General features: G+C 37.7%; 4 protein-coding genes across 13 annotated transcripts in view; 1 reads left to right on the plus strand and 3 right to left on the minus strand.

Annotated features, from left to right (window-relative positions):
* LOC106876392 (SMAD family member 4) overlaps window positions 1-1,653 on the minus strand; it is a 175,643-nt gene extending 173,990 nt beyond the window's left edge. For 3 of the 10 annotated variants that reach the window (XM_014924915.3, XM_052972836.2, XM_014924912.3), the window contains exon 1: window positions 1,363-1,647. The gene's annotated coding sequence lies outside the window, so the exon portion shown is untranslated. Of the gene's footprint in view, window positions 1-1,362 lie in introns of all 10 variants that reach the window. The other 7 variants (XM_014924910.3, XM_014924909.3, XM_014924917.3 and 4 more) reach the window with 5 other exon arrangements.
* A 13,624-nt stretch (window positions 1,654-15,277) lies between these two features.
* LOC106876379 (coiled-coil-helix-coiled-coil-helix domain-containing protein 7) lies at window positions 15,278-25,330 on the minus strand. The gene is made up of 3 exons (XM_014924892.3): window positions 24,051-25,330; window positions 21,023-21,121; window positions 15,278-19,052 (listed from the first exon to the last, which is right to left on the minus strand). The coding sequence occupies exons 1-3, from the start codon at window positions 24,183-24,185 to the stop codon at window positions 18,948-18,950; spliced, it is 339 nt and encodes a 112-aa protein (XP_014780378.1). The 5' UTR covers window positions 24,186-25,330; the 3' UTR covers window positions 15,278-18,947.
* Window positions 25,331-28,849: 3,519 nt separating this feature from the next.
* On the plus strand, window positions 28,850-49,432 carry LOC106876377 (uncharacterized). Its single transcript, XM_014924890.3, has 8 exons — window positions 28,850-29,661; window positions 37,833-37,895; window positions 40,856-41,008; window positions 42,118-42,245; window positions 42,745-42,909; window positions 43,820-43,934; window positions 44,775-44,978; window positions 47,154-49,432. Exons 2-8 carry the CDS (start codon window positions 37,883-37,885, stop codon window positions 49,199-49,201), a joined length of 2,826 nt encoding a protein of 941 aa, XP_014780376.1. The 5' UTR covers window positions 28,850-29,661; window positions 37,833-37,882; the 3' UTR covers window positions 49,202-49,432.
* A 5,975-nt stretch (window positions 49,433-55,407) lies between these two features.
* Window positions 55,408-58,687, minus strand: LOC106876383 (large ribosomal subunit protein mL64). Its single transcript, XM_014924896.3, has 2 exons — window positions 58,174-58,687; window positions 55,408-55,808 (listed from the first exon to the last, which is right to left on the minus strand). The coding sequence occupies exons 1-2, from the start codon at window positions 58,626-58,628 to the stop codon at window positions 55,517-55,519; spliced, it is 747 nt and encodes a 248-aa protein (XP_014780382.1). The 5' UTR covers window positions 58,629-58,687; the 3' UTR covers window positions 55,408-55,516.
* Window positions 58,688-60,000: the final 1,313 nt, after the last annotated feature.

Raw genomic sequence — 60,000 nt, forward strand, 5'->3', positions numbered from 1 at the left:
TCATACATCTTAATCACCATTCCCACATCGTTTAATGCAAAACACTGATAGCACTACACCCTTAACGTCACACCATGGCCACCACATCATAAATAGCACTACCACAAATACCATCCCCATACCAGTAATACCACCAACGCACCACCCAAATCACTAGTAAACGCTAAACCAAGCAGTACTCAACACCCCATTCATTGGCACACACCAACAAATGCCATCCGCATGAAGAAGCCAACCAGGGTCCTTCTTACAAGAAATTGTAGCTAAAGCTCCCTCAAATCAGTCTACAGTATTTATGAAAGGACACGTTATATAATGTGGTCTTAGAATGCACTAAATCTTGATAAACGACATAGTGATCACGGCTGGAATGTCTTTTTATCATTGCTCTACTCAATATCAAAGTTGACTTAAAGCTAAACAATAACATCATCATCCGCATCACGACAAACATCAACACCGCCGCCATCACGACCAATGTTATGGTTGTGTATATGCGAATGCAAGAAAATGTATCTGTATATATATATATATATATATATATATATATATATACTCACACACACACACGTATCATTTTGGTGTGATGTCAAACTGTCATATCGACAACATGGGACTGGGGAAACGACCACAAAACACATTTTACTTAAAAAAGCTGGTATCACAAACACATGCAAACACACACACACGAAGACAAATAAACATACATGAAGATCAAACAAACATGCATCCTCACGAACGAAGCATTTCGCACACAGCAACAACAACAAAAAATTTAATAAACAATAACATAAGGCTGACATATACAACAACAACAATAATGATCAAAGAATGATTTCTAACATAGATATTCAAGGGTCAAACGATTTGTTGGGAAGAAGGGGGTAGTCGATTAAATCGACCCTACTAATATTACTGGTACTTTCTTTATTGATCTCAGGAACGGTGATAGTGAACTTGGGCAAGATTTTGAATTCAGAATAATATAAGGTTAATTTCTTTCACAACAGGCACAAGGACACAATTTTAAGGGAGGTGCATGGATGGTCAAATTAAATCCGGTACATGACAAGTAGTTTAATTTATCGACCCCTAAAAAGGATGTTAGCGAAAAATGGAGTCATAATGTAAATAAATAATAATCGGTTCTTATAATAATAATAATAATGATAATGATTTCTAACATAGGCACAAGGCCACATATTTGGTGGGGAGAAAGGAGGGGGTCAAGTCAGTTATATCGACCTCAGTATTTGACTGGTATATTATTTCATTAATCCTTTGGAAGGCTGAAAGGCAAAAGTTGGCACCGACAGGGTTTGAACTCGGATCAATAATAATAACATTGATAAAACGTCTTACCTTTTTTCGGCCAAAAACCACGAGAGTAAATACATCTGGGTTATTAACTATTGCTGCATTTAATTTTATATCTTTTTCCTTGAATTACTTTTTGTTTTTTTTGACAACTTTATATTTCGAGGTTTGTTCGATTTTCCTCTTCAAAAAAAAATGGTATCCTTTATGACGGAGCGGGAGGCCCCCGAAACAAAAAAATAAAATAATCCCACTTGGAGCGAGGATCGACCGTCTACATCTGGCGCGACGAGGAGAAACAAAATAGGCGACTGCGCATGCGCGCAGTCCATCTGCTAATAATCCGAGTCTAACTTCCGCTCGATTATCTCCCTTGACAGTTCAAACCTAAACACGCACGCACACACACACACACTCAGATAATATAGAAGCATACACATACACCCACATACATAGAAACACATATTTACACATCGCTTGTCAGTCTATCTTATCTATATTTATCTATGCAATCATACATATATATATATATACATATATATATATATATATTTCTAGAGTCATCTCTTTCTATCTCTATCTATCTATCTAGATATATATATTCGCATTTAGGATCTATTCCATTTATTATACTATAAGTAATGAGTAATGGGATTGTTTTCACTGATAAAAAAAACACCAGCATCACAAATGCACAAACTACTATTCCCCTAATAAATATGGAGTTACGTAAAAGCAAATATATATAAATATATATATATATATATAGAGAGAGAGAGAGAGGATGGATAAAGAGAGGGGGAGAGAGAAGGCAAATAGATATGTGTATATGTATTAATGCATTGGACTACGCTTTGCAACAAATCTGAAACGTAAATTATACTTACTCATACATAGACACTCACACACACACATACACACACATATCTACATACATATAGATAGTTCCACACATACATACACACTAGATGCGTCGTACATACAATGTGTTGTGACCCTCTTTTTCTTCTTACTCTACACCCCTTTCTTTCCCCCCCTCCTCCTGTATCCTGCCACTTGTGTACAGCATTCACAGAGAATCATATACATGTTAATTCTTCAACTACTACATGTAGTCTTTCAGAGAAGCATTTTGCGCTACACTAAATTACCACTTATTATTTTGTTCTTTTTTATTTTTTTGTTTAATATTTTCTTATGATGCTTTTCTTTTCTTTTTTTTAACTCCAGATAGAGAGCCTTTCTTGCCGTGGCCCTTCCGTCTGTTTTTGGCACATAAATATATATCTAGAAGATTACATTATTTAATGTGTTCTTCCCATTTTAAGACGGTAAAAGTGTGATTTGGGGGAGATTTAACTGCTGTTGTTTTTTTTGGGGGGGGGGGGGACTGTGCCACTGCGTAGAGATGCACGCTCTTCGTCTTGTAAAATGATGGGGTTCACAAATTTGGACGAACCTTTTACTTTCTATTCATTATTAACCCTATGTTTGCATCGTTTTCAACTATTGTATCTAATTACATAATAAAAATACTTGTTTCTATCTAATATAAGCACAAAGCCTTAAATTTGGGGGAGGGGGTCTGGTCGATTACATCGATCCCGGTACTTGATTGGTACTTTATTTTATCGACCCCGAAAGGAAAAAAAAAAGGCAAAGTTAACATCGGCGAAATAATAATGAAATGTCAAAAAAATAAATAAATAAATAACGGAGTCGTTGTTCATAACTCCCCTGGTCAGCTTTGATAAAGTGGATCTTTTGTCAATTGCGTTCCAGCAGTGACCATCCAGTTTCTTGTCTATCTGGGATCGCAGTAGCCAATGTGCCCTTTTGAGACTCGTTGGGTATGATTTGAGGGAAATTTAGCTGCTCTTTCAAGCAAAATGAGCGGCTTTTGGATGCTCTCTTTCGAAGGTTCACTCGTAAAATAATGGCTGTTTTATAAGGGTAGTTGACCCTTAATCAGTTACTATTCCTTATTATCCCTATGTTCTATATTCTCTAACACATGCTTTACTTAGCTCCAGATCAACCTTGATGTAGTTGACCAATAATCAAAGGTATTCCATGGGTGACCATCCTGTCTATCTGACTATCTAGGACTTATGCAATCTATGGTGTGCAGCCCTCTTAATGATTATTGTTGCTGGTGATGCTGATCTTATTTAACCCCAGGTCAGCCTTGGTCGAGCATGATCTTTGATCAAAATTGTTCCAACCGTGAACAGTTCAGTCCGTCTTCTGTTCTGATATAGTGTATCTAGAATCACATTATTCGATGTGCTCCTTTCTTTTCAACCCTCTCCCTCTTTTTTTTCTTTTCTTTTTGATAAAAAGGCAGGGACGTGATTTGAGGGGAGATCTGACTGCTCTCTCTAGCAGATTGAGTGATCACACACGGAAAGGTGCCCTGTTGTCGATTCGTTCGTGACAAAAAAAAAAAAAAAAAAAGGGATGTGTTATTAGTGTGGGTGACCCTTGATTGGGTCCTACTCGTTACCTTTTTCTTCCCATAAGTTAGCTTGCACTCTTAGTACGCAATACATATAAATACACATATATTATGTAACACATTTTTATGTATAATATATCTATATAATGCCTATTATAATTTTTGTTAGGTGTGTTTGATGTTAGTAAGAATGGGGAAAGTGTTATACTCATTATCCATAGCTAGTGAAATTAGAAACGGTTTCGAACATGTATGTCATCAGTTATGTAGAAGTCTGATATATATTTATTCGTGAAGCATTCTTTATGGTTTTTTTTTTTTTTCGTTTGTTATTCTTCGTTTCATTCTCCTTTCTTTTCTTTCTTCCTTTCTGGTTTTTTTTTTCTTTTTCTTTTTGTGTCGGTAATGTTTTAGTAATTTCAATACACCAGACTCGCCCTCCCCACCTCCCAACTTTTATTCGTTGATCTGCATCGGATTTTTGACAAATTGTGTGTTCGCGACGGTGTGCGTGAGGGTGTGTTCGTGTGTGCGTATGTGCGTGCGTGTGTGTGTGCGCTTTTGAGTGTGAGTAGGTACGTACATATACATGCATACATACACACACATAGATACATATACACATACATGCATATATATATGTGTATGGATATGTGTGTATATATATATATATATATATATATATATATATATATATATATATATACACATACACATACACATACATGCATATACATACACACATACATGCATATACATGCATGCACACATACACATTCACAAACATACATATACGTACACATATTCACAAGCATATATATATACACACATATTCACGCACGTATATATACACATACATACATACATACATCTATGCATACATATACATACACAGAAATACACACAAATAAACACACACACACACACACATGTAGTAACAGTAAGAGATGATCTTTTGTTTGTGTTCTTGCTATTACGAATGGAAAACATTGTTGAATTTGACTGAGCATGTCAACAAACTTAATAAGTGAGATAACGATCTTTGTCGTCGTCGTCGTCGTCGTCGTCATAAATATAAGGGATGCAGACGTGGCTGTGTGGTAAGAAATTTGCTTCTCAATCACATAGTTCTGGTTTCAGTCCCACTAAAGTGGCATCTTGCGAAAGTGTCTTGTACCATAGCCCCAGGCTGACCAAAGCCTTGTGAGTGGATTTGATAGACGGAAACTGAAAGAAGCCTGTCGTATATTCTTTTATTCTTTTATATGTTTCAGCCCTGAGGCTGCGCACCCACACCCACACACACATAGATATCGATATAGATATATAGACAGACAAACAGATAGATAGATGGATAGATAGATAGATAGATAGATAGATAGATAGGTAGGTAGGTAGGTAGATAGATAGGTGTGTGTTTGGGTTTGTATTTTTCCCTCTGTTACCTGACATACCCATAACTTAACAGTTAAGCATAAAGAGAGTGACAGAATAAGAATCAATCCTAAAATATGTGTACAGGGATCAATTTGTTTTGCCAAAACCCCTCAAGGTGGTGCCCCAGCATGGCCGCAGTCAAATGACTGAAACAAGTAAAAAAGAAAAAAATGTACAAGGTATTTTAATTTGGATTGAAGGGTTCTGCTGCACAGCATATTATCAATGCTCTATGTTCACTGATACTCCATGATCCAGAAATCCAGTCTCACCACCACCAACAGTCTTATTCAGTCTTCCTCAGCCTTGGAGATAAAGGGATATCATCCATAACTGACAGACTGGTCCAAAACAATATTTTCACCCAGCAGGTATTGTTCATTCACATGATATCATTCTCAGCACAGCTGTCTCTCCTGCACACACACACATAGTCTCATGTTTTTGATGTTTAACTACTCTTTTACTTGTTTCAGTCATTTGACTGTGGCCATGCTGGAGCACCGCCTTTAGTCGAGCAAATCGACCCCAGGACTTATTCTTTGTAAGCCTAGTACTTATTCTATCGGTCTTTTTTGCCGAACCGCTAAGTTACGGGGACGTAAACACACCAGCATCGGTTGTCAAGCGATATTGGGGGGACAAACACACACACACATATATATATATATATATATACATATATACGACAGGCTTCTTTCAGTTTCCATCTACCAAATCCACTCACAAGGCTTTGGGTGGCCCGAGGCTATAGCAGAAGACACTTGCCCAAGGTGCCACACAGTGGGACTGAACCCGGAACCATGTGGTTGGTAAGCAAGCTACTCACCACACAGCCACTTCTGCACCTGTCAGCTCACTTGTAATATTTCCTTTTAAAATCTGTCTATTCCCTTTTAAATCCATACTTCTTACAGATTTTCTACATTCAGTACCTATTTCTCACTAATATGCAACATCTTACTTCTTATAATATTCTTCATACAATCTTATCATTTTCATTAAAAAAAAAAAACTAAAATAAGTAAATAAAAACCCTTTGATTTCAAAAGTGGTAACAAGTTTCCTGAAATTCTTAACCCCTTCTTTTTGTTCATTATATATTATATATATCACACACGCATACAGCCTTCTTCTGTCACTAATTAGATCGCCTAGGTAACAGAAACTACCTCCTAATTCTTGTAAACCATCTGATCAGTACATGGCCTTCATTTCATTGGGTGCTTCTACTGACATCTCGCATGTCTTTGAATTTTTCTTCTGTGCAGTCTTCAGGCAGATTCTGCTATGAGAATCAGGTGACTGTCATTTAAGAATTCCTATGGTGTTGCTTCAGTTATTACAAATGAATACAAGGAGGCTTGAGAACAGAGCCCTGCTGGACATCTTATTTGCATTCAATAACGTTCTCTGAATTTACTGCTTTCTGCTCTTGAACTTCACTTGAACTCCTTCCCCAAGCCACTCATTTACACACAGTTTTGTCAGCACCAACAGACTGACTACAAAGCATAGGATTTTCTCAAAAACCATCACTAAGTTAATCAATGCAAAGAAAAATGGTTTGTGTTTCACTGTCTCCTGTTTTTATCTCACTCAAAATGTGGTGGCTATCTTTCCAGCATCTTTGTACAAACCTAAATTGCATTATATGATACATACATCATTATCATCATCTTCATCATTGTTTACCGTCCACTTTACCGTGCTTGGATGGGTCAGATGGAATTCATTCACGCAGATTTTCCTTGGTTGGGAAGCAAGCTTCTTAGCCACAAAATAGTTTCTTGCTGTTAAGACATGTGGTTAGACAGAATTGATACTGGTGCTGGTGCCATGTAAAGAGCACTGGTGATGGTGCCACATAAAAAGCATGGGAGATAGTGCCATGTAAAAAGCACCCAGTACACTCTGTGAAGTGGTTGGCATTAGGAAGAGCATCCAGGCATAGAAGCCATGCCAGAGCACAAAATGGTGCCTGGTGTGGCCCCTGGCCTTGCCAGCTTCTGTCAAACCATCCAACTCATGCCTGCATGGAAAACGGATGTTAAATGATGATGGTGATAATGAAGATATCCTATTAGAAATTTGAATGATGTTTCTCTGTGCATTATGTCTTTATGTTCATTAACTTCTAGACCATTGGGGCAAGGACAACAAAACTCAAACCAGCAACTCCCCTATTCCCAGGGAATGTCCTAAGGTGAGCTATTTTTTTTAAGGGCTGCCTAATTTGAGCCCCACTGATACCCCTATTTTTACTGCATTTTAAACTAAATACATGACATTGGCAACCAAATTGGAGCAATGACAATGAATTTCATACCATGAACTCCCAGGGAGTATCTTTAGGAGGTTCAATTACTGAAGTGTCACTTAAATGGGGCCCCACTGACACCCTAATTTTTACTGCATTTACCTCGCTCCTATGCTTACTGATCCTCACAGAGGTAAGGTGGCTGAGTTCCATTTAAGCATTGGGCCCCATGGGGGGCAAAGTGACCAATTTCCTTTTGAGTGTTGGGCCTTACAGAGGCAATGACAAGACCTTTGGCATTATGTCATGCTTGAGAAGAAAACTCATCAATCTGAGCAAAATCGCAGTCATGGTAGATACCGGTGTCACGCAAATGGCACGCAAAAACACCCATTACACTCTCAGAGTGGTTGGCGTTAGGAAGGGCATCCAGCCGTAGAAAACCATGCCAAATCAGAATGGAGCCTGGCACATCCTTCTAGCATGCCAGCCCAGTCAAACCCTTCCAACCCATGCCAGCATGGACAACGGACGTTAAATGAAGATGATGATGATGATGATGATGATATATATATATATATATATATATATTATAAATATATATTATATATATCATGATATATATTGTATATATTATAAATTTCATCACTCACACACACACATACGGTGTGTGTGTGTCTATGTGCGCGCGCGCATGCGATATGTGTGATACAATTTTGTTTTGATGAAAGTCAATAACAATCTTGCACTATACATTTACTATGCCTCTTTTCAGTCACTTTCAAAACTTAAAAAAAACCAACAGTGTTTGAAGCCTCTGTAATTATTCCTCTCCAATGCATTTAATATGCCCTTATAGCAGTATACAATGATAATGTTATTCCAGTCTTTGTGGAAAATGCTTTCCTGTACTACTTGATTAACTACCTGCAAGTAACTAGCATATGACCTACTTAGACTGGTACCTTCAACTTAACAGCAACTATTCCTGACTACATACCCTTAATGGCCTTACTAGCTGTATTGAGATAACCTTGATTGTTGAGACCTCTGTCAATTCCACTTGGATTAGGCTTTTACTATTGCACTCATATTATCCCTTAGTCCTCATTTAACAACCCCTCCTAGTGACACTTTCATGCCCTTTTCTTTTTTACTTAATGTCACTGAGAACAAGTGAGCCAGTGTTGTTTGATACACAACATTTTCTCCCCAATGACAGTCTGGTTTAGTACAATTTCCTTTTAATTTGCATAACTCTCCGTTTCAATGACACAGAGCATTGCATCATAAAACCTTCTACTCTTGGTTTCTCTTCTGGCTTAATAGCCACAACATCTCATGTCTCACCTAGCTTCCTCGTGCTATATTTTCACTGATTTCAAGGTTCTTTTCTTCTTTTCTTCATTTCAGTCATTAAACTGTGACCATGCTGGGGCACTGCCTTGAACAATTTGCTTTAAGTCAAATGAATTGACTCCAGTATTTATTTTTTTCTGTTAAGCCTGGTACTTATTCTATCAGTGTCTTTTGGTGAACCGCTAAGTTATGGCGATGTAAGCATACCAACACCTGTTGTCAAGTGGTGGTGAGGGACAAACACAAACACGAAGATACATGCACACACACATTGATATATATCATCATCATCCTCCTCCTCATCATCATCAGAATTCCCAGAACATCAATCAAGAAAACCTTGTAATTGTTCCAGTTTTTCACATTCTGAGATCTTGAAGATGTAGATTTATTCTGTTATCTGGTTCAACATCGCTGTCTGGTCTAGAGTAGAAAAGAATATATTTCCCCGCTTCGAAAACTTCTAATTCAGTTTGTGCAGTGGGTTCGGGGGGGGGGGGGGGGTAAATATGGAAAATGACAAACTGGTAGGGAAATATACGTTTAAAGGGTTAGATTCGAGGTTGAAGTAGTGGAACTAACAAAGATATAATAATGTAGACGTTGAGAATGTGCAGATTGTTGAGAGAAGTCAAGAAAACAGGGATTAGGTTGGTTGTAAGGGAGATAACTCTTGTGTACAGGGATTAAAAAAAAAAACTTGCTTCAGTAGATTTCGTTGAACCTTGTGGTGGGCGACCGATCAAGGCACTTAGTGTTGAATTAATGTTTTGTTCTTTCTTCCTCCTTTTCTTTTTCTTTCGCTCATTTTGTATTTTCTTCGGTTTTGGATTTGTACTTTAATGTGCATTATTTATGAATGGGAATATAAAAAAGAAACATAGTTAAATAAATTTTTAAAAAAACTTGAAATTTATTTTCAAGTAAACGTGTTTTGTTGAGAACGTATAGTGAAAAATGTTCTTAGTTGGTATTGTCAGAGATTTTCTCTGATTGTATTAACTTCTTATCTCCACGTTGAGATGTAGTTAATAATCGTAATTGTTAGGTCTTCCTGATTTTCACATTGCTATTTGAATTACGCAAAAAAACAAAACAACCAGCTCTGTATTGAGTGGCTCACAAAAGCTTGAGACACCTTTGACCTGAGTCTCAAACAAAAGTGTAATTGTTTCAGGGGGTGATGAAACAGACATAACAGAGCTCTTAAGAATCTGCTAAATGATCCAGAAAAACTGGTGATACCTAATATCAGAGAAAAAAAGAATACAAGTTGATATCAATCCCGTGGACGGCAGCAAGCTGGTTGAATCGTTAGCACTCTGTACAAGATGCTTAGTAGCATTTCGTCCAGCTTTAATATTCTGAAGTTCAAATTCCCTTCAGGTTGAATTCGCTTTTCATTACTTTCAAGGTTGGTAAAATAAGTACCAGTGGAGCACTTGAGTCGACGTAGTTGACTAGCCTCAAGCCCGAAAATTTCAGGCCTTGTACTTATAGTAGAAATTAAGTGAAGAGAGTAAAAACAATAGGCTTGGGTCAACTAAAGGATGGATTGCAGCAGGGGTGTATATTCTTGGGGTGCTAGGTATGTGCAGCACACCCATTGAATATGATTAATTCATTATAAATATTAACCTTAATCGTTAATTCATTCACAAATCTTAATGGAAAACTTTTGTTATACCCCTGTTTGAAATTTGGTGGCATTGGTTGTGCCACCACACCCAATGCAACAACCACCATGCACCACTGAATTGTAGTGTATTTTTCAACATACAAATTGATGTAGCATAAACATTCAAATATTATCACTATCTTTTGACATCCTGCTGCATTTCACATGGAATTTTTGGTCCTCCAAAGTTGTCTTGGTGTGTAACTCAACCTACGTTTTTTTTGGCTGTAAACTTTGGTCTGAAAAATTAGAATTGTATGCTGGAAAATATGGTACCTGTAAATGGGTGATAGATTTGATCCATCATCTGGATTGGATGGGTAAAGCTAACTTCTCAAGTCATACTGACTCATAAAGGCCAGTTTCCAGGTTTCCATGGTGTGTTATTTCTTACCTGGATGGGATGCCGATCTGTCACAGGATTACTCATTTTATGCCAGCTGAGTGGACTGGAGTAATGTGAAATGAAGTGTTTTGCTCAAGAACATAATGCATCACTCGGTCCAGGAATTGAAACCACAATCTTACGATTGTGAGTCCAACATTCTAACCACTAAGCCACGTGCCACCACATCTGGATTTGTTGCTTTTAGGAGAGTCCACTTGGTTGGAAGCATTCAGGCTAGGTCTGGTCTACAATCTAGAATAACTTCTTACCATCTCAGTGGCTTTCAAGATGGTTGTGGATACTGTCCATCCTTTCACCAGAATGGTGATGGTGATGGTGGTGGTGGTGGTGTGGTGATGGTGGTGGTTGCGGTAGTATTGAAGGTTGTTGTAGTGACAATTGTGTTGGTCATGGTGGCGGTAGTAGTAAGTGGTGATAATACTAAGGAAGTGGCTCTTTAGCATTAGCATAGTGTAGTGGATGTGTAAGGATGCGTGTAGGTGGTAGTGTCTGTGTTAATGATGGTGCTGTGTAGTGGTGATGGTGCTAGTGTTGATGACAGTAATATAGATCACAGTAGCTGCTGTGGTAGTAATAGTTGTATGGGTAATTAATGTTATAACTGTAGTGGTATTAGCTGTAGTGGTCGTGGTTGCAGTAGTTGTTGTGGTAATTAGTGTCGTGGTTATGGATGAGGACAGCTGCATAAAGAAGGCTCTAATTGTGGAGGGTCATGTGGAAGGGGTAGACCTGGCAAGATGTAGGACCAAGTGTTGAGAAAGGATCTGCGGATGCTGAGGCTCAGTGGGGAAATGACAAGAGACTGGGAGATGGGACGATTTGCTGTACTTGATAAGACATGTCAATCTAAGTAAAATCGCCATCTTCCACACATACAGGCTTCTCCTTTCAGGTACTGGTGCCACTTAAAAAGCACCTGTGCCGGTGCCATGTTGATGCACCTGTACTGGTACTGCATAAACACACCTGTGTTGATGGCTCATAAAAAGCACCCAGCAGGCTCTGTTAAGTGGTTGGTGTTGGGAAGGGCATCCAGCCATAGATACCATGCCCCAACAGACAGCTGGAATCTGGACGGCTCCCTGCTAGCCTGCTCCATGTCAAATTGTCCAATCCATGCCAGCATGGAAAACAGATGTTAAACGATGATGATGATGATGTTATAATTATGGTAGTTACTGAAGCAGTTGTAGTGGTAGTTGGTGTTGTTGTTGTGGTCATAGTAGTTGTAGTGATAGTCTACCTCTTCAAAGTTATACTACCACCACAACTATAAAGCCAAATAATTGACTTTGGCTTTTGCAGCATTCAAATAGCAATGACCATGGCTAAAATGGCTCCATCTTCTTCATCATCAGAATCATCAGCATAATCACCATCATCATTACCATCACTACCATCGTCATCATTGCCATTGTCATCGTCTGTCTCATCATCAACCCCTGACCAAGATGGTTAAATTAACTCCCTCTTCATCACCGCCATCATCATAACCATTGCCATTGTCACCATCAATCCTCCTCCTCCTCCTCCTCATCATCATTGTTTAGCATCCTTCCACCTTCCATGCTAGCATGGGTCGGATGGTTCAAGAGGACTCCAATGAGTTCAAGCTCCCGGCTGGATGCCCTTCCTGATGCCAACCCCTTTACAGAAACCAGGAACGAAAAACGAGGATGCAACAGCATCAAAGACTCGACGACTGATTCTCCATTTTTCTTCAGTCGGCTCAGTTCAAAGAATTATTTCTACTACTAAGTGATCTTCCTTTCATCCTATGAGAAAGAACCATTGACTGATGTAAGATGAATGAATACCCTCCCCGCTCCACCCTATACCATCCTGCCAGCCAAAGAAAATTGCTCTGAATGTGCCACCAAAGTCTATAAAAGATTCAAAAGAGCTCTCTTCTATTCTCTCTGGCAAGTTGAGCAACCATTTAGAAGTGAGGATTATGATTTGTCCTGGTGTAGACTATGATGGTGGTGGTTGTGGTGGTGGTGGTAGTAGTAGTAGTAGTAGTAGTAACTGTTGTAGTAGTGGTAGTGGTGGTGGTAAGGATAGTGGTGATGGTGTTGTATGACAGTGTGTGGCGGTAGGATTGGTCTTGGTAGCAGTGGTGGTGGTGGTAGTAGTAGTAGTAACTGTTGTAGTAGTGGTGGTGGTAAGGATAGTGGTGATGGTGTTGTCTGACATTGTGTGGCGGTAGGAGTGGTCTTAGTAGCAGTGGTGATGGTAGTAGTAGTAGTAAGGTTGAGTTATAGTGGTTGAATCTTTGTGGTTGTTGTTATTGTGGTAGTGGTGGTGGTGATTTATGTTGCTGGTAATAACGACTGAAAGTAACCTTATAGTAACTCTTCTGCATTATCACCACCACCACCATCATCATCATCATCCTCCTCCTTTACATTATCATCATCATCGTCATCAACATTAATGTCATCTTCATCATCATCACCACCACCACCATCATCATCCTCCTCCTCCTCCTTTACATTATCATCATCATCATTGTCATCAACATTAATGTCATCTTTACCATCATCATCATCATCATGAACAGAATCATCACCACTACCACCAACATGACCGTTGCTGCCGCTATTACTGCCACCATCGGCACCGCCTCTGCTGCCGCCACCATCACCACTGCCGCTATCACTTAAAGCAATACAACCAGTAATGCTTCATTTAAATCCATTCCACATCAGACCAACTTACCATTACTGTACAAACCATACAATGATATTGCATTTTATTTCTTTACATTTTGAAAAAAAACATTAAAATAAAAATGAAATTACAAAAGCTACAAAAACAAAAACACAAAATGGGCAAAAAAAAAAACCAATTTGGTTTTTAAAAAAATGCATAAAATTTGAAAGAAAATCTAAAAAAAAAAAAAAGCATTATTCTTTGTGTCGCTGCCGGAAATGTAAAAAAAAAAATTAAAATAAATGAATAAATAAAGCAAAAAGGAAAAAAAAAATCCTGGAACTATGAAAATGGTAAAATAAAGTAAAATATAGTTTTCAAGCAGATCAGACTGTCTTTTTATTGATGGCCATTGATGAAAGGGGGGTGGGGGGAGGGGAGGAAGGAGAAGATAGAGAGAGGGAGAAAGAGTGTCTGTGATAATGAGAGAGAAAGATAGAGGTAGTGAGTGTTACAGGTAATGAGAGAGAGAGAGAGAAAGAAAGACAGAGAAGGAAAAGTGAGAGTACAATAGCAGTGAGAGAAAGTGAGGGAGAGAAAGTGAGAAGAGAGAAAAAGGGAGAGAAAGAAACAGTAAGAGAAAGAAAAAGAAAACAAGAGAGAGAGAAAGAAAGAGTGAGAGAGAGAGAAAGAGAGAGAGAGAGAAAGGATAAAAAAATTCATTTTTTTTTTATATATTCCCTCAGTGGTTCTTTCTTCCTCTCTCTCTTACTGTATACACACTGTATTTTTGTGTGTGTAGAATATAAAAAATAAACTTTTTTTTTACGCACACACACACACACACGCATACGCACAGAAATGGCAATAAAAAAAAAAGCATTATAAAAAAAGACATGCTGCCAAAAGTGTGTGTGTGTGTGTGTGTGTGGGCGAACATAATGAAATAAACAAACAAAAATAAAAACAACTTGAACAAACAAATAAGCCATTTACCATTTTTGTGATTGATTGGGAAAAATGAAAATATCTGTGGAATAATTCTCGTTAAAAATCTGCAAAAAAAAAAAATAACCAAACAAAAAAAACAAAAAAACAAACAAACAAAAAGGAATTTTTGTTTTTTTTACACATTACTGTTTTACCAGATATCAAAAGTGATTCTGATATTTAATGTGCATTGAGTTTTAAAAATTTTTTTGTGGCATATACATACTTGCATACATACATACATATATATATATATATATATATATATATACATACATACATACAAACATGCACATACACATATATACATCATGTATAATTTATAAGTATATATAATTATATACATAAACATATAAATATGTATATATGTCATAATATACACAATTTATAATAATTATACATACGTACATATATATATAAATGTATACACACACACACAGATATATGTGTGTGTGTGTGTGTGTATATATATATATATATATATGTATGTATGTAGTCTATGATAGATGGTTGGTTTCATTGCTTCTATTGGTTCCGTTGTTGCTCTTGTTATCTTCAGTTACAGAAACCAAAATTTAAAAAAAAAATTTTTTTTCAAATGTACAAAAAAAGCAACTCAGAAATAGTTTTTTTTTTTTTTTTGTCCTCCCACATATTTAAAAAAAAAAAAATTTCTTCTTTATTTATATATGTTTGAAAATTTTTATTTGATAATTTTTGAAAATTCTTTATTTTTAGATAATTTTAAACAATAATTCCTGAGATCAAGAATTTCTTCATTGCTCATGGCATTAAACATTTTTTCAACTCTTCTTTATGGTTCTTCGTTGTTTAGCCCTCTTGGAATGGAACAAAAAGCTATGATCAAAGACACTCCATTTATGCCCATTCCATCTTTTCTTTTCAGATATATGTTAACTAATATAGTAACATCCAATGTGACGTTTGATTTTTTTTTTTTTAAGATTGTAGAGCAGACACAGACACGGCGATGCGATAAAGAAATTTGTTACACAACCATGTTCTTTCACTGCACAGAACCTTGGGCAAGTGTCTTCTATTATCACTTCTGAGTGACCAATATCTTATGAATGAATCTGGTTGATAGTAACTGTGTAAAAGCCTGTCCATTGTGTATGTGTATACCATCATCATCATCATCATTTAGCATCCATTTTCCATGCTGACATGGGTCAGACGGTTTGAGAAATTGTTAAGCTGTACCAGGTTCCTGTCTGATTTGACTTGATTTCTACAGCTGGATGCTCTTCCTAGCACCCACCACTCCAACCACTGCGTTTTTTAGTGTTATGCAACATTTATAACTCCTTTCTGTAATCTATAGTGGAGGCGCAATGGCCTAGTGGTTAGGACAACGGACTCACGGTCATAGGATTGTGGTTTTGATTCCCAGACCGGGCGTTGTGAGTGTTTATTGAGCGAAAACACCTAAAAGCTCCACGAGGCTCTGGCAGGGGATGGTGGCGAACCCTACTGTACTCTTCCACCACAACTTTCTCTCACTCTTACTTACTGTTTCTGTTGTGCCTGTAATTCAAAGGGTCAGCCTTGTCACACTGTGTCACGCTGAATATCCCCGAGAATTATGTTAAGGGTACACATGTCTGTGGAGTGCTCAGTCACTTGCACGTTGATTTCACGAGCTGGCTGTTCCTTTGATTGGATCAACTGGAACCCTCGACATCGTAAGTGACGGAATGCCAACACACACACGTAATCTATATTATCATTGACATAGATAAGATCTTACAAAACATTATCTTGTTTGTAACTTACATTTTCATTAATTTCAAAATTGCAAGATTGTCAAAGAAGTCAACCATTGTCAAATTGGTGATGACTGTTATGAGCAGGCCAGATTTTTTGAAGACCTTTTTCAGATCCTTCCTGAAGTTGTTCATGGTGTGGCTGTTCATATGGTTTGTGATTGTCAGGTCATTATCCTTATACAGGGCCATGCTATGGGAGTGTGTGCACTTCCTTAAGGTATCTAGGATAAATAACCTGATGAGATCAGCAATCTCAGGCTCCTTCATAGCTTTCCATGGATATGTCAAACAGAGGATCACCTCCCTTCTTCATGCGACAAGAATCATCATGAATCAAGATTGACTTTCTAACATTGATAAAGATTCTGATATTGAGGACACTGAAATTAGTGAATTGCTTACCAAGATCTAAAATCCTCAGGAGGAGAGACTTCGATATTGAAGGATAGAAATTCACAATATCAAACAGGGTGAACATGCAGGCTGCTTTATTCTTGATGCCATGGAACCAGTCAATTATTGCAGTGCTCTTTGGATCAAATCTGTAACCCTTCTAATACTGAAGCTGACAGTATCGAGAATACCCTAACTTACTATGCCTATTTTGCTCTTAGAGTGTTTAATCAATCTGTGTGTAGGATGAGGAAGTTGTGTTTATGATCCTTAAGTATGATGGGGGGCAGGGACACATAGTAAGGTGATCCACACAATCCTTTATATTTAGAAGGGTAGCCAGCTCTTTCACTTCAGTGTTTATGTCAATGTATGTAGAAGTGTTTGTTTTTCATACATTTTGGTGATTGTGTTTATAAGAAGTCGTATGTGTGTGTGGAAGGGTCTGTCTTGTATATGATTTTTGTTCTGCCAGTGACGATGTACATTAGGGGATTGTTTCATTTTTGCTAAGTAATTGTTTAAAAAAGTTAAGAACAATGCCCATATCTTACCTTCTTTATCATGCTAAGTCATTTTCAAAGTTCTCAATGACCTTTACCTAGGGAGGGCATGTTTGGAATTTAAAGTCAAACTTGTCTGTGGGTGTGCTGGTGGATGGATTCTCAAAGAAGACTTTCCAGTGCATACACTTGATAATGCTTTCTGTTTTCTTGGTGAGGCATATTAAAAAACATTTCCTTGGTTGTATTTGGATGTCTTTTAAAGAGTACAGCAGCAGTTGTCTCTCCTAGACAAATGAAAGAAAGTGACACTCAACACTTGCCTGCTCCATACACCTGTAGCCTGCCAATTCTATCAGCCTCTTTTAGCTGAACTGCTAAGTAGTTATGGAGATTTAAAACACACCAACAACGGTTGTCAAGCAGTGGTGGGTAACAAGGACACACACAACAAGCTTCTTTCAGTTTCCTTCTATCAAATCCACCCACAAAACTTTGGTCAGTTCGAAGCTATAGTAGAAGACACTTGCCCAAGGTGCCATGCAGTGGGATTGAAACCGGAACCATGTGATTAGGAAACAGTCTTCTTCCCACACAGCCATGCCCGTGCCTATGTCCAAAGTGTTCTCACATTTTTTTAAGGCATGATTTGACCATGGTTTGAAGAAGATTTGGCTGCCATTTATGCAGGTTAAGTATTTGAGTATAAACTCCAGCATGGGTTATGAACAGGTGAGGATTGATGGATGGTACCTTGCCGTGCATTGTGAATGGGGTAAGACTGAGGAAGAGATGGATAGAAGTGATGAGGATTGATCTTGCAATGTTAGGGATTACAGATGAAGTGACAAAGAGCAAAGATGAATAGCATTATGATGTAAGGCAAACATGTCCAATCAATCGATGCCAGTATGGAAGAAAAGAAACCTCAAATCTAAGGATGATGATCAGCACTGGATTAACCCATTAAGCAAAATAAGCATGTGCTTAGGGCATCAAAGGACGGGGGCGCCACAGAAAATAATTTCATGCATTGATCCTTTGTTAAGCAATATCAATTTCTTTTGTTGTTCCTGAGACAGCCATCTTACTTGGCTGGTTTCAGTTTGGTCTGTCTGCGTAACGAAATAAGCTCCATCCCTTATTTGATAGTTGATTGTTTGTTTTTGATTTTGTCGACTGCACACCACAGTAGGGTTAGTTGGTCAAGAAATAAGCTCCATCCCTGATCTGATAGTCGAGTGGTTAACACTTGGAAGGGATGAACGACATCCATCCAACTACGAAAATATAATTATTCAAACAAAAATGCCATCATATCAGTGTTAGTATGAAAAGAATGGATGTAAATATTTAAGGCAAAACAATATTTTAGCCAAGTTGGTGATACAGTTCATTGAATCAATTCCATTGTAATAACAGACATCAATTTTATTGATCCTGAAAAGATGAAAGACAAAGTCATTCTAGGTGTGATTTGAACTGGAATAAAAATTAATAAATATAATAAAAAATAAAATAAACTATTCCACTGTTCTATTTTTTTTTTTGTTAGGTGACACTATAAAATGCTGTTACAAACACATACTAAAGAGGATTTTGTGTCACGGCTATCTCAGGCTGGATTGCATTGCTATGAATATTCTGAGGTATTACAAGTCCAAAATGACAGTCCGATCTCAGGAATGGAATCAGCTCTTACAGTACAGGTCCAAATTTAGCCTTTCTGACTTCCTCTCGATCTTCGATTGAAGGAAGATAAGGGGTTATCCCAGCTCGTTTTCGTTCCCTGACAATGGCTGACTGTGGTGAAGAAGAGAAAAATAAGGTTAAAAAATGCGGAAGAGAAAGCAAGGTTTATTATTGGTCATGAATATGAGAAGTTTTTGGGAAAACAATGCTAGCATGAGTATGAACCATATGCTGTATATTTATATATGATATTCTTTTACTTGCTTCAATCATAAGACTGTAACCATGCTGGAGCATCACCAGCTAAGGTGTAGTCAATTAGATCAATATTAATTAACCACAGAAGTATGAAAGGCAAAGTAGATGTGCATAGGTGATATTTGCAGTCAGGCAATAAAGGAACCATCAAACTAAGACCCTTGCTTGTTGTTCATTCACCTGTCTTATGGGGACGTAAACACAGAAACACACATGTATACACACACAACGGCCTTCTTTCAGTTTCTGTCTATCTGCCAAATCTATTCACAAGGCTTTGGTGGGCCTGAGGCTATAGTAGAAGACATTTGCCCAAGGTTTCATGCAGTGGGATTGAACGGGGAACCATGTGATTGTGAAGCAAGCATTTTACAACACAGCCATGCCTGCATCTATATAAAGAAGAGTAATTTGAGGGAGATTCGACTTCTATTTCTGGCATATCAAGAGACCATGCAGAGGCTCCTTTCATTCACTCATAATGTGAACAAGTGAATGGTAGTTGTGTCGTTCTGGTTTGAGTGTAACAGTTTGGTGAGTAAGTAGAATATAAAAAAAGAGACCCACCCATCCAAATGTAGATAACTCAATCAAAAGTTACCTCCCTTCAACAGCAAACTACGGATCTCGCACAACGATGTCTAGTTTTCTCAAAGATGACTGAGAGAGGAGGAGGTTTCATATGTTTACAAAGTCCCATTGTTTTGATGGCATTAAGAAAGGAGAAGGACAGTTTGAAGTCCTTCATAAAGTCGAGTAGGCACTGTCAAGGAAGAGCAGAGATTTGATAATTTAATGTTTAGAATAATGTAAATTTGCACACCATATAAAATATTTTAAGTATCTGGTTTTGATATTCTTTAATACAATTTTGTATCAGTTCCAGTCATTTGATTGTGGCCATGCTAAGGCACTACCTTCAAGAGTTTTAGTCGAGAATATACACCTCATACTAGTTTTGGGTCTCCTGCGTAAGCCTTTTGAGAATATACACCTCGTACTAGTTTTGGGTCTGCTGCGTAAGCCTTTTGAGAATATACACCTCATACTAGTTTTGGGTCTGCTGCGTAAGCCTTTTGAGAATATACACCTCATACTAGTTTTGGGTCTGCTGCGTAAGCCTTTTGAGAATATACACCTCATACTAGTTTTGGGTCTGCTGCGTAAGCCTTTTGAGAATATACACCTCATACTAGTTTTGGGTCTGCTGTGTAAGCCTTTTGAGAATATACACCTCATACTAGTTTTGGGTCTGCTGCGTAAGCCTTTTGAGAATATACACCTCATACTAGTTTTGGGTCTGCTGCGTAAGCCTTTTGAGAATATATACCTCGTACTAGTTTTGGGTCTGCTGTATAAGCCTTGGGGGCCCATGTAGCATACACTCTAAGCATGCCACTGACAAGTTATCATTTTAGGGAGATTTATCTGCTATGTCTAGCAGTTTGAGCAAATATGTAGAGATTCCATCATTAGGGTAAAAAAAAACCCACTTACTCTTTAGCTCCTTAATATTCACATTATTCTGTCAAATGTGATATTTATTAACATTGTTTTGAATTAATCATGCATTATCTCATAGCCTCAAGATTTTGATGATAGGTTTATCTTTAGAATAACATTGTAAGGTAGGTGTGAGAGGTTTGATCTGTCCAGTTTGAACCTAAAACAGGTAAAATATTTGGGTGAGATGTGCCTGTTTTAAATGTGCCTGGGTTAAAGTTGAAGAACTTATCCACTGGCATGGAAACTTTCAAACAAGATGTTTTGACCAGACATTGGGAAAGAATTATCTGATCATAAATTACCCAACAGAAACTTACCCAAAATTCTCGACAGTTGCGATAGTTTGTAAAATATTTCTCACATTTATCACGTACATAGCCATTGTCATCGAGACATTTGAAGGACATCAGAGATTCCTGTAGAAGTAAAAAAAAAAAAAGAAAGAATTTAAAATCTGAATTATTGCTATTTCTTTGTTTTGTTTTTAAACCAAACATACCTGCTTAAAATGATATATAAGAATCTATAACACTAATGCAACACTGTACAGGCACTTCCGTCCAGTTTAGACATTCACAAACAAGGTCTCATCTGCTCAGCTCAGACCGGTTGTTCTCAACAACCATTTTTTGCTAAAATGCCTCTTTTCAGCTTGTAAAATCATCAACACACCATCATCATCATCATTTAACGTCCGTTATCCATGCTGGCATGGGTTGGACAGTTTGACCAGGGCTGGTAAGGCAGGGTGCAGCACAAAGCTCCATGTGTCTGTTTTGGCATGGTTTCTATGGCTGGATGCCCTTCCTAATGCCAACCACTCCAAGAGTGTAGTGGGTACTTTTATGTGCCACCGGACACAGCTGCCTGTTGTGTGACACCAGTATCTGCCACGACTATGGTTTCACTTGGCTTGATGGTCTTCTTCTTAAGCATGGCATATTATGAAAGGTCTTGTTTTTACATGCCACTGGTGAGACAATTTTTTACTCTTCTCCCATCAGCTGTATCAATCTTTGGTGTAAAGGTATAGATGCTTGCTTATTTTTCAATTTTCTATAAAGTCCCAAATGGGTTGTTATAACTTCCTTTGAGAAGCACTGACCCAGACAAACATAAAAAAAAAATACATACAAAACAAAAATAACAGAAGCATAAAATATCCCTTTAGTGCCAAACAAAATACCAAAATGCATAATAACCAGAAATAAATGCACAAGAACAACAACTGTTGCACTGCTCCAACTAAGTCTACCTTTCGCAATTCCTTTGTGTCTGATCCTAGGATCTGTGAGTAAATGTTAGCCAAAAAAAGAGTCTCAATAGTTGCTTTATCTGAAAGACATAGCAGCTAAATCTCCATCAAATCACATTCAGTCATCTTAAAGGACTCATTTGGTAATGTAATCCTAGAAACATCATTATCATCATCGTTATATGTTTGCTTTCCATACTGGCAGAGGTTGGATGAGACTCTTCTGCTTTGTGAGATGGGTTAGAGAACCGAAGTTCAATTTTTGGCTTGCTTTAACAGCTAGATGCCTTTCCTAACACCAACTGTTTTGCAGAGTTTACTAGGGGCATTTAATTAAGGCACCAGTACTAGGAAGGATTGGGGTGAGAGAGTAGTGGATAGTAAGAGGTGAGTAAATGTTGATACCTAATGACCTGTAGTGGGTATAGGTAGAGTGTATGAGGTACCTGTAAGGTCTGATGAGGTCCCTAAAATATATACATTATGTCTTGACCCATTAGTGTTTAAACTGGCCACATCCAGCCAAAATATTGTACCTGTTTTGTGTTTAAACTGGCCAGGTTCAAGCCTCTCATATCTACCCCACAATGGTAATCTAAAATAAACAATCACATAAATGAAATTTCAAGGCTACAAAATAATGCAGGATAAATTTGAAACAATGTAAATAGGTAAGCATTACACCTGACAAAGTAATTTGATTATTAAAGGGTTAAAAAAAACCCTTCCATTCTTCACTATCGTCCACCAACCATGCTTTCACCTCTCTACTATACTCCACCCTTTAACACCTCTTTCATTCCCTATCTCTGCCAATGCCCTCTCATATCTTGACTGTCGGAAGGATAAAAAAGGATAAAATAGCATAGATGAACTGGTGATATTTGAGCAGAAAACAGAATGGAAAACACATAGCGATCCAAGAGAATAAAACAAAATTTGTAATCATTTTTGCCAGCTACACAAATGAATGCTCTTGCAATAAAGAAATTTCACCAAGTTCTTTACTTGCGAGAGATGATGAGAAATAAAGAGATAGATAGAGAGACAGATAGAGATAGGTAGACATAGATAGAGAGAGAAAACAAACAGTTTATTAATAAAACAGTTTTCTTAAATGATTTCAAATTTTGGTAAAAGGTCACCAGTTTGGGAGAAAGGGAAGATCATTAAATCGACCTCACTACTTCATTGATATTTTATCTTATCGACACCAAAGTTGACTCCGGCGGAATTTGATCTCAGAACGTAAAGAGCCGGATGAAATGCCACTAACCATTTTAACCGGCGCGGTAACAGTTCTGCCAGCTCGTCTTCTTATCAGCCTTACTATATGGACGATAGACATTTACAACTTAATTCGCTATTTGTCTGAAATATCTCACCACACTGAAAACTACAGATCGAGAGGACACCATCAAATGTAAAATATAATAAATTACTGATGAAAATCTTTAAGAAATATGAAAGCTAGTTCGTTTCTTTACTGAGGTACGCTTTACTTCAAGATCGCCCGGCGCCAACTTTCATCTACAATTATGTAATACATCGAGAACCTCAATAACAGTGCCGTTATATCTCCGTTCGAAACAACAACAATAATAAAGATTATTTATTAAAAGACTAGTGGTTGAAGGTCAACCGAGATCAATCGTCCTTAATACTTGTTCCCATTTTATTAATTACTTATCCCGCAATTACAGGATAATTGAGGGGATAAAATTAACGGCAAAGTCAACTAATTGAAATATCTTTTGAAAATATAAGTGTTTATATAAGGATAGAATAATAAGAATTTTCTTTTTGTGAGACTGTGCATTTGTGGATTCACATTTAAAAATCAGTGCTATTCCAGATGAAGAATTAAAGTAACTGAAGTTTACGATTGTTTAGCCAAGAGTCAATTCTGACAGAGTAAGCAAGCAAGCCTATAATGGAATATACATTATCCAATGTATCACTCCCTCTTTTTTCAAGACGGTTGTATGCGATTTCAAGATTTTATGGTTATTTCTAGGAGGTCGGGTAACCACTTAGAGGCGCAAACAATTCGTTACCAACAGTTGACTGTGAGAAGTTAATTAACTTACTCTGACACAAGGGTTAGTTTCTTCATTGTGGGCTCTGGTGAATTGTCTGCCTTTAGTTTTTTTCTTGGCATGGTTTGAGTTCGTTAAACGGCCAGGTTCCGTTTCCAGCTTTTCTTCATCTTTTGGTAATGACATTGGAACAAAATAATTATGATTTGCTGCTCCGTTGCATGGATGGAACCGCCAGGTCGCGAATGACACAAATTACTACTGCATGGAGCGTTGTGTTCACACTAAAATACTCCCCCAACTGAAGATGTTCTGTGTAGACGCAAAATAAAGAATTAGATAGGAAAACGAAGGAAAATCTCTCCCTACCACCCGTCCCTAAGTTTCACTTAATATGAGAGAAATAAAATACTTGAATTATTTTCTAAATGTATATTTAAAGAAGAAAACAAAATAGCACTTAAAAATAATTATTTTTAAAGTAGATTTTGGCGATCTTTGGTTCAGATAGTTACACAACTGCGGGATTGAATAATTAAATGCCAAAAAGAATTAATTCTGAGTTATTTTGGCAAATAATGATTCCCGAGTTAGGCGCAACACCAGCAATTTTTTTTATTGGAGGCAGGATGGGGTTAGACAATTGCATCGACCCTAATGGTACTTTTAATGTTATCGCCCCCGGGGGATGAAAGGTAAAGTTGACCTCAGCTGAATTAATAATGTAAATATTTCCATATAATGTATTAGTCAGAGTGGCGTTTTCATCTTGGTTGTTGCTTTTCCCCTACATTTCGGCTGTTATACGCTCCGGCTTTCTTCAGGTGTCTTGTGACTCACTTAGTGCCTTGCCTGGGATTGAACTCATAACCTCTAGGTGATTGCACTGCATTTCAGTACCTTTATCCACTATCAATACTAATGGTTGGTTATCCCCGGGTCTACATCAGTCGAGTAGATTTATCATCAAAGGTGTTCCAACCACGACTATCCCGTTTTTTCTCAAGCGTAAATGTATCTAGTATTAAATTCTTCGATGTGGCCTACCTTATTTTTAGACGGTAAGGTATGAGATTAAAGATATGGTTCGGCTGATATTTCTAGCAGGTCAAGCAGCTGCGTAGAGGTAGAGGGGGGCTCTAGGACCTAGAGTCTAAAATGAAAATGGGCGAGAATTTAAATTGCTGTCTTCTCACTGACAAGATTACACTGCATTTACTTTCGAAATAGTACGAATGGAAATCATGTGTTCGGATTAATATTTAGAGCGGGTCACTTTGTTAATTAACACCGTAAAATTAGCACGTCTCAGCAGAGATTTATCTCAGTTGTGTTTAACAACCACAGAATTAGAACAAACGAAGGGAGCTTATACGTGGTCGCTCAATCTGCTAGAAATAGTAACTAAATCTCTCCCCACCCCAGGCATACCTACACAAGTGTGCCCCTTCAGACATTGTTTCTTCATTGCTTTCAGAAGAATGAATAATTTTTCAATGAAATTTTCTACAGATACCGTTCAAATGGTGTAGATTACGATTATATCGGAATTTGACGTGAGAAAAAAAAAAAAAAAACTGACGCGCGCACACCAGTTTTTCTTTTTTTTTTCTTTCTCACATTAGATTCATATATAATCATAGTCTATACCGTTTGAAAGGTATCTTTTACTTGTTTCAGTCATTAGACTGCGGCCATACTGGGGCACCGCCTTGAAGAACTTTTAGTCGAATGACTCGACCCAGTACTTTTTTTTTAAAGCCTGGTACTTATTCTATCGGAATCTTTTGCCGAAGATACAGAGACACATTAAGCTACGGGGACGTAAATACACCAACACCGGTTGTCAAGGTGTGGTGGGGACAAAGACTGATACACACACACATATATACGACGAGCTTCTTTCAGTTTCCGTCACAAGGCTTTGGTCGGCCTGAGGCTACAGTAGAAAACATTCGCCCAAGGTGTCACGCAGTGGGACTGAACCCGGGACCGTGTGGTTGGGAAGTAAACTTTTTACCATACAGCCATAGAAAATTTCATAAAAGAAAAATATCCATTTTAATGAAAGTTAGGAGGAAACAAAATCAGAGTGGAGGATGCCTCTCATTCATATCATATCCTACCATCTTAAAAAAAAAAAAAATGGGTGATGGCACATCTAATAATTCAGTTCCAGATATTTTAGGGTTAGAGAAAAATAAAAAGCAAAACACTGCGCGATCTTATCTGTCTTTTATTTTTATTTATTTTTCTCCAGCTCTAATATATATGCTTAAAAATAAAAGACAGTGTGATGCTATCTAGTGAAGCTACGTGGCCCGGTGGATAGAGTGGTTGGGCTCACAATCATGAGGTAGTGAGTTCGATTCCCAAACCAGGCTGTGTGTTGAGTTCTTGAGCAAGACACTTTACTTCATGTTGCTCCAGTTCACTCAGCTGTAGAAATGAGTTGCGGTGTCAGTCATACCAAGCTGTATCAATCTTTGCCTTTCCCTTGGATAACATCGGTGGCATGGAAAGGGGAAGCTGGTATGCATGGGTGAATCTTGGTCTTCCATAAACAACCTTGTCTGGACTTGTACCTTTGAGAGTATCTTCCGAGGAAGGGGGTCTTTACGGTCCTATTTGGGAATATCTTTTACTGTTGAATCAGGGTAGCTTGGTGATACCTTATGAATGGAATTCAACTCCTTTGTTTTATGATCAGAAAATAAAAGAGGGAATATTGATACTATTTGGCATGAGTAGCAGAAGCACCTCATTACTGCTTTTTATCTTTTAAAAAAAATTTTCAGATTCTTTTTTCATTAACAAAGATTAAGGATTTTTGTGCCTCATCCTAAAAAACAACTTTTCAAATTTTTTTCATTTTCGACACTCCCAATTTTTTGTCTTCAACTCTTTTCTCAATTCTTTTTTTTTTGGTTCTTTTTAATATGAATGTCACAATACTAAAAAAGAAAAAAAGAAAAATTTTAAATTTTTATTCCAATTGCTTACAATAATTTTCTACCTTCATTTATATAAGAGCACCATCCAAATGTAATCGTTGCCAGGGCTGCTGACTGGCGGTTCGTAAAAAGCACCATTTGAGCGTGATCGTTATCAGCGACGCCTCACTGGCACGTGTGCCAAAGCGAGGTCGTTACCAGTGCCGCTGGACTGGCCCCGGTGGCACGTAAAAGCACCCACTACACTCGCGGAGTGGTTGGCGTTAGGAAGGGCATCCAGCTGTTGAAACTCTGCGAGATCAGATTGGAGCCTGGTGCAGCCATCTTGCGCGCCAGTCCTCAGTCAAACCATCCAACCCATGCCAGCATGGAAAACGGATGTTAAACGAGAGTAGCAGAGGAAAAATAGTGGGGGAGGGGGTCAAGATAAAGGAGTGGTATACCTTTAATTCAATTACCCCTTATATTTGATTCCATGTTTTCGATATATGTATCTACCCATAATGAAGAAAATAGTCCTTGTTATTGCTTCAATATATACTATGTATTCCTACTCAGATGATAATTTATTTCAGTTATACATTCATTGTAGAATGGTTTTATCATGACCACCTTAACAGTGTACTTAGGAAAGGCCTTAATAATTTTCTTATATATTAAAGTATCCCATTATTAGGTTTGAAGTTTAATATCTATCCTTTTTCTATATATTGATTTTAAAATTTTCTCCATTTAATATGATAAATTTGCTAAGTTAGGAATTACTACCTCCCATATCCCTCAATTCTAATTTCCACCCTTTTGTTTTTCGTTATATTCCTCTTTATTTGATAATCTAAATAAGTATTATGCAAGCAGTGCCCTTTATTTCCACCCTTCTATCAAAGAATATCGTCCGTTCATGGGAAATATGACTGTACTTGGAAATAGGTAAGGTTCGGCGACAGGAGGGGCATCCGGCTATTGAAAATCCGCTTCAGCAAATTTCGTCCAAACCATGCGAGCATGGAAGAGGGGATTTTAAAATGAATATATGTAATATATATATATATAGGTACTACTAAAGCAGTGCGGACCCGAACGCGCTAGCTAGTCGTGAGTGGTCGATCCTAACCCTAACCCTAAACACGTATTCATTTGCACACGCGGGTTAGGGTTAGGGTTAGGGACAGGGTTAGGGTTAGGGTTAGGGTTAGGATCGACCACTCAAGACTAGCTAGCGCGGACGCGCGACTGCGCGTTCGGGTCCGCGCTGCTTTAGTAGTACCATATATATATATATATATATATATATATATATATATATATTCTGTTGTGTCTGGGGAGAGTCATTTTCTTTTCGTGCCTTAAAATTTAACACACGCATCGTTAAAATTTCCACTTATTATTTTTATTTTCCTAAAATTTTCGTTGCGTCTTGCAACCTTTTCAATAGTTTTGACTCTGTCAAAAGGTTGCAAGACGCAACGAAAATTTTAGGAAAATAAAAATAATAAGTGGAAATTTTAACGGTGTGTGTGTGTGTTAAATTTTAAGGCACGATTAGAAAATGACTCTCCCCAGACACAACAGAATATGCTTCAACACACGTACTCACATAAAAAGTCTTGCAAACCAAATCCAAAAACGAAATATATATATATATATATATATACACGCGCGATTTTTTATTAGTGGTTATTTGACCATAAAGGTTTTAGACGTTATAAAAATACCAGAAGAATAAAACAGGAAAAAAAAATGAAAAAAGAGAAAAAGAAGTTGTTCAAGAAAAAAAAGTTTCTCCCAACTTCGGAAAGTTTCTTTTAAGAAACATAATATAAAAGCAAACAAGAGAGGGGAGGGGATAGTGTCTGTTTTTCCACCCAAGTGTAAAAGAGCGGCCATCAAGGGAAGTAACTAATGTAAGCAACTGAAGTTAGCAATTAGATATATAGAGAAAGACAGAGAGAAAAACAAAGAGAGGAATAAAGAGAGAGAGAGAGAATAATATATACTTTATTTGGGAAATCCCTTCTTCCTCGTTATCATTTCTCTCGTTTTTTTAGAAACATTCTTTTTTTATTTGTTTTTTTATTAGTGTTTTCTTACACGATTCTTGTGACATCTGGAAACCGTATCGCTGACCAGTAAATGTATGTATACAAATATATATATGTAAATAAATACATATATTTGTATACACACATATAACAGCACAAACGCATATATTTGTATACACACACACACACACACACACACACATATATATATATGGTTACTCTGTATATATTGGCTATGTATTACAGGCTCTTCGGTGGTACCGTGTACCGGAGATTGACAGTGTGAGAAAAAAGAAAAAAAATCTAAAAAAAAAAAAAGACAGAAGCGTGGTTCGCGCGACGCTGACGACAGCAAATGGCATTTTTTCAAAAGACCTACACTGATTACTTCTCTCGTACTCCCTGGACCTAGATTCGATCCTGTCATGACGTTTTAACACATTCGATGTCTCTGTTTACTTCTGTATAATCAGCATCTCTCTCGCTTCTGCCATCGTTGAATATCTACATGCAGTTATCTTTTTATCAACTTCCATCTTTCCCTGTCTCTCACTCTCTAATATAGATTATTATATATATATATGTATATGTAATATCGCACCTGCTGAGTGAAAAGAACACGTTTTGATCTCAAGTTATTTTACTGGAAAAAAAGAAAGAAAGCAAGTGAGTCTTAAAATTTTTTATTTTACTTCACATATTTTCTAAAATTCCTTTTAAAAAAAAGTTTTTCTGTGCGTATGTGTGTGCGTGGAAGGTGTTAATTACAAAAATAAGAAATACAGGTTGTTTAAATTGTGATATATTTTTTTCAACAATAATTTTAATTTGTGTAATGATGTTTTTAAGTTTGGGTCCAAAAACAACAACCAAACTTAAAGACAGCCAAATCGCGTCTAAAAGTACATCTTTGATGTAAAGATTCTTTTGAAAATGTATCCCGATCAATTTTTTTTTTTTTTTCTTATAATTCCTAATTTAATTTAGTTTTCCCTAAAACAACACCCGTAAAAAAAGAAAAAGAAAAAGAAATGAACAGTATGTTTCGTGATTGCTTAATACCCGAAAAAGTCTTTTACCGTTTTTGTTATTAGACAAAACTTAGAAGGCAGCAGCACATTACTGTTTTGTTGTTTACTTCTAGGGAGAGGTATTGGTGTGTTTTGTAAATATGGGGTTCTGTAGTTTATTTTAGTCATGACTGCTAAAGCCATGCTGTGACACCACCACCACCACCACTACTTTCTTCAATATATATATATATATATATATATATCATTGTGTATATATATATATATATTATACAGTGTGTACGAGAATTTATATGTATGTATGTGTATATAGCCCTTTGTTTTATTAAGGTGTATACGTATGTATGTAAATGTATGCGCTTATTTTTTTTGTGTGTGTTTTGTAAAACTGTAGGTGTACGTTTGTGAATGGCTGTTATTTAGCACCAGGTCAGGCCCGATCGTGCAAATCTGTGATGAAAGATCTTCCAAACTGATCATTCTGTCATTTTCTTTTTTTTTCTTCTCTCTCTCTCTCTCTCTCTCTCTCTCTCTCTCTCTCTCTCTCTCTCAGGGACTACAGTGTCCAATGTATTCTTTTTTTTTTTATTTATTTAAGTCTGTACAGCATCATTTCGAGGGACAGTTGGTTACTATTTCTAGCAGAATGATCGACCAAGTAATAGTCGCCTTCATTAGCTCGTGTATGATGTGGGTGTCTGTGAATATAACTGGCTGTTTCTGTTTGTATGTAAATATATGCACATGTAAGCATGCACCAGTGTATATTTTAGATGTCTGGTAACTGTATATGACTGAATGTGTTTTCTGTTTATACACACACACACAGTCACAGACACGTTTTTTTCCCCACTTCTCTTTTCGAAATATATTTGTATTCTGTATGTAAATATGGGTTTTTTGTTTTCATATCCACCTCCTAACAGCCCTTGTCATAATAAAAAATCCAGCCACGAGCCAACAAGGCTGTCTCTACATAGTCATTTAAACCTACTAGAAATAGTAGCCAAATCTTTCGTAAATCACATCTGAGGCTGTGTTATATATTGTATTAAATACATTATACCTGACAAAATAAAAAGAAAATTAAAGGGACGGGTGCTCCATAGTTTTGGTCACAGGTCTGCTATAACGAAGGCCGATCCCCCGGGCTAAACAACGGTACGAGCCTACATGGGAAAATCGACGTAGTCTCTCGTACTGCTAGAAATACCAACCAAATCACATCCTTGTATCTTAAGACAAAAAAAGGGAAGCTATATTTAATTATGTATTCCGAAAAGACAGAATTGTCATTGATCGCAGATCTGCTCGGTCAGTGCTGACCTGGGGCTAAACAACAGCAGTTGTAATGTCGATCCATCAAAATAACCTCCATGTTGTCGTTCGGCCTCTTAGAAATGACAGTTAAATCTCACTTAAATCATATCCTTTCGTCTTAAATAAAAGAAAGACACCATTGTCTTTTATCAATAAAAATAAACGAGATGGTCATGGCTGGAACGCCCTTGGCCGCTGGTCTGTTTTGATAAATCAGATAGAACTGGGGGTTAAACAACATCGAAAAAAAATAAATAAAAGGAATGTTACATTTGTGATGTAGTCCAAGATACATAATGGTTGTGTTAATGGGGGTGGTAATGTTTACAATGTCTTTGCTCGTGGGTTTGTTGAGTTAGGACTTTGGACTAAGCACAGCAGTTTATGTCAAGCCATGGAGGGTCTATGTCTAATCATTCAACTTACTAGAAATGATTGCCAAATCACCCACAAAATTGTGTCCAACAATCTTGAGAAAACAAGGACACCTTATATTATGTAGCTTTAGATCAGCTTTTTTTTACCATTTTGTAACTTGGTGCCCCTTTTTTTACTGAATAGCTTTTTACAAAAACCCCTTTAAAAAAAAAAAAAAAAATAAGGAACCCCCTCAAAGCAGTAATTCATTTTCAGTAGTGAAAATGCTAGGGTACACAGCTGGATGGTATTCCCCCCACTTTACAGCTCACAAGTAGTGTGGGTGTTTGTGTTTATAGCATCTAACCCCTTTTTTTCCGAACTCAGCTTTGTGGACCTTAACTTACTCGTGCTTTCCTTGTTTCCACCACAGATAACTTTAAATCAAACAAAAGCTGATTTTACCATCTCTATGTCCCAAATGCCATTGCATCCAGCATGTACCCCTTCTTAGATATCTGCATGGACTAGTGGCCCCTGTATTAAATATTTATGAAAATAACTAAACATGTTGGGTACTTATATAATAATGGTTTCAAATTTTGGCACAAGGTCAGGAATTTTAGGGTATGGGATACATCAATTACATCGACCCCATTGCTCGACTGGGACTTGTTTTATCAATCTCAAAAGGAAGAAAGGTAAAGTTGACTTCAATGGAATCTGAATGCAGAACAAAGAAATGCCACACAGCAATTTGTCCAATGTGTTAACTATTCTGTCTGTTTGCCGCCTTATTTATATAATGAAATTATATTGGATTTTGGTTCGTCGTCTGTCATGATTCCGCTAGCTGATAACAATGTTCTATTCCTATTCTTATCCTGATTAAGATTATTTTGAAAATATGTTTAATTCTTTTGCATTTAAACTGGCCATATCTGACCAGTTTTATCTACAAACCAACCAGATCTGGCCTCTCTCACACTTACCCTACAATATTACTTTAAAAATTAGCTAGCATGTCATTGAAATATCAACGCTACAAGGCAATGCATGAATAATTCAAAACAATGTGAATAAATATTACATTTGGCAAAGTAATGCTAAAAAGATGAAATATAAGTTTTGCGCCTGGTTTAAGTATTTTATTTCTGAGAAAAATCATGATGCTTCTAAACACCCAGTGTCCTCTTGATATCTGCCACCCACTAAAGAGATCACAACACCCCGAAGTGGGTGCTACTGTCTATGTTAAGGACCACTATTCCAGATACACTGTGTAAAGAAAGAAAGAAAAAAAAAAAGGGATGGGATAACCCTGCCTAAATTGCAGTGGTATAGGTAGAGTGTGTGAAACTGTATGGCTTAGTGGTTAGGGTGTTGCACTCATGTCATAAGATTGTGGTTTTGATTCCTGGACTGGGTGATGTGTTGTGTCCTTGGGCAAAACATTTCATTTCATGTTGCTCCAGTCCACTCAGTTGGCAAAAATGAGTAATCCTTTGATGGACTGGCGTCCCGTCCTGGTGGGGAATTCATATGCCATAGAAACTGGGAAACCAGCATGACTCGAGAAGGTAACTTTACTGTTACTTTATATCTAGAGTGTGTTCTCTTCGGGGTAGCCCTTGAGTTTGCTGTCCCCTCTACCCACTGTACAGGCTTATACAGTAGACCCAAAAGTGCTATGTCCTTAAAAGCTCCTCCCAGAGTGGGCTGTCTCCATAAAAGTGTCACCCAAGTGGATCATGCCTCCCCACTAGCTACGTTACTGCTAGAATGCTTTGTTCTCATTCAGGGCGGACCTAGGGCTAAAGAACTGCAAACATTGATAATGTTCACTCTGTACATTCCCTAAATCACTCCCTACCATCTTAAAGGAAGAACACATTATGTTATATAATCTTCAATGTACAAAAAAGATGGGATGGTCATGGCTGTAATGGCTTTGATTATAGGCCTGCACTTTCAAAGCTAAACTGGAGCTAAACAACATGAAAAATACAGAGCAATAACCATGAGATCTCACACTGTAGAGTGACTGGTGTGAGTGGGGAGACATACATGGGGACACCTGCTGCATGAAAAATAAACAGTGATGTCAGTTCTAACATATATAATATGGTGAGCCAAGAAATTTTATTAATTACCATATTTTGCTGCATATAAGCTGCACCCCTATTTTACAAATGGAGAAACTAATTTAGTGTATTTAATCATATACTTATTTGAAAGATATTTTAAAGTGGTTTTGTAGAGGCAAAAAAGTATGATTTTATGCATGTAAACACAATGTTGTGACAGTATATAGCAATAAAGAATGAAATCATAAATTTATTATAAATAAACTATGCGCTGGGACTACCGTATCTCAGTTTTATCTTCTTTCAAATCAACTGCATGGTTGTTTACATTTTGGTCAAGGGAATTATCATAAAGGATGTAAAACTTGTATTTCTGGCTATGATGTTTTATGTAACTCCTACTGGCCACTGGGGTGGCACATCATCATCTTCATCATTGTTGTTATCATCATCATCATCATTTAATGTCTGTTTTCCAGGCTCCAATTGTCTGTTTTGGTATAGTTTCTAGGGCTGGATGACCTTCCTAATGCCAACTACTTTACAGAATGTACTGGGCCTATTTTTACATGGTAACAACACCAGTGCTTTATACATAATACCAGCATGGGTGCCTTTTTAAGTGGCGCTGGCACAGGTGCTTCTCAAGTGGCGCTGGCACAGGTGCTTCTCAAGTGGCGCTGGCACAGGTGCTTCTCAAGTGGCACTGGCAGGGGAGCTTCTCAAGTGACACTGGCAGGGGAGCTTCTCAAGTGGCACTGGTAGGGGAGCTTCTCAAGCGGAACTGGCAAGGGAGCTTCTCAAGTGGCACTGGTAGGGGAGCTTCTCAAGTGGCACTGGCAGGGGAGCTTCTCAAGTGGCACTGGCAGGGGAGCTTCTCAAGTGGCACTGGCAGGGGAGCTTCTCAAGTGGCACTGGCAGGGGAGCTTCTCAAGTGGCACTGGCAGGGGTGCTTCTCATGTGGCACTGGCAGCGGTGCTTCTCAAGTGGCACTGGCAGGGGTGCTTCTCAAGTGGCACTGGCAGGGGTGCTTCTCAAGTGGCACTGGCACTGGTGTTTCTCATGTGGGACTGGCACGGGTGCTTTTTACATGTGCTGGCATGGGTGCTTTTTATGTGGCACCATCATCGGTGCTTTTTATCGCCATTATGACTTTGTTGTCATTCACTCATTGCAAATAGCTGACAGGTGGAGATGAAAGTTTGTTTACATTTCATTCATTTTCCTAGGTAAACTTTTCTTTTAGATAATTAAGAAATGTTTCTTAAATGTAACACAGTTATTGAATAATGTAATGTATAGGCGCAGGAGTGGCTGAGTGGTAAGAAGTTTGCTTCCCAACCACATGGTTCCAGGTTCAGTCCCACTGTGTGGTATCTCTGGCAAGTGTTTCCTACTATAGCCTCAGGCTGACCAAAGTGGATTTGGTAGACGGAAATTGAAAGAAGCCTGTCGTATATATATATATATATATATATATATATATACACACATATATATATATGTATGTGTTAGTGTGTCTATGTTTGTCCCCCCCCCCCCCAATCACTTGATAACCGATGTTGGTGTGTTTACATCCCCATAACTTAGCGGTTTGGCAAAAAGAAACCGATTGAATAAGTACTAGGCTTACAAAGAATAAGTCCTGGGGTCGATTTGTTCGACTAAAGGTGGTGCTCCAGCATGGCTGTAGTCAAATGACTGAAACGAATAAAAGAATAAAAGAATCTTGTATTGCTTAAAAATGGGCTTTTGGAATCGTGTGTGTATTTGCTGAGAATATGCAGAAAGTTATTCTCAACTGGAAGACATCAACTGTCTGAAGATGACATGAAATATCTGATTCCACCGATAATCTCTGTTTTCTGTTAGCAGAGATTACATTTGTGTGAATGTTCACCCACCCCGCCCCCTTCCCCTGCCACTTTCCTTAGTTGTATCTGTCCCTGTGCATTTGCGTAACATTGGCAAATTTACTTCAGTTGATTTCCATAATCAGTGAAGCTTTTTATCCAGAATACAATGGTCTCCGCTTCAATAGATTCATTCCTCTTGCTTTCTTTTCTCTTGCATCTGTAACAGAAGCTCTCTCTTGTTGATTTGTCAAAAAAACCCAAAAGTGATAAGAAACAACACATCCAGCTTTTTCTAGACGTTTAGCCCCCATCTCCTGAGATTCATATTTTGTGTGCTTTAGCTGCTATATAATGTGGTTGTGAATATGCATGGCTCAGTGGTTAGAGCATTGGGCTCACAATCATGGTGTAGTGAGTTCAATTCCCGGACTGGGCTGTGTGTTGTGTTCTTAAGCAAGACACTTTATTTCACATTGGTCCAGTTCACTCAGCTGTAGAAATAAGTTGTGAAGTTCCGAAAGTCACTGGTGCCAAGCTGTATTGGTCTTTGCCTTTCCCTTGGATGATGTCACTGACATGGAGAGGGGAGGCTGGTATGCACAAGTAACTGCTGGTCTTCCATAAACAACATTTCTTGGATTTGTGCCTCAGACGGTAACAGGTAACTTTCTAGGTGCAATTTATATATATATATAAAAGGTCTTCTGTTTGGATTAACTGGAATCCTTGTTGTCATAACTTAGGAGTGACAGTGTGTGTGTGTATGTGTATGTATATATATATATATATATATATATATATATATATATATATGTATATGTCTCTCTCTCTCTCTCTCTCTCTCTCTCTCTCTCTCTCTCTCTATCTCTCTCTCTCTCTCTCTCTCTCTCTCTCTCTCTCTCTCTCTATATATATATATATATATATATATAAGGTAATCTCCAACTACAATTACATATGGGTGTATGTTTGTTTCTTCTTGAGCCATGCCTGGCTCATAAGGACCGGTTTCCTGGTTTCATTGGTGTATAGGTTCTCCACCTGGATGGGATGCTGGTCTGTTGCAGCTGAGCTGCTAGATGCAGGAGGAAAGAGTGAGAGAAAGTTGTGGTGAAAGAGTCAGCAGAAGTCTGCCATTACCTTCTGCCAGAGTTGCATGGAGCTTAGGTGTTTCGCTCATAAACACACGCATTTCCCGTTTTGAGATTCGAACCTGTGATCCCTCGATCGTAAGTCCACTGCTCTAACCACTAGGCCATGTGCCTCCACACATATGGCTATATGGTTGAAAAATTTGCTTTCCAACAATAAGGTTGTGGGTTCAGTCCCACTGCAGGGCACCATGGGCAATTGTCTTCTACTATAGGCCAGGCCAACTAAATCCTTTTGGGCTAAATTTGGTAGATTGAAACTGAAAGAAGCCTGTCATGTGTGTGTGTGTGTATAAGTACTAATATTGACAGTGAAAATTTGTGTTATCTCTTTACATGAAACCTTTGGTTGCCTTGTTAACCCACATATAAAGTATATATATATATATATATATATATATATATATATATATATATATATAGATGTGCTTGTGTGTACCCTTTTCTGGACATCACATGATGGTTGTACATTTTAATTTTAATATGTCTGCCGTTATCCCTAAGCAAATTTGTAACACATCACTTCATCATTTCTAATAATCTACACACTTATAGGCATTTTAAACTCTTTGGAAAATATTGTTTAATATCTTTTTATTTAATATCTTCACATCTCTTTCGCATACTATTTATTATTATTATTATTATTAGGCAGGGAGCCTAATTTATTATTATTATCATTATTATAAGGCAGTGAGCTGGCAGAACCATTAGCACACCGGGCAAAATGCTTAACGATATTTCATCAGTCTTTACATTCTGAGTTCAAATTCTGCCGAGGTCGAATTTGCCTTTCATCGTTTTGGGGTTGATAAATTAAGTACCAGTTATGTACTGGGGTCAATCTAATCGACTGGCCTCCTCCCACCAAAATTTCGGACCTTGTGCCAAGAGTAGAAAAGATTATTATTATTATATCTTTATATTAGCCCTTGTGGCCAATAAAAAATTACTTTATTATTATTATTATTATTATTATTGTTATTATTATTATTTTCATTGTTATTGTTGTTATTATTTGTTTTGGATTTCTAGGTTTGGCATTTAACCTTAGAGAATATGCTTAGAAGACACAACTGAAGAAAATGGATGGCATATGTAAGTATCTTTCAAACCTCTTATGGGTTTATTAGTTAATCTGAGGATTAGAACCAATGCCCATTGAACCTCTTTATCTATGACAAGTGTGTAACAGATTGGAATTGTTGTTTAGCCCTAGGTCAACCCCGATGGAGCAGAATGATAACTTGTGATCAAAGGCCATTCAAACCATAACTACATCATCTTTACTAGTGTAATTTGCACATTACCTAAGATGGAAGAGTGTGGTTTGATGAAGATTTGATTTACTATTTCTAACAGGTCAACCGACCACATACAGGCTTGTATAATATACAGAGGTTTACAAGGTAAGTGTCTGCTTGAGTAGACTTATGTCATCTGAGTGGACCCATGGCACAGGGATTTGTGGATATTGGGATATGTTTTGGAGCATGATTCATGGGTTAGAATTTAGCCTGGTCTGCCAGCATTGGTTTTTTGTGTGAGATTTATTGTGACTGTTCAGGTGGTAGGGTTAGGCTCCAACCTTAGGAAATCCACCTCAACAAATTCCATCTGACCTATGCAAGCTTGGAAAAGGGGACATTTAAAATGATGACAATGGCAACAACAATGATGATGATGACGATGATGATAACCTCGAGCTGACCAAAGCCTTGTGAGTGGATTTTGTAGATGGAAACTGAAAGAAGATTGTCGTATATATATATATATATATATATATGTGTGTGTGTGTGTGTGTGTGTGACTGAAACAAGTAAAATAGAGAAATCATCAAAGTTAGATCATACATGATTAAGTCAAAACAATGTGAATGAATAAGCATTAGATCTGATAGTATAATCTGAATGTTAAAGTATTAAAGATACACTGCAACCACAGCATTATCTCCTGAGCTGGCTTCTGTGTACAGGTCAGTTCTGATCAACCAACCCTATGATCAAAGGTATTCCTGTTATGGCCATTTCATTTTGTATTCAGACAGAGTGTATCTAGGAATACATTATACAGTGTCTCTTCCTTTTCAAGAAGGTAGGCTATAATTAAGAGAAATTAGGTTACTATGTCTAGCAAGCCGAGTGATCACATAGAAGCTTTCTTGTTGGCTTATGATATCGATGGTGGTGATGGTAGGTGTTGGATGGTTGGTGGTGTTGTGGTATGTTGTGGTTGTGCTGGTGGGTGGGTGGGTGGTTTTGTGATTTCACTGGTGAAATGCTTATAGCAGTTGGCGGTGGTTGTGGCAGTGAGTGGGTGGTAGTGGTGGCAGTAGTGGGAAGTAATGGAGGCAGTAGAAGCAAATTTATTTTTGGCACAAGATAAAGAAAAACATCAAAAATAAACTATTGTCCAAGATGAACAATGCTGACCACCAAAATAGATGGCCTGTACTGACCAATAAAAACTAAATAAACAACAATAACAACAACAATAATAATAATAATAATAATAATAATAATAATCAGACCATTAATTATTGAACACACACAGTCCAATGAACTAAAGATTATGCTTTGAAACCAACGAAAACCAGTCTGAAACTTGTTCCTATCAAACTTGATTGAATTGAAAATTATCTTCTAATTACGAAAAGTATTTTAATTAATTAATTTTTTATTTTCTTAGTGTTTTTTTTTTTCTATTTTTGTCGTCTTCTATGTTTCCATGACAATGTGAGTGTTGTTGGCTGCTGTTGTTGCTTAGTACCAGGTCAGCCCTGGTCAAGTAGCTCTGTCATAAAAGACTTTCCACCCACGAACATCATGTCTTTTTATACATATACATATAGGCGCAGGAGTGGCTGTCTGGTAAGTAGCTTGCTTTACCAACCACATGGTTCTGGGTTCAGTCCCACTGCGTAGCACCTTGGGCAAGTGTCTTCTACTATAGCCTGTGTGTGTTTGTTTGTGTTCCATTGTCTTGATATCATTGGACAGTTTTAAAATGATAATCACTCTCATACAAGCAGTGTCATTCATTTCCAATATTCTGCAAAAACATGTCTGGCCCTAGGGAAAGATTAACTTGTTAGGAAACAAGTAGGGGTTGGTGACAGGAAGGGCATCTGGCCATAGAAAATCTGCCTAAATAAACTCTTGTTTGACCCTTGTAACCATGGTAAAAGTGGACGCTAAAGTGATGATTATGATGATGATGATGGTAGGATGTAGTGTGGTTTGAGGGTGATTTGGTTATTATTTCTAATAGGTCTAACAGGCTGTCACTGTTGTTGAACCCCAGATCAGCTTTGAGTGGGCTTACGATCAGAGGAAATGATTTATATTGGCCCCTAATGACTGCAAACTTAGCTGAGCAGTTAAGAACCTCACTTCATAGTCATGTTCTGGTTTCAATCCTACGGTATGGCACCTTTGGCTACCTTTTTTTTTTTTTATGACCTTAGGTTAACCCAAGCCATGTGAATAAAACTGGCTAGATGGAAACCTGTTGGATGGATTGTGCATGTGACTGAAAGGTCCAACCATATTACATATTGTGTCACCATTGATTTCAGCCTGAGAATTATGTTGGAGGGCACACGTGTCTGTGGAGTACTCAGCCGTCTATATGCTAATTCAAAGAGGAGGTTGTTGAGGTGATTAAACAACTGAATGCTTATCATTGAAACTGTTGATGGAAGATCTATCATCCACCACCACCACCACCATCACCACCACCATCATCATCATCATCATCACCACCATCATCACCATATTGATTAATATTTGATTATCTTCTAAAGCAGTGAGCTCCATAATTGTTAGAACGTTGGTAAAAATGCTTTTCTTTATTTCTTCTAACTCATTATGTTCTGAGTTCAAATTCTGCTTGTGTTGATTTTGCCTTTCGTCCTCTCTGGGTCAATGAGATATGTACCAGACAAGTACTGGGGATGGTTGATGTGATTGACTGTCTCCTCCCCACTAAAATTGCTGGTCTTGTGCCAAAATTTGAAACAAATATTTGATTCTTTTCTTTTTTTTTATTCCTTTAAGGGTGCCATGAATGTGGACGCAGCAATAATCGGGACTGCCCTGAACATGGACCCCTTCAAGACATTCCGGACAGGGTCATTCCTCCCATGGCCCACCTCACACTGCCAAAAGGACTAGTTATTCGACCAAATCTCAAGACTCATCCCTTAAAAGGTAAGGAAAGAAATGGTTTGACCATAATACCCTTTAAGGGGCATAGGGGCCAGTTTCCCAGTTTCTCTGGCATATATATTCCTCCCTGGATGGGATGCCAGTCCATCACTAGATTTACTCATTTTTACCAGCTGAGTGGACTGAGACAATGTAAAAGAAATGTTTTGCTCAAGAACACAAGACATTGCTTGGTCCAGGAACCAAAATCACAATGCTCATAAATTCAATATCCTAACCACCAAACCATGCACCTCCACAAGAGAAAGAGATGGTTATACATTTTCCTGCTGGAGTTGAGAAAGGTACTGTTGTTTAACCCCAGGTAAGCCCTAACCAGACAGTCCTATGATCAAAAGCATATCAACTCTGAACATTCTGTCTTTTTAGGTATGTATGTAAGACTGTATTATCTAATGTGGCCATTCCTTTTTTCAAGAATGATATTGTATGATTTGAGAGGAGATGTGGCAAAGGACCGAGGTATATGGTGTGTTGCTGTTCTCAAGAAGACCTGTCTTCCACAATAGAATCAAGATCCTGAAACCACAGTGCCATGTAAAGAGTGCTGGTGCCACATACAAAGCACTGGTGATGGTACCCTGTAAAAAGCATTCAGTACACTCTGTAAAGTGGTTGGTATTAGGAAAGGCATCCAGCTGTAGAAACCAAGCCAAAACAGTCTATGGAACTTGATGCAGCTTCTGGCCTTGCCTGCCCCTGTCAATCCATCCAACCCATGCCAGTATAGAAAAATGGACACTAAATGATGATCTGATTGCAATGTCTAACAGGTCCAGCGACCATGGTGAAACTCAATATGCGCCTATATCTAAGATATTTTTTATGTAATGTGTCTTTCCCATTTTTCTGTTAAGATGGTTGAAAGTGGGAGTGTGATTTGAAGGACATTTATTTGACTCTTATTTCTAACAGGTCGAGTGGCTACTATCAGACTCCTTCATTGGCTCAAATGTACATTTTATTTGATGGAAATGCTGTCTCTGATGTGACAGAGGTTCTTGGGTGGAAAGGAAAACTTGTTTCTTTCTGTAATTTTGTTTTAAGTCCCACTTCATCACCAACTTTAGGTTCTCTCATTCACTGTTCAGTTTCAGAAAGAGGAGTTTTTGCCAAACGTGTGATACCAGCGCGTTCTAAATTCGGACCTGTTGTAGCCCCTCCTTTTCCAGCAGATGCCAATTACACACCTGTACAGACAAATTCACTTATTCTAAAGGTAAATTCAGTTATTTAAAAAAAAAAATTTTTGATTGCTTGTTTTATTGTTGTTGTTTTAATTAGTTTTATAAGTTACCAAAAATGAGGACAGTACTTTGAACGATGAGATTGATAAAATTTTGGTCAGTTTGAAATCTATCGGTCAATGTCCATAAAAATACATGCAACAGAATATTCCTTACACTCTGTGTTTGTTTGCTTGTTTGTGTGTGTGTTATTTGGCTGCTATTTCTAGCAGGTTGAACAACCATGTAGAGCAGTCGTGGGTAAACTGCAGCTTGCAGTGCTTTCTGAATGGCACAGCAATGAAAAATGACCTTAAATTTTTTTAGTAGTGTGGCCCCTATAAAAAAGTTGCCAATGCTTGATATATCACTTCCCTTAATTGCCTCTAGAAACTTCCTTTTTGGTCTGATTAGACAAAGTGTACCATGCGCGATATACACCAATGGATTGTGGGACTGTCTCACTGTCTCTTTACCATTGTCCATTTCTAGGTATTTAATGGTGGAGAATCTATTCAGTCGGTGGTCACACTGGACATGACTGATAACGGTCAGTGCAACTGGATGATGTTTGTACGGTCAGCCTGTCTAGCTGACACACAACAAAATCTAGAAGCTTACCAGTGTGATGGAAAAATATATTTTGTAGCAATTCGGGTAAGTATGTTTTTAAATTTTGTGTGTGTTTTTGTGTAAATGTGTGTTTATATATGGATATTTGTGTTATGTATGCATGTATTTGTTGCAAGTATCTATATGGGTATGTTTGAGTAGTGGATGTCTGTGTGTGCATCTGCATGAATGCAGATTTGTATGAGTGTGTGTATATGCACCAACTTACTTGTGTGATAGATGTGGGGATATGTGTATATATATATATACACACAGGGGTTGGACAAAATAATGGAAACACCTTAAAATTTCAAATAAATTTATTTTAGTATTGGGTAGGACTGCCTTTGGCAGTAATTACAGTTTGAATTCTACAAAGTATGGACTTGTACAAAGTTTGAATTGTTTCCAAAGGAATTTTTGTCCATTCTTCAGCTAAAACAGTCTCCAGTTCTTGTACTGATGATGGTGGAGGATATCGACTCCTTACTTTTATTTTTCTAAAATGCACCATAGAAACAAGTGATGGTTGGCAACAAGAAGGACATCCAGCTGTAGAAAACTTTGAATCAATGTGCTCCCATCTAACCCATGCAAGCATGTAAAAGTAGACGTTAAAATGACATCATCATCATCATCATCATTTAACGTCCATGTGGTCATGGGTCGGACAATTTGACAGGAGGATAACAAGCCAGAGGGTTGCATCAGGTTCCAGTCGTCTGTTTTAGCATGACTTCTATGGCTGGATGTACTTCCTAACACCAACCACTTAACAGAGTGTACCGAGAGCTTTTAACGTGTTACTAGGGTGGGTGCTTTTTATGTATATATAATGTTGGGGTGCTAAAACAAAACAGCTCAATTTACCTTTATATTAAAAGTGTACGTGTGCATGTTCTGTTTGACTGTCCATAGTGACTAATCCTTGTTTCTCCCTGTTTCTTTCTTGCAGACAATACACATTGGAGATGAGCTGAGGGTGGGCTATGCTGCCAACTATGCTCGGCTGATGTTGGAGAAGAGTTGTCTGACAGTCTCTGATTCGGTCCTCTCCGATATCAACACAGGTAACCAATTTAACTAATTTAGCAAAGTAGCTAACTAATTAACAACAACAATTACTACTACTACTACTACTACTACTACTACTGCTAGAGGTACTGTGACTTTTGGCACTATTAATACTGCTGCAGTTACTACTACTACTACTACTACTAGTTGCTTCCACCACCACCACCACTGCTGCTACTACTACTGTTGCTGCTGCTGTTTTATCCATTAGTTCCATAGCTGCAATGTTTTTGATTTGTTTTACATCTGTCCCTTGTCACAGCTAATCACTGAACTGTGGGGGTAAGAGAGGGACCTGTTTTGTCAGCCAAGCAGACTGTTGTAAGCAGAGTTATGTGCCTTACACATAAATGTTCAATAATATTGAGATATGGGGACTGTGGTGGCCAGATAAGATGTTCAACTTCACTTGTCTGACTACTTGTCTGTCTATCTGTTTGTCTGTCTACTTGTCTTTCTACCTGTCTACCTGTCTATCTACCTGTCTGTCTACCTGTCTGACTACTTGTCTATCTATCTGTTTGTCTGTCTACCTGTCTTTCTACCTGTCTACCTGTCTATCTATCTGTCTGTCTACCCGTCTGTCTACCCATCTGTCTACCTGTCTTTCTACCTATCTGTCTACCTGTCTATCTGTCTGTCTTTGTATCTATTGGTGTATCTACCTGTGTATCTACTTAAGTGTCTACCTGTCTGTCTCCCTGTCTATCCATCCATCCACCCATCCATCTATCCATCCACCCATCCATCTATCCATCCATCTACCTACCTATCTGCCTGCTTGTCTTCCATACTTTCTTTCCTTTTAATATGATTCCTGCACTGTGTACCTCCAGGTTCCGGCATCAGCGAGGACTCCAGTGTTGAGTCTCACACCGTACAACAGGATAACTCATATGATGAAGGAATGGAGACTGTTTCCACGGAGTCCGATGTCAAAGGAGAACTGCCTCAGCTACCATTTCCTTCTGATGTTGTTAGAGTCTTGGAGAGAAGTCGACCACGACGGCATTTCAGTTTCACTTCTTCACGCGCCACCGGTCAGTCTTCAACTCTGTTCCTTTTATCACCATCATCATCATCATCACCACCTTCATCACCATCGTCATTATCATCACCATCATCACCACCACCATCATCATCATCATCATCATCATCATCTCCATTTTTGGACAGTTTGATAGGATCTGCCAAGCCAGAGGAATATGTCGTCCTCCAGTGATTCAGTTTTGGCATGATTTCTACTGCTGGATACCCTTCCTAACCCCAAGTACTAGGTGCTTTTTCTTTTTCATGGCACCAGTACTGGTGAGGTCACCTTGTAATTGGCAAGACTAAAGAGCCACCAGGACCAAAAGGAGAATCCGGGAGAGTGAGTGACGTTTTTTTAGGTGAGGTGGTGAAAGAGGGAGAAAGCATGATGAGAGGGGGTAGATTTATTGTTGGGAGGGCATGGTAGTGGGGTGAGTAACAGAGTAGATGCTATTGGAGAGAGGGGGAGTATGAAAGGGGAAAAGGGGAAGGGAAGTAAAAGGAGTAGTGTCAGGGTTTAGTGGAAAAGAGAGAGAGGGACCGAGTGGAAGGGTAATCGAGTGGGTTGTGTAGGAGTACCCACTGCTATTGTGTAAGTGTAAACATGGATGTGAGGCGAGGGAGGAAGGAGAAAGGCTTGAAATAGAGAGAGAGAGAGATGAGGGTGGTGAGGATCCAGAGAGGTGAAAGGGAAAAGGGTCAGTCTACCTGTGATTCATTCAACTAAAATTCCTCAAGGCAGTGCCCCAGCATGGCCACAGTCTTATGACTGAAACAAATAAAAGAAAAAAAGAAATACACACACACACACACACACACACATAATTGTTAAAGAGGACAACAAACATATATATGTGATTGATATTAGGAAGGGTTCCCAGAAACCAGGCCACAGGCCACAGTAGATTTTGGAGCTTGGCACAGTTTTCTGATTTCTCTGATCGTCTCAAATCGCCCAACCAATGCCAGCATGGAAGGTTGGTGTTAAATGATGATGATGATGATGATAATTATGATAATATACCTAAGGGTTTTTTTTTTTTATATAGTTTCCATCTAACCTTTCACTCACAATGTATTGGTCAATCCAGGGTTATAATAGACAATTGTACTTGTCTGGGGTACCATGCAATTGGACTGAACCTGAAAGCATGAGGCTGCAAATCGAACTTAGCCCTACAGTCAAGTGCATGTGTGCATGTGCGTGCGTGTGGGCGATGTGTGTACATATGGCATTTTCATAGCACACACTGACGAAGCTTGATATACAAGTTATAAAGAAATCCAAAGAAGAAAACATAGGTTTTATTTCATCAACTTCATATTAATATAAATGCTGCACATGTCTAACTGTCAATGTTGTTCTTAGAATTAAAATACTTTTTTTTTTTTTTTAAATAAATTTTCTCTAAAAGAGTTTACATGAGTTACTTCCCTTCATAATGTGAGTTATCAAAGCGAGAATATAAGCTCACTTCAAAACTTCTTTCGATAATGACTTAATTAATAATACATATAATATAGTGAACACTATAACTTCAATATATCAGAGCTGTATCTATGGAACTATTATTGTATTCAGACTATGTCTATAAGTAACTAATCACCATTCAACAAAAGAACAAAGGCAAGGGGGACAACTCAATATAAAAATAATTTTTTGTTAATGCGTTGATGTTTCCAACCAACACAGCAAACATTTTGTGGTCGTTTTGTTCCATCCTCTACATCCACCCTGCCCTGTGCAATCATCTTATTTCCTTTTTCGTCATATAGGTTTTGCAACCACCCGGTTTCAGGTTCAGTAACATTGCACAACACCTTAGGCAAGTGTCTTCTACTATGGATTTGCTTGGCAGAAACTGAAAGAAGCGTCGAGCTGGCAGAAATGTTAGCGCGCCGGGCGAAATGCTTAGCGGTATTTCGTCTGCCGTTACGTTCTGAGTTCAGATTCCGCCGAGGTTGACTTTGCCTTTCATCCTTTCGGGGTTGATAAATTAAGTACGAGTTATGCACTAGGGTCGATATTTGACCATACACACAAACAAAAGAGAGAGAGAGAGAGAGAAAGAAAGAAATAGTGAGAAGAAGAGAAAGAGAGAAGTGATATGAGGTAGGTAAGCTGTGGTAATGTTTTTTAAAAGAATGTGCTAATAATTTGTATTTTTTGGTGTTGTTTGCAGGTTCAAAGAGTTCAGTCGCTGCAAAAGTTTGCAAAGAAAACATCTCTATTGACAACGTCATCCATGGTACCAAAAGCAAAGAGTTGAAAATTGAGAGAAACGTTGACGTTTGTTCAAGTGCAACTCCACTGGAAGCTGGTGGCATTGGTAACCAAAATCTGAAACGTGTCACCCGGTCTTCTAAAGCAACGTTCGGTCAGATGTTACTTGGCAATAGTGACACAGACGACGTAGGTTCGAAAATTACCAAGCTAGCCTTGATCTCTCCGCCTTCAGTGATGAGGAAACGCAGCCGGAAGAATGAGTGTGTCTCGTGTAAGCTGGAAAGGAGGGGAGGCCATGGTGGAAGTAAAAACAATAACTGTAGTTGTGGCGGTAGTGGAAGAATGTGTGCACATGGACGGAAAGTGTTGCATCGATGCACAACCGAAAACTGCAGTAAAGTGTTCGTGTCAAAGTTCCTCCTTGATCGGCATATGCTCATTCACAGTGCACCACGAAACCACAAGTGTTTTTTCTGCGAGAAGTCTTTTGGCCGGCGTGATCACCTGACATCACACCTGAACACTCACAAGCCGGACAAGCCAACATGGGTGTGCAAACAGTGCGGCAAGCAATACATATCCCGCTTTATGCACAAGACACACATGGCAATGCATGCAGCAGAGAAGGGTAAGATTAACAACTGTCCGATCTGCAATAAGAAATACGACAACAAGGATGATCTCTTACTACATCTGAAGATCCACGGTGGGATCGTTTACCCGAAGGGCCTCGACAAAACCCATAAGTGCATGGAATGCAGCAAGGTTTTTACAAAGAGGAAAGACATGAAACGTCATCTGGTAGTACATTCTCGCAAGAAGGAATATAAATGCATTTACTGTTCGCAGCTTTTTAGTCGTCGGGGTCATTTGAACCTGCATTTCCAGCGGTTCCACAGCCACCCGGCAGACTGCGGAGAAATCTGTAGCAGCAGCAGCAGTAGTGTCAGCACAAATGCTGTTTCTTTGCCAACTGAGTTGTCAGAGTCCTGTCACCATGATGCCAGCCGAGACGAGCCTCACCTTACCAATGTGTTGATTCCTGATGCCAGTAACGACAGCTTGGTTGCTGAGACAACAAACACCAATCCAGTCAGTGCTAGCAATGTTGCTATGGCAGCAACATTGCCCGACTCAAATTCAACAAAATGTGACGATGATGAAGATGATGATGAGGATGATGACGATGACGACGACGACGACGATGATGTAGTAGGTGATGACGAAAGTAAGATGTCACCCCCTCCACAGACTGCCCTCTCTCGGTTGTCCATTTCTGACAAAGACTTTTCTCCTGAAGAAGCTGAATCAATGAAATTGTACAAGTCCAGTTTCAATCCCACCCTTTTCTCCAAGAATCTATTTGAAAAAGCGAGTTGCAGTGAAGTCCCAGGGTTGTCACCAGACGTCATTCAGTATGTCAGCACTGATTCTAGTCAATCAACTACTTCCAGAGGAGTTCCTCGTCCAGCATCAGGCACTGTCCCACCATCATCCCCTGTCAGTAGCCATCAACATCAACAGGGGTGCAGTACTACCTATCCCTGCACACCTGAGAAATCTGGTTTGGCATCATCAACTGCAACTGTTTCTCCCCCACTGTTGTCCTTGTCAAACATTGAAACTACAGAACAGCATTTGTATGATGTACAGAAAAAACAGTTATACACCCCCGGTACAGTCCCAACAGCCACATCACTATCAGATACCCAGTTGAACAAGGACAGCTTACTGACTCCGTCTTCTGCCTCTGAGTTTGACACCACCACTGCCACTGGAGCAAAGTCACAGCATGGAGAAGGAGATAGGCGCTTGGCAGTGTGCCAAAAGTACCTGGAACAATTGCAGCTGTATCGTGAAGGACTGGCACCTCAACCCAACCAAGATAAAACCCCCTCAGCTCCAGACGTCACATGTGAATCTTCGTCCTTGATGTGGCCTGCTGATGCCACAGACAGCAAGCAATTGTCCATTGCCGACCATACGAACACCAAATCATTTTAAACCGATGAATCAACACTCGCATAGCAACAACAACAATAATAATAATGTTGATGATTGATGATAATGACAACAACAAATTGTTATAATAAAAACGACTAATCATTACCAAAAATAACATTGATAATAATAATAATAATAATAGTAATAACTTTAATAACAAAGTCTTATAACTTAATCATGAGAACCACAAAGGCTTTTGTGGAAAGAACAAAAGCATAAATCACTCCCGCATTTGACCAGCATTTATTTTCTTGATGATTTTGCTGGTAGTGTGTATGGGTTATATATATATATATATATATATATATATATATATATATACATACACACACGCATACATACATATATGTATATATATATATATGTAGATGGAACTAAATACTGTAAGATATCTTTAACTTGGTTTGGATGGGGTTATGTCATTTCTCTCACTCCGCTATTTCTATCATTGTAATAATCATTTCTTATTTTAGTACAGGGCCAGTAATTTTGAGGGGACAGGGGGGAAGTCGATTCCATTGACCCCCTAGTGCTCAGTTGGTATTTATTTTATCGATCCTGAAAGGGTCGAAGGCTAAGTCAACCTCAGCGGCAGTTTTTGAACTTAGAATGTTAAAGAACTGGAAGAAATGGTGCAAAGTGTTTTGTCCAGCACGGTAACGATTCCGCCAGCTTGACAACTCATTTTATTAATATAATAATAACAATAATTAGAGTTATTAATATTTCTAAGTCTCTCTGAAGGAGACTACGGCAGCGGTACTGGAAATTAATAGTTATCGCCAAGCCAACATGGCAGTCCCAAAAATAGGACGAATGCTGCCGTGGATTATCTCCAAGAGGCCATCGCCTCTAGCTAGCTATGTGACACATGAACCTTTATAAAGGACACAGGTTCGTGTGTCACATAGCTAGCTAGAGGCGATGGCCTCTTGGAGCTAATCCACAGCAGCATTCATCCTATTTTTGGGACTGCCATGTTGGCTTGGCGATAACTATTAATAACAATAATTGTAATTAAGAAAAAGATAAACCTACCGTGTCAGCAAACTATTTTGGAAAAGTGATATATGATTAGGAAATGTCTAGCTGTTTTATAGGGACAAAAATTATATGATATACAATAAAGGCAGGCGAGGGAAGGGTCTTACTTGTGTGGCTAGACTTGCTTGAAATAGCAACCAAATCTCTGATAAATCACGTTGTCTAAAGGACACATTGCACAATGCCTTGTCTTGGCTTCTCAGTTCCTTGTTTGAGTTGTAGGGGTGCCGTTGTGATGTAGTGTAATTCTTGGGCATATTTTTGACCTGGTGCAGCCCATCACACTTCAGATGTGATCTTGGTTGATTTCTTCCAAAAGAGAGAAAGTCAGACAGACAAAAAAAAAAAAAATTAATAAAAGGTAAATTGACCCTGGCGGGGTTTGAATTTGAGCTGGAATGATTACCACAAGCAATCTATCTGACACTCTAATTGACACTATCAATCAGCTGCTCAGATTACATAATGTAGTCCAAGATATACCATGTCTAGAGAAAAAAAGTTTCAGACAAACAAAGGATGGGGTAGCTAAGGCTGGAACACTAGACCATGGATTTGCAGCAACAACAGCAGCAGCAACAGCTTCACAAGTTAACAAGGAACCAAATCTCATTTGAAATCACACATTAGTCTGAAAAAAAAAAAGACCAAATATGGGATGGTCATGGTTGGAACACTTTTGACCAAATGTCTGCTGGACGAAAACTGATATGGGCTTAATCAAAAACTATAACAGGAGCTAGACAGTATTGTACAGTCAGGAATTGACATTCACCATAAGCCTGTATAGACGCACACACACGCACCACCACCACCACCACCACTGTCATCATCATCAAGGTCATCATCCTCATCATCATCATCATCACCATCATTATTTAATGTTCGCTTTCCCATGCTTGCATGGGTCTGATGCAATTTGCTAGGACAGGTTTCCTCTGGCTGGATGCTCTTCCTGTTACCAACCCTTACCTATTTCCAAGCAAGGCAATATTTCCCCATTTTTTTTCTCACAGAAAACTGGTATGAACAACAACTTTATGATGGTGATGCTCGTTTATAGCCATGGTGTCAAGACAAGTCTACACACAAGCATACAAATACACACACACACATATAGGGTGGCCCAGGAGTAACTGAACTCTAATTATTGTTAAAGGTTACAAATAAATGGAACAGAAATTTTTATTACACAAGGCTACAGCAAATGTTCAAAACATAAACCATTATTTGCAACACAGTTTGGACATCGTTCAGTAGTTGAATCAGTTACTTTTTTGCACAATTCCAGTGCTCTATTTCAAATCATTGAGAGTTTTTGGTTTAGCACTGAAGACCTGATTTTTGAGTATTCCCCAGAGAAAGAAGTCTGGAGGACTGAGGTCTGGGGACCTTGCAGGCCATTCCATGGGTCCTGTCCATCTGCCCAGAAAATGTTCATCAAGCAATATTCAATAAATTCAATAGGGTTTGGTTACTTCTGGGCCACACTGTGTATTTCAGTTTCTGTCTACCAAATCCATTCACAAGATTTCATCCCATCCTGGGCTATTGTAAAAGACACACACACACAGGGTGTCATGTAGTGGGACTGAACCTGAGACCACCACATGGTTGGGAAGCAAACTTATCACCCACACATGAAATATATTTATATTTTATTTTCCCTGTATCTAAGGGACGTGAGCACTTTCACACACACACACACACCACACACACATGTACACTGACACACACATGCATATATATATACACATGCATATACATATACACATGTATATGCACACATATATATACATATTTGATTGGTATTTATATATATATATATATATATATATATATATATATATATATTACATACAAAAATAAGAGGAATGACCAGCAAAAGTGGACTCCTATATGCTAGAAATAGATGCCGAATCATCTAACCATGAAGAATATGTTCTCAGTAAAAATTTCAGCGAGACAACAGACTGTAAAAGGGCAAGACGAATGAAAAAATACTAATAGAACATATTCTTCGTGGTTAGATGATTCGGCATCTATTTCTAGCATATAGGAGTCCACTTTTGCTGGTCATTCCTCTTATTTTTTAAAATATGCTAGACCACTGGTTTTAATTGATTAATATTATTATTAAATTTTATATATATATATATATATATATATATAACATGCATCTATATTTGTGTGTGTGTGTGTGTGTGTGTCTCCATGGTGACAGCTACGTCTACATGTCTGAGGAAACACCTTCCCATTATTTTTACTATCTCCACTACCTCTTTTTCTCTTCTCACCTCCATGTCACCACATGAACATTTCATCAAGTTGCACATGTAACCATTTCCATCCTCCATCTATCCATCCGTTCATCCCTGTATGATTTCACCTTTCGCTCCATGATCTCACCCACCCCTCGCGACACACTCATTCACTCATGCATGGCAACCCGATTCTATGTAACCAGCAAATGCTCCTGCCACGGCACTGTATGCATTTGTTGTTGCTGTTGTTGATCAGTCTAGACTCATCATTTCTAATGATAATAATAATAATGATAATGTAATAGTAATTACAGAAAATAGAATGTTGATGATGATGATAAATAATGATAATCATAAACTATGATAATGATAATGTCAATAATGACTGGAAAGATAATGATGATGATGATTATGGTAATTACAATGATGATGATGATAAAGATAACTGATAATGATGAGGACAATTATAATGATGATTAGGACTAAGGTGATTACAACTATGCTGATGACAAAGATGACAATTTCAACAATGAAGGTGGTGGTGATGACAACTACGACAATGATGAAGTCGATAAGGTCGATATTGATGACTGATGACAGTGACTATGATGATGATAATGATGATCATAACGATGACAGATAATCATGACAACTCCAATGGCAGTGATAACGATGACGACGTCGATGGTAATGTAAACAAAATTTTAAATAAACTAAAAGAAAAAAAAAACACAACCCTCTGTTTGCTCACAGATTTCCCTTGTTTTTTTTTGTTTTCTTTCCTATTTCCTTATTTTATTTGTTTACTAAGTTTTAATCATTGGTCTGTGGCCATACTGGAGTCTCAATTTCAAAGATATTTTTTTTTTCTGGAGCCCTTGGGCCCATAAGTTGGTTATCTGGTTTCCAAGGTGTAAAAATGATTGAAATTACAACTTTACCCCCTGTTGCAAGGTTTGTGGCCATTTTTGAGGGGAAGGAATCAAGTTGATTACATTGCACCCCCACCCCCGCCCCGTACTTGACTGGTATTTTATTCTATTGAACCCCCGAAGGGATGAAAGGCATAGTTGACCTCAGCAGGATTTGAACTCGGCATGTAAAGAGTTTGAAGAAATGGCACTAAGAATCTTTGTGCTATCATATATTTCTGCATGTGTGTGTGCGCACACATATCTTTGTCAACGTTTGATGACTGGTGTTGGTTTGTTTATGTTCATGTAGTGTAGCAGTTTGGCAAAAAGAGACTGATAGAATAAAAAGGAAGCACAGGGGCTTATTTATTCCACTAAACCACTGGTCCTCAAGTGGGGTTCACATAAGATTTTGGTGTTAAAATGTATGTACAATAACTTCGATGATATTGAGTCATCTCATAAATAATGTGGTTTTTTTTCAATTGCATGAACTAAAAGTTGGAGGGGGATGGGATAAACTACCTGCATCAACTTGCTATAAAAGCAGGTAGTAATTTTACCTTATTCTTATTCTTAGTGCAAATTTTGAAGAGTGCTGTTCGATTTTTAACAGATATTTTTTCAAAGCTATAATGGAAGTGACAAAGGAGCATATTTGGCATATTTTGTTTTGTGAGTTCAATAAATGCAACGACGCAACAGAAAGTGCAAGGAATATTAATGCAGTATTTGGGGATTGGACAATAAGCGTACGCCAGTGTTAATGGTGGTTCCAGAAACTGCAGCCTAGAAGACAAACCTCATCCTGGAAGATCTGTAGAGTTTGATGAGGACATCCTGCAAACTTTGGTGGGACAAAATCCCATCGTAACAGTTGAGGAACTAGCAGAGAAGCTTGGATTTGGTCTTTGAACCAGTCATTCACATCAGCGCTAGAAGAAAAATGACTATCTTTGGTTTCAAAATGAAAGGTGTTCTTCCATCAGGATAATGCTTGATCACATTACAACAAGGATGACATTCCAAAGGCTGGAGCAGTTTGAATGGGAAACGATGCCCCACCCACCATATTCGCTAGACATTGCCCCATCTGATTATCATTTATTCTGCAGTCTTCAAAATGATTTGGACGGAAAAAATATGAATTCTATAGATGATGGATGTCAGAACAGTACTGAAGGAGTATTTTTCATCACGGATAAGTGAATTTTGGAAGAGGGCCTTGGAAGTCTACCAGATAGATGGAAGAGCATTGTAGAAAATGAAAGAGAGTATAGTTTAGATTAAAAAAGAATTTTGTTTATCTTAATTTTGAAAAATAAAAGAAGTGTTTATGGGATGACTCAATATACAAAATATTTTAATTTTTTTACACAGTTCCTAATAACATTTAATTAAAAAAATATAATAGGATTTTTTAAATATCAAATAGTAATGAGGGTCCATCCAAAGGTAAAAAAATTGTTGAGGGCCACTGCTCTAAACCCTTCAAGGTGGTGATCCAGTATAGCCACAGTCCAATAACTGAACCAGTAAAAGTATAACAAAAAAACAAAAACAAAAAAAAAACTAGACTACTGTAAGATCTCAAACTCTAAGGAGGTAGAGAGGCAGTCAGGTTTATCAAGGGGACAAAGGGTTAAGATGCTTGTGAACTGAAGGTTCGAGCAAATTCTTAAAGAGGAGCTGCATGACTACATATTTCTAGATATAGTGAATAAAAGAAGTGATGGTCATCATTAGAATGTTTGAACACAGATCTGCAGGATCATAGCCAACTTGGAGGCTAAACAACAAGGGAGCTTCTGTATGGTGAACTGACCTTGGTGGAATTTGAACTTAGACCATAATAAGAAATAGCAATCACACCCTACTATCTTAAAAAAAAAAAGGAAAAAAAAAAGAGGTCATGGTAGGAATGCCTTTGATCATAGTTTTACTTGATCAGGGCTGACCTGGGTTTAAACAATAACAACACATCTTTAATTTTCGTTTTTTTCTTTTTATTTTTGTTCAATAAATAAATGTAAGTCCTAATTACACGATTCAACACAGAACACATTTCAAACATTGTATAAAATATATTTAATTTAAGATTCTTTATTGCCCATCGATAACCTGGCAGTAACTTTTGCCATTTTCTCAGCTTTCTTCTGTTGTTTTGCTGCTTTCTTTTCTGCAGCCTCTTTCTCAGCCAACATTTGCTTGAATTTTTCGTCGCGTGGGTCCACCGAATAACCAAAGTATGCTCGTGCCTCTTCAAGAAGCTTGGCTTTCTTTTCTTCCTGTTTCTTCTGTAACAGTTGTTTCTGTTCAGTCTGCTTATGAAATTCGGCAATCAATTTTGGCATAGCTTTCATATTCTCTTTGATTCTCTGCTCTCTGTAAAGGATAAACAAATAACAGAATTTTAATTACAGAATATAAAAACAAAAATATCTATGTAAAAAAATCTTAATCCTAAACATTTAAATTATAACAGCGAGAACTACATTGCCTTTCATCCTGCCAAGGCCAAGTCCTGGGTTCTGAGTTAAACTTTTGAAAGTGGTATTCCAACATAGTCACAATCCAATGGCAATTAAGAAAGTAAAAATAAATTTTAAATCCAAAATACTTAATGGAAATTTAATAGCAGGAATATGGCTCCTAGTTTCAGACTCAGTTCCACTGTGTGGAACCATTAGCAAGTGTCTTCAACTATAGCCCTGGGCCAACCTTTGCTATGTGAGTGAATTTTTTAGACAGAAGCTGTGTGAAAGCCAATTCTAAGTATATATATATATTATTTATGCGTCCTTTCAAACCCTAGCCAGGCTCATGGGCCCGGTTTCCTGGTTTCTATGGCGTATGTGTTCCCCCCAGCTGGACAGGACGCCAGTCCATCGCAGCATTACTCAAGAAACAGGAAGAAAGAATGAGAGAAAGTTGGGGCGAAAGAGTATAACAGGGGGTCACCATCTCTCTCTTTCTCTCTGTATATATACATTCTGTACTTACACATGTATAAGTAGCACTATTTATATCTGATTTTAACTGAAAAAACTGGGATGCAACTTATACACGGAGCAAAAAGATAAAGCTTAATAGTTGGGAAAAAAAATTTATACCAAGATTTAACATTAAATTAGCGGCGTAACTTATACGGTGTATGTATGTATGTATATGTATATATATATGCATAAATAAATGTTTAATAATCGTGAAAACAAATTTTAGGAAGCAGTTTGGCAATGATGGATTACCTCCCTTGAATTCAATATTTGTGTCACGAGGGATCACACACACTATTCTAAAATAGCTTAACTAAAACTGTGTCAAAACGAGAAAGCAACCAAGGTCAATGTTTAGGGGTCATTAAACCTTATTTCTTAAGCTTGATGTCACGTTCGATAAAATTTAGTTTCATATTTCTATTGTTACAATTGGGGTGGGGGGTATAAAGACTCAACAGGAATAAATAAAAATGAATGGCCTAGTTACTAAAATGCGATATTACAAATAAATGTTTATATAGTGCTTGCAAAGGGCCTTAACTGGTAGTTTGCCGATTCAAATTTATAGTCAATGAATTAAGAAAATTACCCGAATGGACACGAAGTTTACTAAACATCTTTGATAGTAATAATTAGCGGCAATTTAAACAATTTAAAATGTATTATAAAATATTTAGAATATATAAAAAGCTCAGGATAGTCTAAGCTGGGCATGGAGCGCGTGTAGACTGACACGTGACTAGATGGACAAAATATACACTTGCTGGACCTGCTAGAGATAGTACTCAAGTTAGCCTCAGATCACATAATATCGTCTTAAATGAAAGACGACAAAGTGTACAATACGATCCTCGATACACCATTGTCTAATTGAAAGTTGAAATTATCCCGCTAAAAAGCTTTTTAAATCATAGTTCTATTTAAGAAGGACTGTTCTAGGGTCCACGCTGCCAAATTTTGATTACACACACAATTTTATATATTATATAAAATAGTTTGGTTCGGTCCCATGCAACTTAAAGTTTCGTAGGTCTAATATATTTATATACATGCATGTTTTACACACACATACATTTATATACGTATGTATATATATATGTCACTTAAATGGTCAGCTAACAACGAAAATACGTGAATAAGATCCACGCGACTTTTTCCCTCCTGAAATTTGTTCTTCGTAATCATCAAAGTCTTTTCAATATTGTCTGTGTAATAAAGAGGAGCCTCAACATCATTCTTCTATTAGTCACCTACTCGAGTGAGTACACAACTAAAATACACAGCGAGTTCTATAACTGTAGCATCCTTTTGAATTGCTTGTGTTATTGCATGGTCAAAGGTGAATGAATCATTCCAGTAAATATATATATATATATATATATATATATATATATACATACATACACAAAACGCTCGTGTTTGTATATATATTATGTGAATGTCGATACTTGCGAAATTGAGTAATAACAGAAACTAATTTCACCAGTATATTATCATACTCTGGTTCTGTACAGAGCATTAAAAAATCGTGTTTGTAAACTCAAATGCAAAAACATATATGTACTGTGTGCACTTTGTGTGAATGTGTAAAACAAAGAAAATATAAGACACGATGGTTACAGCCGGAAAGACTGAATATCATCAGGTTGTTCGCTAACGGCTGAAATAGAACTAAAATAACATGAAAAACTATATAACGTTTTTAATTTCTGCAGCAAGAAGTACAGAATAACCTTTGTTTAATTAATTACCTTAATTTCACTTTTTCTTCTTCCGTCTCTCTTTCCACTCTCAATTTTTCTAACATGACATGAACAGGTACTTCGTATTTCGCTTGTTCTTCAATTAGTTCTCGCATTTCTGCTTTCGATGGCCACATAGAGGCCGGATCGAGGTTGGAGCTGCTCCCAAATTTAGCAAATATTCGCCTGCGATAATGCTTCTTATTGTCAGATTCTCTTTCACCAAAATTCGGAGGAAATTCATTGTATAGTTTTGCTTTGAGAACGGGAGAAAGTCTTGAGACATCACGAATTTGATTCAGTTCATCGGTATCTATTTCTTCATCTAACAAACGAGGTTCAGATGTTGTTACTTCAGTACTGTAGCGAAACAAGGAACAGTCAGGTAACCGCACCTGTTTGAACTGTAAACTCCTTATGTCTCCTTTGACCGCATGGAAAAGTCGACCACGCAGGGTCGCCATTTTGGTATTCTTTTTAAACTTCACACGGTTTTTTTTTTATTCAATGAGAGTAACTTCCCTTGGTACGTTAATGTCTGGCAAGCATTCTCCCCCACCTCTCTCTCTCTCTCTCTCTCTCTCTTTCTCTTTCTTTCTGTGTTCGCGTGCGTGTATAATATCTTGTTTCAGGCATTTGATTATGGCCATGCTGGGGCACCGCCTTGAAGGGTTTCAGTTGAATGTATCGACTCCCCAGGACTTAATTTCTTTTTAAAACCCAGTACTTATTCTATCGTTAAGCTACGCGGACGTAAACAAACGAACAGCGGTTGGCAAGTGGTGGTAGGGGACAAAAATATAAACACACACACACATGCATATGAAAATATAAATATATATATGCGTATATATATATATATATATATGCATATATATATACAAATATATATGCGTATATATATATATACATATATATGCATATATATATATATATATATATATATATATATATATATATATATATATATACATATATATATATACATATATATGCATATATATATATATATATATATATATATACATATATATATATACATATATATGCATATATATATATATATATATATATATATATATATATATATATATATATTCCAAGAAAGTTAGAGGTTGTGAATCCAACCCACTAAGGGATAATATCTATCCAATGTACTGCTGGTAGAATACCCAATTATTAATACACAAGTGTTTTTTCATTGCATGGCAATTACATTACCGAATATGATAAATGGATGGGAGTAAAGAGTTATTTTACCATTAATTTATTGAGCAATAAGAAAATGGAGGGGATTAATAGGTGGTATTCATCAACTTTTAGACATTACATTATGTCAATTTATTTATTTACTAAAAGGACAATTATAACAATATACATACGTGTATAACATATTATGCTTTACATATATAATATATAAAATATAAAAATATCAGTGATTATTAGAATATATAACATATAGCAATAGAAATTGGGATAATATCTTACAGCTGTTTCAGCCAAGAGGCAATAATACCTCATTCTACTTTTGTCCCTCCAGTGGACTGAAGTAATTAGTAGATGAAATTGAGGTACTTGGGTGTTTCTCTAGGCTTCTTCAGAGATTTTAGAAAGTACATAAGGTGAAGTTACAAATATAAATATACACACATATACATACTTTTACATATACATAAATATACATAAATACATATACCTACACTTAAATGTACATGCATATGTGCATGTATATGCATACAAATGAATCAATTATTATTATTATTATTATTAGATGCATTATATTATTCATATTGGATAAAATATAAACGAGAAAGTTATTATAAGAGGAGTAATATT

The sequence above is a fragment of the Octopus bimaculoides genome, chromosome 14, assembly GCF_046866305.1.
Source record: "Octopus bimaculoides isolate indiv1 chromosome 14, ASM4686630v1, whole genome shotgun sequence".
Lineage (NCBI taxonomy): Eukaryota > Metazoa > Mollusca > Cephalopoda > Octopoda > Octopodidae > Octopus > Octopus bimaculoides.

Coding starts and splice junctions, on each gene's coding strand:
- LOC106876377 (XM_014924890.3), top strand. Junction 41,009..42,117: donor CAAGACTCATCCCTTAAAAG/GTAAGGAAAGAA, acceptor TTCACTGTTCAG/TTTCAGAAAGAGGAGTTTTT. Junction 44,979..47,153: donor CACTTCTTCACGCGCCACCG/GTCAGTCTTCAA, acceptor TGTTGTTTGCAG/GTTCAAAGAGTTCAGTCGCT.
- LOC106876379 (XM_014924892.3), bottom strand. CDS start 24,185: ATGTCATTACCAAAAGATGAAGAAAAGCTGGAAACGGAACCTGGCCGT. Junction 21,122..24,050: donor AAACTAACCCTTGTGTCAGA/GTAAGTTAATTA, acceptor TTACTTCTACAG/GAATCTCTGATGTCCTTCAA. Junction 19,053..21,022: donor GCAACTGTCGAGAATTTTGG/GTAAGTTTCTGT, acceptor TCTTCACCACAG/TCAGCCATTGTCAGGGAACG.
- LOC106876383 (XM_014924896.3), bottom strand. CDS start 58,628: ATGGCGACCCTGCGTGGTCGACTTTTCCATGCGGTCAAAGGAGACATA. Junction 55,809..58,173: donor GAAGAAAAAGTGAAATTAAG/GTAATTAATTAA, acceptor TATCCTTTACAG/AGAGCAGAGAATCAAAGAGA.